The following is a 70,272-nucleotide window of genomic DNA, read 5'->3' on the forward strand; positions in this document are numbered from 1 at the left end:
GGCAGGTTGTTTTTAAGCGCTTCGGTTATTGTGCTGCGGTGGCAATGGGCCGCACTGCTGCGTCCCTCCCATTGCCCCTGACACCCCAACGCGCCGTGGGGCTCCGGGGCCAAGAACTCAGCCCCGGCTGGGGAACCATCCTGTGCCCGGCTCGGTGCGGGGCCAGGCTGAGGAGCTGCAGACACTTCAGAGCGCCTGCTTGCTCTTCCTGAAACCCTGCCTTTAATCTTGAAAGGCTGAGGGTATTTTCCCCAAATCTCTGGTTGCCTCCATGAGGTGTCTGCTTGGCCCCAAGCTCGGCTGCTGCCCCTGGGGACACCAGCTGCTTTCCACCCCACCTTCTCCAAGAAGGGCGACCCCGAGCACTAATTACCCCTCTGCAAATTAGTGTGACATTTTCCCATCAGGCTTTAAAGCCGCCGCGAGGATTGTGGCGACGGTGGGCGAGCTCCAGGGCCACCTCTAGCAGTCAGGCAATTCGTGGAGGTCTATGAGCTGCCGAAGCAGCATGGTGAGAATGGAGGGAGGGGGGTGATTCGGAGAACTCTGCCCAGGAAACCACGGTTCGGGATGCGCCCCTCTCGCCCTGCTGCCCGGCTCCCAGCCCGACGGCCCCGTGGCGTGCCTGGGGCTGGCACCGAGCAGGGAGCTCACAAGAAATATTACAGTGGAGAAACCCCCGCCGAGGCCCCGTGGATGGGAAAACAAAGCAATTCTCATTTCTTTCCGAATTTCTTTGCTGCCTTTGTTTCCAAAGTGAGGGTGGGTGGTTGCGTACACGAGCGGACTTTCGGTCTCCGGTGTTCACACGAGGGCCTGTACAGCTGGGAAAAAGCCAGAGCATTGCTTGGAGAAGGGATATTTTTTATTTGCACCTTCTAACGCGGCTTTTTCTCCATAGCCAGGCCACAGCCAGGCCCAGAAGGATTGTTGGCAGCCAATGGCACCCTCCACCCCCAGGGGCTCCCCCGGAGCACCCTCCATCCCTGCACGGGGACCCACCCGTGTCAGATGTCCCCTCCATGGCTGCTCCCTTGGGAGAGCTCTGGGCCTCCCAGTTAACGCCAGGGAGAGAATCCCAGTGCTAAATAGGGGCATTGGCAGCTTCTGCTCTCAGGGGTTTTATAATCTTGGAAGAGGTGAAACATTGATTTTTCCAGTCACTTACTGGCCTGGGTAAGAGAAGAACTGTGCAAATAAATGCAATGTACAATAAAAGTGAAAACTGTCAGAATTGGGTTTTTCACACTCACTGTAAAACTGAAACCTGATTTTTTTTTTTTGGTTAAAAAATTCACTGGCTTTTTTTTTTTTTTTTTTTTTCCATTTAGAAATGAGTTATTTTCGAATAAAGAGATGAGGCTTTGTTTAGAAATGACTAAAATTTGACCTCTGTTTAAGCAAAGGGGATTTGCAACGGGAATATCTCGGTCTGCACAGTGACATATGTGTGCGTGTTCCCATGGGAGAGCTCTGCTTGACAAACCAGGAGACCGAAGCTGGGTGATGGTGTTCGCAGCATCACTCAAAAAGGGACGGGGAAGATGCTCCACGGATACACTTGGCAGCTGTTTGCCAAGTCAGAGAAGAAATCTTTGCTTTCTGCACACTTTCAAATTGTGTTTTTGTAAATGTCCTTCCTTCGGGCAGCAGCAGTACTGCATCGCTGCGGGAATGCCGGCCACGCTTCCTCGGCATCCCATTGTGCCGTTAGCAAACGACCACGACGTATATTAGTGGTCCGAATGACCCGATTTGCTCTTTATTTGCACTGTTCCACTTGACTCCTCCATTTGCTCCCGTGTATGTGACTGCAGAGCCCCGGCCTGCAGTGCCCACCCATTCTGATCGATGGGGCTGCTGCTTTTGGACAGAGGAGAACGTTTCTGCTGGCTTAAGGAGGAGCTAAACAAAGCCCAAAGTCAGATATTAATGACATGTTTACAGTTTGCTTATTTTTCAGAACTACCCACAGGTTTTCTTTATCTTTCCATCTTTGAAAGAATATTATCTTTCCCGCGGTTTTGCAAATCTCTTCGTTGTTTCTGCGCGCTCTCTGCCCTTTCCAGCCATTCCCCTCTCTCCATCATGTTTGTGGCTTTATTTAACAGCACAAAAAAAAAGTGGATTTGCTGTCTGCTCTGCATTAATTATGGTGATCCCTTCAGTTTTGCTCAGCATTGCGCTGCAGCAAGCCAAGAGCTAGCACCAGGCTAATAAAGAGCAGGTCACAACACGCATAGGGACTTTTTTAAGAATCTGAGTATTGTAGGGTTTTTTTCAAGTTGGACTCCTCCTCACATTTTAGCTGGTCTTTTGAAGGAAAGAGCCACCTAACGAGATAACCAGCCAAACGAGCCCTTAATTTTATTTGATCAGAGATGACAAGGATTATTAAATGCCAGGAGAAAGCTTCTCCTCTGCTGCCCGTTTATTGAAAAACTCGTGTTTTCTCAAATGTACCACCTTTAGGTGATTAATATAAAATGAAACACAAATCCAGTGTCTTATAATGCGTCACACTTGTAGACGAAACAGGTAAGCGAACCCGTTCATCCCACACAGCTCTGCCTTCAAGAAAGCGGCCAAGGAGCCTCTCGCGGGCAGAAACCATCCCTGGACACAAGTGTTTGCACGGAGAGCAAGCCGAGGCGACTGGTTACGATCCAATTCCCCCTTCTCAGCACTGGCGCTTACAGATTTTATGGATTATCTGTAACTACCCATTTTTACTGAATTCAGCATAGCTTAATGGCCTGCCAGAGTGCTGCTGAAGCGTTACTTGGAACGTGCTGCCAACCAACAGCTCGACACCGAAACGTGAGGTGCGAAAGCAGCACGAGGGCGGCATCCAGGCAGGTCGACAGCCATCGTTCTTACGCGTGGGCTCCCCCTGAGCTGGGGACGAGGGGCAGAGCAGCTGAAGTTGCCCCGTGGAAGATTATCAGCTCCACGGGCGGGTGAATCCCACAGCCCAGATTACGCTCGATCCCAGCCGGAGGGTACCGGAGGTGCAGGGGGGTAGGACAGGGAAAGGAGGATCAGTGGAGTTTAGCTACTTCTGATGTGGGGCCGTACAGAAGGAACTCATTTCACACTCACACCAAGCAGGTGAATTCACTCACTTTTCTATTTACCACTAAACCACCGCCTCCTGGTGCTCTTGCCCGTAACACCGCCTGAATGAATCCTCGCTCTTTACAAACGAGAAGCACTGACCATTTATTTCCAAACTACGTTTTCAGTTCACAGTGGCCTTGGACTGGAGATGGAGTTCTCTCCTGGGTAGTTTAATTTCTGTGGGCGCTGTCACCATCTAGTGGCACCTCGCTACCGGTTTGCAGGGGCAGCTGCTGCATCATCCTCCCGTGGGGTTTGCCCCACGGACACTCGTTTCTCCCACTTACCGATACTGGCTTGGCCAATTCTCAAGTTAAAAGCCTGCAGGTATGGTGGCAGCTTTATCTGCCGGATTTTCCCTCTGTCCCTGCTGAGGAGCAGCTCTGCCTGGTTGAAGGAGGAAGGTTTCCAGGGGTAAGGTGGGTTTTTGGAAGACTGGAGGGTTGTGCTTAAAGGTGTTTGAGTGCAGGAGGAAAAGCTTGTGGGAGAGTTTTGTGCTCTTGAATGCTCAGGCTATTGTGAAGTGGAAGTGCTGTGAGTTGTGACCAGCCAAAATAATATGTGGTAATAACACAGTGGGGATGGGTGTGTGTTAATCATACAGCCATGATTATGTTATTTAGTGGTTTGCTTCAGTTTGTGAAGGAAATGCACAGCGAAGACACCCCCTGCTTACTGCTCCGGTCTCTGTGCCATCCCCTCTGGCGTGAAACATTCACTTTTCATCATCAAAGCCCAGCTCTCACTTTTCTGTCTAATGCCCAAAAATCCGAGCTGAGCAATGCTGTTTATCCTGGATTTCTCCCCCCTTGCTGTATCCTTGACAGCTCTCACTGGGTTTCTGTGATGTCCCACGCGTGGGTGATGTGTTCATGGCTGCTCCTGTGCAAGGGCTGGAGGGTGACACCCCTTGCCATGTGGTGGCACCTACATTTTACAGGGGCTGTTTCCACACAGGAAAACAAGCACTAGACCCGTAAATCAAAGCAGCAATTTCCCCTTGCCAAGGCCGAGAGGGGACAATAAGGAGGACGAGGGCGGTGGCACTCTGCCTGGCATTGTGGGTTTCTCAGAAACGATTTTCAGCACTGTAGATCCCACTCACTTTACATAATAACACAGCTTTTAGGCATTTCTTCCCCATGTGCAGCTTTGGTTTGAGTTTTCTTTGGTCGTGAGTCACTGGTGGCCCACAGTGTGTGCACCAAGGAGGAACACGACGATCAGCTCTGCGGCAGAAGCAAAGCCTCCTCTGGCTGATCCAGCTCGCTCTGCCTGTCCCACGGACACCGTGCAAAGCCCCAGGGGACCCAGCTGCTTACAAGGAGTCATAAAAGTAGGAAAAAAGGCAAAACTGGACTCTCCAGCACAGTCTGTGATAGTTGGCAGCCTTGGCTCCCGCGGGGGTCCCTGGGGGACCCCTCGCAGCCCCCCTGCTCTGCAGCGGCCCTGGAGGTGCGCCCTTGGGTGCGTAGCTCAGTGTAGGAAAGCCCTTCAGAAGAAGGAAAGGCTCTTGGGCTTAACTGTAACTTCTCCTCCTGCCAAGGTCTGTCTGTGCAGCTGAAGGAGTGAAAGGTCTCAGCTCCAGCAAGGCAAAAGGCGATGTGGTCAGATGACCCCCTCGGGGACAACCTCATCCCCAACTGAAATGCCATCAAGGGACACGTGTGCTGCTCTGGCCCTTCTTAAAACAGCCTTGCAACCTCAAACAATGCCGCTGCTTGTGTCTCCTCCATAGCACTGAAAACTTCACTTGTTTTTTCAGTTTCTTATTTTTAAATTTAAAAGATCCCTTCCCCTATCCCTCTGCCTCTCCAGTTAGCAAGTGCCCTGTGAGCAGGGGAGGGAGAACAAACAAGGAGATATTCTAAGAAAAATGAAGGTAACCACATCTGAAAAAGCAAGAGCGTAACCCTCACAAAGAAGAGAAAATGAAAATGACTGCTTTTAGACCAATTAAGCTAACTGTTGGGGTTTTTTGGTTTGTTTTTTTTTTCCTTAAATTTTTTAAACTTCTTATTATTCCTGGCCAGACCTTGGAAATAATGAAGCACAGTGAAATAGCAAACAGATAGTTTCCTTGAGATACCTGCCAGCTCTTTCTCTAATAATTTGATACAAATACTGAAAGAATTATGTGAGTTCTGGTCAAAATTTGAATTAAGTTATAAGAGCTGACTTTATGTTACATTGTATATATAGGGCAGAGAGCTGGAACCTGTGATTTATTTATTTTTTTAATTAAATGTGATCATAGTAGCATACACCTGTCTCTGGAGCTGCCACCCATTTCCAGCACTAATGTATTTTTAATGGTGGGGGGGGGAAAGGAAAGAAATTAATAAAGTATTTACCAAGGAAAGTAAATGAGTCTGTAAAGATCTTTCATATGGGAGCATTACCAGTGTCTCCTTGGAGCCAGGGTTGGATAGGTCGTTACGAGTTTGTATTAAGAATGGCCCAAAACATTAAATGCCAGTTCTTTCCCCCAGGATATACGTAGAGTTTCTCTTCATCCAGAGTGGGATGTGAGCAAACACAGGAGAACTTCTGGCCTCAGCTAACTTTATATTGTGCTGTCCACGCCGAGGCTTTGCAACACGTTAGGTGGAATTACAACCCCGTGGAAATTGGTGGTGAAGCTTTTAGCTTGGCCGAGGTCGCCTCCTGTCCCCTTTGGTCCCCAGGAAAGGTGCTGTGCCTCAGCGTGGGGAGGGGACGGGACCTGGGCTCAGGCAGCAGCACGTGGACCTTGAAAACAGAGGAGGGCTTTTTTTTTTTTTTTATTCTGTTGCCATGGTATTGGGGAGGAATGTGTGTAATGTGTGTCTTAACAGCATTGATAGCACATTCGTATTTATTCACCTCGAAATCTCGGCTTCAAAGGAAGAACTCGCTGTTCGTTTTCCCTTTATTGACACACTTTAAAAAAAGAAAGCGACTGTATTCAGGAAACCTACTTTTGGGGTATTGCCAATCAAAATATTTAGCTAGCTCAGTCCTGATTAGAAGGCATCAAATGGAGGTCAGTTTATCTACAGGTACAATCCTCAGCGCTGTGGGTATTGGGGCATGGAAGGAGGAATCCTGCTCACCAAGCAGTCGAGTATTAATCCTCAACTGCAGCTTTGTTCCTGTAAAGTCCAAACCTACCTCCAGGTTGCCTTAAAACACTTAAATAGCTCCTCATCAGCTAAAATCAGACACCTACCCCGTGGACGTTTCCCACTGAAAGGCAAGTGTCAACAAGGGTTGGTGGGGCACTCTGGACCTGGCAGGAGAGGTTCGCTCAGTCTGTTCACACCACAGAGGGTGCTTAAAGCCAAAATGTAATTAACCTATTGGTGTTTGACCAGGATGCTGTGGTCAACTCTTGTGAGAGGTCATGAGGTCTCTGCTGACCACAGGAACTTGGTTTTGCATCTCATGGCAGGTATGGTAAACCTTCTGCTAATGTCTCTGCGTAACGCACCAGGCTTTGATCTCTCTCTGTAGCAATCCTTTACGCCCAGCATAATAAACCATGTTTAGTGCATGGGGAAAAATCCACTTACCTTTTCTGCTGACTTTGTCCAAAAGATGAATTGGACACCTACTCTGATACTTGCTTCCAGGTTTCTTGCTGGTGCGTTTTGAATTCATCTGTAGGGAAACAATGACAGAAACTTCATCATCTGTTCCCAGGAGAAAAGCAAAGTGAAGGGGATGTAATATTTTACACAGGTGTTCTGTAGAATCCGTTTTTATATCTTTTGTGAAAGGAAGTTTGGGGCTTTGGCTTGGTTTCAGCTGACATCTGATTACCGCAGAGCTGTGGTACGTCTCCGGGAGAGCTGGAGCACAAAGGGCTCGGTTAGGACTTGCACAAAGGGATAATGGACCTAAACCCATCAAACGCAAGTTCTGACAGCGCGGGTCAAACCCATATGTGCCAGTCTTTGGGTTCCTCCTTTCTCATTCTCCTAATTGGGCTCATTTTGTCTTTAAAAATAATTGGCAGAATTTTATGATGTGAAAACAAAAATAAGGCAACTGCTGCTGAGATCTGCGAAGGTAAAAGGTTTCCACGTGCTTTGGAGTTCGCGCAACAAAGCTTTCTGTCCAAAGACGCACCAAGAGATGCGTTTTGTCGTGACCTGCTTGTGGTTGGGAGTACAAGGGGCTGCTTTCTGTGACTGGGTGACAGAAAAAAAACCAAACAAAACAACAAACCCACCAAAAAACCCAGAAAACAAAACCAAACAATCCAAAAAAACCCAACAACCCCCCCAACAAAGGGGGAAAACCCCAATCTTCTCTCCTCATTGATGTCTGAAAACACCAAAAAAAAATAAGGAAAACCAGTCAAAACTTCTTCCTTGTCATATTTTTAGAGTTTTCTTGCCACAGTGCTTGTGAAAGGAAAAAAAATCCCAGACTCCATTGTCCCCCAGCGCTTGCAGACAGGATTTTCATACTGCCCAAATCCCTGTTCATCAATTAAGCTACAGTCCAGCTTTTTGCCAAATGCTTGTTTAATAATAATCTGCATGGACTTGATCTCTTTTTTTAAGAAGACTTCCCAGCAATTTACTGGGAAATAAAAAAAAAAAAAAAAAGAAGAGGGGAGGTAGGAAAGAAAGTGGGCTGCTTGGACTGGAGCCATCCTGGACGGGATCAGCACCTGGGTGGCTGCAAGACCAGGCGCAGATCTGTGGTGCTCGGTCCTGCGCCGGGGCAGGTCTTGGGCATGTCTGTGCCGGACATCCCAGCGTGTCTGAAAACGGGCAGCTGCCTCCTCTGGTTGTTCTGGCTCCAAGGAAGGAGCGAGCTGTGCCACAGCCGCGCATGGTCCAGCGTGCCTGGTGGGGTAGAGCCAGAGCCGGGAGGTGCGTGCCCCTGGCTGGCAGACCCGCTGCCTGCTCTCCCCTCTGTCTGCTGGAGGAGGCACAGCAAGGAGCCGAATTCAGGTCCTAACAGTTCCCTGCAGGGTGTTCCTTATTCCATGCTGGCCACCAAATCCGTTCTGCGAATGACTTATTTCTGCGCGCTCCTGAGCGATTTATGGGTGTTTTTGGATTGTAAATCCATGTGGTTTCCCACCAGGTGGGTATGTTGCATGACGCCCTTCTGCTCCCTCTTTAGGAATAGGTATTTCTAGATTTCGGCATCTGGTATAAAGTTCGGTGTGAAAACGTGCATTTTGCTCTTACCCTGAAACACGGGATTACAATTTGCTGTCTCGGTGACTGTTCCCAGTGCTGGATTTACACATTTAGGCTTGGCATTTCATGGGGTGAGCTCCCCATCATGGAAATACTCCCCTCACGCATCCCTCCTAGAATGAGTCCAAGGGATAAGGCTGAGTAATTCCTTGAGGGTCCTCTAAAAACTGCAGCCAAACTATTTGGATTAAGCCAACACAAATGGCTGTGAAGCTGATGGAAAGAAATCAGGTTAGTGATGGAAGTAGCAGTTCACAGTTTGGGAGAAAAGGGGAAACAGTCACCAGTTACTCCACGGGCTGGTCCGGGCGATGCGTTGGATGTGCTTTGGCTATTGGTGTTGCTTCTCTCAGAGTGAAGCCGAAGTCCTGAGCAAAAGCCTTTTCTTTTCACAGTCTAAGGGGGGTTTAAGTGAAGCGCAGACCTTGCGCTGACTCTGTCCGGCAGCGAATTTCACTCCAAGTGAGCAGAGGGAATTGCTAGAGATCCCTTACGGCTGAAGATTGAGATAATGTGAAGAGAGGCATCAAGGCACTCCAGCCATTCCCAACGTACAGTCCAAACCCCCAAGAGTCCCTCTGACAGCCAAGTGTTGGGGGCAATCATAGGATTTAATACCACTACAAAGTTTCTGCCGGCTTTATAACCATCACATGAATAAAGGATCATGTAGAACTCTGCGGGATGCGTCAGGAGAGAACACAAACAAAACTCCACGTTTTTGTAGCACTTTATATAAAAAGCCTCATAACGTTTTTATAGCCCTGCACTGCTTTCATCCCCATCGCACGAGGGTTTCTTACACCCGGTGTCCTGGCAGCGAGAAGCTGAATGGCTGCTGCTGCCTGAGTTTGTGGAGTTACCGGCCCCCTGTCTGCATCCTCTTGGAGCTGCCCATGAACTTGCCCTCTCAGATCTCGGGTGCTGGAGGCAATGGCTGCTGTCACACAGGGTGATGAATTCTTAGGTGAGAAAGAGGAGAAAAGCTTGTGGAATGTTTTGTCAGGTCTAGATCCAACTTCAAACTGCAGTAGCTTTGACCATGGCTTGGCACTGCTCTGGGTCTGCACAGATATGCCAACTGCCATATTTGTTTTTATCGTACGAGGAAACAAACGGTTTAATGAACGAAACCAGATGCGCGAGATTGTGCTGAAAGACCCACAGTCACTTTGTAAAGAACTCCAGCCAGAAACCTTGGAAAAGGCACATAAAAACATTCATGGAATTTATTCTTGGCAATTAAAGGTTATGTAGATATTCTCTTTTAACTTCACTACACACATTCCTTGCGTTTCCACACTGTGTGGTGTAGGACTCCAGCACGGTTCCTCATCATCCTGTGTAACTCATGGTGGGACACCGGCCCGGAACAGGGCTGGGGGTGTTCCCTGGATGTCTTCTTTGCAGAGCAGAAAGATCCAGAAACACAAGTAGTTGTGAGAAGAAGAAAAGAACTTGCAGATGCAAGTTAATTCTTGAAATGAACTGGGCCGATACAAAAGATTGCACAAACAGTTGGTTTCAGTTCGGACAATTCCCATTGACCTGAGTGGTTTCTCCAACAGGACCCACACGGATTAGTCAGTATAGACTGCCTGTGTCATCCACCAGCATGTGTTGCAACATGTTATTCCGTGAAACAAGCTAGTTAAAACTTCCTGAGAGCTGCTGAAACGCTACTAAACTGAAAAATAAAATGCCTTGTTAAAAATGGATTGAATCAGAAGATGTCTCGCAACTTCCCTGTACAGCCCAGAACACTTCAGGCCTCTTTAATGCTCATTTTATTAATACCAATCAGATGAGAACGCCATTGGAACTTGGGTGAGAAACTGGTTGGGTTTTGTTTTAATACCTGAAGTTAATGATTAACTTTTCCCCAAGAATCTCATTTTCACCTCAATATAGCCAGGAACTGCTATTAGATTGTGCTGCAGCGAGGGAGCTGACTGTTGGCCAAGGCGTGGTGCCACCAGGCCAGGTCAGCAAACAGGCAGCAATGCCATCCGGGGCGGAGGCAGGGTGGGTGAACATGGGTGATGCCATTCCCATGACACGTGGGGACCAGCGCAATAAATGGGAGAGCCAGAATTTTCCAGGTGAATCTGAAATGAAATTAAATCATTTGTGTTTGCTTTAATACAGGGATGTCTGATATTATCTGTCTACAGCATTAGTCTGTGCTGCTGCCTTTGAAGCTAATAATTGGCATTAGGGTGGTGTGTTAGTTTCCATGTTAGGCATGATTTTGGAATGAATCTCAGTTATCCAGACAAATGGGCATTTTCATGGTATTACCCACTACCACATGATGTTACATATTCCTCATCAGTGGCTGTGTTCAGGTTTGGGCATCACTGGGGTTTGGGGTTTTTCTTTAGCTAATTAAGAGTTGTGAGAAGGGCAAAAACTATTTGGGGTGTTGGAGAAGAAAGGTTAAACCGACAAAATACGTCAAGCTTAGCCAAGTGATGTTTAAGGTGTCCATGGCTTGTGATGCTGAAGGGGCTCAGCACTGGGGATCCCACCATTCATTAGTGCAGCGTGTGGGGAGAAGCAAAATGCAGATGAAATATCAGGCTGTGCCCTTGGAAATGAGATCTTTAAAGCCCGGGTTAGTCCCTTGAAAACTCCACTGCTATAAATCTCAGGGAGGTTTGGTAGAGAGCAATCCCAGTGGGAGAAAGGCAGGCTGGGGGAGCTCTTCACAGGCTTTGGTTCTTTGGTTTTGGGCGTAACTGTTGACTCCGTTGCAATGGGCTCACATTAGGTATGACTTGGATCTGGTTTGTGCAATGGCTTGAGTTTTTTTGGATTACGAGTTCTTAGATGATGGCCACAAAGGAATTTTAATTAGGAAAGTAAGAAAGGTTCTGCTGGGAGACGGGCAAACCACGGTAATTATTGGCAGTGAGAAAGTCAGCAAAGAGCAAGTAATCAGGGAATTTATAGAGGTCTTATTGAGAACTACCTAAAGGTAATTTTTAAGGATACCCATGAAAGAATCTTTCACAAGGAAAATAACGTAAAACGTCAGTAATGTCCACTCCTATGGTTTATCCAGGGTTCAGCTGTACTTAACAAGCTTTAATGAACACACAGAGGAGGATCAAGATAGCTGCGTGGCCACGGAACACACGACCGCCACAAATGTCAGGATCTCTGGAAGAACCCGCCAGGGGATGCTGATTCTGCGCTGGTGTCCATGGAAGCTCCCAGGCAAGGTGACCGAGATGCACAAGAAAGCTCATCTGTCTCACTGGGCAACAGATACGAAATCCTTTCACAAATGGGGCAAACTGCACAGTGTAAAAACAAATCTGTAGGAGTCTGTATTTCCAAATGCATCTCCCTCAAAACTGAATATTGAAACATCAAAATAAAGTGACTCTACATTTTTCTTTAGGAAATAGTAGGTAGCTTTGCTCTCCTCGCCAAGATCCTGAACACCAAGTAACCTGGCAAAGAGATCATCACCACACCAGTGTACCACATCCCTTGCGCTGTGCTTTGAGTTTAAACTAACATGACCAACCCCACGTGAAAACGCACTTGGAGTAGCGAACTGCTCGCTTGGCTAAATCCAGCCTCCTGCTTCTGTCTGCAAAACCAGAGCGGCACAAATTCTCTGAATGTGAGAGCAGGGTCCAGAAGTGTCACTGTTACTGATAGAGCTTTACCTTTTCTTCATAGGTGGTCAGTTGATGGGAGAGGCAGAATTGCCAGGCACACAGTTGAAGGCTGGTATGAATACAAGATACCTTTACTGGACAGGCAACGACACCCACTGCTTGACCTAGAAGACAAGCCTGGGCTAAGCAATATGCACACCTACGGTCTTCTCATGGGAATAGATCTTCCATCGTAAATAAGGGCACTTCATGGCTTTTGTGGTATCGTGTGATTCCATCTTGTAGAAGTATCTTGGTAGAAACATCTAAAAAGATCGTGCCCTTCTTGTACCAAATACCCTCCTCTGGCCCTGGCTGAGCTTCGACTAAGACTGTTTGAGTTGTGGAAATGGGCTGCACTTCTCAGATGTATTCGAAGATCAAATTTGCCTTTCTCAGCCTCTGTGACCCTGATCTGCTCCCTTTAAGGTTACCCCTCTGTGCATCAGCAAATGGGGCTGCTAGTGAAGGCATAGGAGGTTTGTGTCTGTAAGAACAAAATCGATATCCGCAACAGACGTCTGCCTGAGAGAGTCCTGGCTCTGACATAGGCACTGCTCAGCCTCACACTAACTGCTCGGGGCCAGACTGCCAAGGTATTGAAGTGTTGGTCACCTTTGAAAGGCTGATCTTTAACCTCTTGATCTTGTATTCGTAATGCAACGAGAGGGACAGCAGGAACTTGCACTTTCTGATGTGGATTTTGTTAATGACTCCAAATGCTTCCATAACACATCAGGATATTTAAGGCTGCGCACACCATTAATGCAAACTGCTTACTTGTAATGGAGTAAACAGCGTAGGACAGACCACAGCGCCACCACCACCAGACTCCCGACTTGGGAGGCTGTCCAAGGCTGCTCACTGTACCCAATGCATGTGGGAAGCAGGTTTTGCAATGGTGCAACTACATGTTTTACCGATGCCCAGCTGTGGCCAAAAGCAGCAGTGGCAGGTGATCGCAACAGAGAGCATCCCAAAACGAAGCAAGTCCCTTGGAGGTGGCTGGTCTTTCCCTCTGTACCTCTTCCCGTCTGAGACTCTCCCATGCACTGAGGAGTTCAACCACTCTGCCCTTGTGCTGCCTGCAGCAATGAGGTAAATGCCTTGCCAGAAGTCACGCTGTGAGCTGGTAGCTCCTGACGTTTCTTACGAAGCGATGACGCACCAGAAAAGGGCAACGGGACCGACCCCTTTTCGATGCAGAAAGCAGGTGACGCAGTGACTAGGTCCTGGCTGGCAAACGTGTGCTGAGCACCGCAAGCCGAGAAACCCGGTGGCAATGGGGGAGGCTTTTCTTACAACAGCAATTGTTTGCAGTGGATTTGGGAGGTCTGGTTTCAGTTCAAGCCCATGTTCCCACAGCCAGGAGTACTCTGACCAATGTGAGGTGTAGATGCAGGCTGGCAATGGGGGTGGAAGATGGTAAAAAAGGAGCTTTTTGTCATCTTCCTGTCAGCACACGTGTTTTGAGTCGGGTGAAGCAGCTGTAGCCTGGTAACAACCACACTTCTGTAAGGACTACGGTTGTGTGTCCAGATCTGCTTAAATATTTCTTGATCAAATTGAATGGAAATTGCTCATTAGCTCCTACAGCCTGCAAAACCCATGTGCCATTTAAGTTTCAGTTAAAATCTCCAATCTGACTAAGGTAGTATAAAAGAGCCTCAGCAATTCTTCATCAGCTCATTTAAAGGGAGAAGGGGGTTTGCTTTATAAATGAGGTATGTGGGAGATGTCACCGACTGAAAACATCGATCTGTGAGGCTTTTCTCCGTATCGTTAGAGATTGTATTACTGTTAAGCACAGAAAAGCAGATAACTCCTTTAAGTAGTTAATTTGAATATACAGAAGCAAAAGGAAGAGTAGGAGGAAGATGTAGGTCAAATGCTTCAGGAAGATGCCAGGTGAATGTTCAAAGAACCGCAAGATTGGCTTTTGCCAGTGCCAGAAGTAGCTGCATGCACTTCAGCTGCTGGTATGGAATTAATTTTGGTCCTATTAGAGGAAAATAGAAATGAAAAAAAAAAAAACCTGAGGCAAATAAGTAATACTCGGTGGTGGTGGTGCTGTGCAGTATGGGGGCTGTTACAGCTCGTTGGTGCCTCTGTTTAGGAGCTCCCCTCTGTGAGGAGTCGTACCCATAACGCGCTGCTGTCAGCACCGTCCTCCCGAGCCATCTCTGTCCCAGCCTGGCTCAACCGATCGTTGTTCCTGCTCTTAACAGTGCAAATAGCTGAGGCCAGCAAAGAGTTGGAGGGAGAAACTGTTTTTCTTCCCTTTTAGTACAGGGAAGGAGTAGGATTTTGTGAATGATTTCCCTGATTTCAGAGGTGTTAAAGGATGTTTTTGAGTCTGTATGAGACCAGGGAATTTTGGGAGTCTGGGTAAAATCTGACACTAAGTAATTTTTTTTTCTGAGAGGCTGAACAAAGGGGCCTTTAAATCTTGTGGGACCGTCAGATTGACCCAGAAAAAAATATCTCAACCATAATGGCAAGGCTACAGGCAAGCAGTGCTTCAGCTTTGTTGTTTGACATCCTCCAGCCTCCCCAAAACTTTGTCCCAGAATAGGGGTTTGGATCCAGTTTAATCACGCTTGGGCCATGCCTCTGCCACCCAGCTCAGGTGGTCTGGGCTGGCAGGCTTAGCCTAAGGAAAGCTTCACCAACACAACAATTTCCTTTGTGGGCTGGAGAGACTTGATGCTCCTAACAGAACCCTGCACAGACACCGCTGCCTTTTACAAAGAAACTCATTGAACAGCCATTGTTAAAATGAATTATTTTTGCTTTGTCTGACTTAAAAAAACCCCAACAACGGACAACCCCCCCCCCCCGAAACAAACCAAAAAACCCCAACTCCTTGCCATAAAGCTAAAAGCTTTTAGCCTCTTTGATTTAACGTGCCGCCGTTCCTGAAAGTGGTTGTGAATGTGACTTTTGCACAAGCCTGTCGTACAGCAGAGCACGCCGCAGTAGCTGCTTCCACCGTGTTCCTTGCCCACATGAAAAGCATGTGATTCTTCTCTTGAGAAGGGGAAAACCTTGTGTTCTTTCTCCTGTGACCTACTTGGGTCTGAGAGGCTCCACGCAGAGCAGCGCTCCGCACCTTTGCTTTGATGCTCTGCTGGTCATAAGGCTTAGAGAGGTTTGGGGGCATTTTTGGGTGGGTCTTGCTGGCCCTTCAGCTGCTTGGTCGCAGCCTGGGCTGTGCTCATGGCACATACTCTGGCTTAGAGGCCGCTGAGTGTGGGCAAAGCTGTGAAGAGTCAGGGCAGAAGATGTAGCAGAGCCAGCCCCGTGGCTTGATGTTTTGAGCTGGATAGAAAGGGTAATGGGATTGGAGGAACAGGGTGACCTCTGAATGACTGAGCTGCTCCTCAAGAGCTCGTTTATGCCAAAGGAACTAAAAGAAAGAGAAAGAAAGACCTAAAGTAGGTCAAACTTGGCTTCAAAGAAGAACCAAATGTTAATGCCTCGTGTGTGATCTGCCTGGGAAAGTTCACAACCCGTTTCCACTTTGGGGTTCAAACGGTACCATATGTGCACTGCACACACGGCCGAGCCACTGCTGCAGATGATCTGCTAAAGCCTGTGAGCAGGGTCCCTTCCAGGAAGACTGGGGCATGAAGGCTGGTGTTGGTGCCCATCTCCAAAACCAGTGTCAGAAGGTGCCTTTTCCGCAGTAATATTAAGAAAAAAAGAAAAGTGAATTTAGTCTTTCTTCTCCCTGGTTCCCCTGCACGCTGCAAATTTGAACAAGGAAGAGTTCGCAACCTGGGGAATGCCATCCATGGCTTTGAAAGTGATGAATGTGAGTTTTACTCTTTGGGGAATTTCTAACTTGTCATCTCTGAATTATGAGGGTGAACTCAGAGCAGCCACAGGGATACCCATCAAATGTGGGTCACTGGCAATGCAAATCTTACTGGCCCTAAAATGGGAATGAATTAATTTCTTTGACTCATGCCTCCACCTACTGAGAACTCGTTGAAGGAGAGCTATGACAGCCGAGCTCCCCAAGGGATGCAGGAAAGCTAAACCCAGGTGATGTTTTCTCCTCACAGTGTAAGAAGCTGTTAATTGGCAGGGTATATGGTGCCAGCTATCATTTTTGAGAACTTTGCTAATTTTTTTATGGCTGCTCTCAATCACATTCCTGCACTTCAGAGTTCAAATCTTCTTGCCGAAGCCCTGAAATTGATTTAAAAGGGGCCAAGACCTAATAAAGTCTGGTGACATAAAAATATCAGCTGGTAATTACAAGTTCTGGGAGTCATTCTCTCTTCATCCCATTTCACGCTCCAGCAGAGGTCTGGTTTTGCCAGCTTTAAAGCATTTCCTACAACTCTGAAAGAAAGCCAGACTAAGATTTTGTCTCTACTGTGACCAACCTCAGGCTGGGACGCGTGCGGTGGTGGAAACCAGGGAGGAGTGTGCTGGAGCTGCAAAGGGCAGCTCTGAACGACGTGGAGGGAAAAAGGGAACAGGCAATAGCTCTGCTGGAGATAAAGCTGTAGAGATGTGACCTGCAGTGGAAGATGTTCCAGCAAGACTCCACGCTACGAGCGGTGGTTGTTTGTGGGTGTGGAGGCAGTCAGGCCATGCCAGGCTGTGATGCGTTCCACGTATTTAAAACCTTGTTAACTCAGAGGGTGATGCTGAAGGTCCCCTGCACGGTGGCTGCTTGAGGAACACCCGCCACTGCTGGAAATGAGCAGCACGGTTTCATGGGAGCACCCAAAACGAAAGAGAAACTATCCCTGAGTTTGCGAGCAGCCTGCCAAATCCTCCCCAAACTTGCTGTTTTACAGGCACTCCAAGCCCTCCACCAGGAGATGAGACTTCTGCAAGAGAAGACACCCGTGGCAGAGGAGAGCAAGGCTCCTGCAGTCCAAGCCAAGCAAGGTCCCCCTGGGGGGAGTGGGTGACTGTCCCAGCTGGAGTGACCTCAGGTGGAAAGAGGAAAGGTGCGATCCCAGCCTGGGTGAAGGAACCCAGCCCGGGCCAAGAGGATGGAGACAGCCAGGCTTTTCAGACAGACACCATCGCAGCAGAGGTGGAGGGACTATCAAAATACGAATGCAAATGGGCTACTTGTGGCTTTCACGTTGGCAACTGATGAGCACCTTAATGTCTTGCCAGAAACAATGCTCTTAATGTTAAAAGAAAAGCTGCGGGCCATGAAAAGCGAGCAAGAATTCAGGGCTTTCAGGGATAAACTTAAAGAAATATGAGAGTAGGTGTATAGGGAAATGAGAGATAAAATCTTCAGTTGTTTCAGGGAAAAGGGCAATCATTTGGGGGTTGAAAGGGAGTCGAACGATTCATCTTACCACTGAAGGAGCAGGGGATGAAATGGTTTAGGAAGAATCTGGCGGTGTCTTCCAGGTCCCAGGAAAGGTCTCAGCAAACTGCTGAATTTGAAACAGCCAAGGGAAAAGTCAGGTCACATTCCCAAAAGCCATCTCCTCGAGGTGGTTGACAACACGTGTGAGAGAGCAGCTTTCCTCCTTAGGGGGCAAAACTTGAGTACTGCCTGCAGTGAAGGAAAATGTTGATCCATTCTTCTCCCTGTGTCTTGTGCTTGGAGAAGGTATTTCGTGGAGTAGTCGGTGGGCTACGACAATCCTGCTGGAGATGCAATTGTCTTGGCGAAGGTCGAAAATCTCCTGCAGTGAAGGAGGGCAAATGGGGGCATGAAAGACAGAGCAGTTATGGGTAAATATGGAAACTTATTTGGACAGACTGGATGCAGACAAAGCGCTTGTGTCCCAGCTTCAATCAGTTTTGGGGATTAGAGGAGCCCTGGGCTGCAGCCTGGTCCCCATGCCCTTGGCGTAGCCTGGCTAGCCCGCTGCCCCACCGACACGGCTTTACCGCTCCGAGTGACGCTGCCCAGCCTGGCCACAGATTCAGGTCTGAGCAAACCTCCTGAGGTGGCAGCTGGACTCGCACCCCTCTCATATCCACCCCAAAATGTGTCAGAGCCCACTCTCCTGGGCAGTGGCGCTCTGCCCTGGCCTTCTTGGCTCATTTTTTTCTGCTGTTAGCTGCTCTGGAGCACTCTGCTCGCCCCACTGATTTTTAATGAGCTCTTGAGGAAGCGGTTCCTCACCAGCATTTAGCAACGAGTGCTGCGGTTCTCCATCTCTCGCTTCTGTGACAGAAAATGGTCTCGAGCCCATCAGTACAGGAAAGGCTTTGGCTCCGTGGTGTCTCCCTGCCCATCCCGGATGGGAAACTCCGCACAACTCGTTCTGCATCCGAGGGACAAACGCAGCAGCAAGTGTATTGGCACAAGGCATTACTATTTTTTCTGTAAGGGTCATTCCCACATCCTCCTTCAGCCTGTGCCCTTCGAACCCACTTCCAGTAATTAAAACAGTAATCCCAGTGCCCGTCGTTCGTTTGCTTCTTCGCTACTTTGCCTTTATAAATCCTACGCAAGCCCAAGGCTTTGATCTGCAGGTATGCTCTGCCCCCGGGTAACGGTCCCACAACACCTTCAATTAACCTATTTTTAAAAATCTTGGTGGTTCTTCAGATTTAAGCATTGGTGCCTTCCATGCTATTTAGTTCTTAGTTAACCTAGTTATAGAACAGTTATATTATCCAGTTCTTAGCTATTTAGTTATTCCAGTTTTGCCAGATGTATTTTTTGTACACTTGCATGAAAGAGTGTACAGATCTGAACACAAACCTTGTTACTGTATTTGGGAACTTTACTTTTGGGTTTTTTTTTGAATCCGGGTTCATATCGCTCTTAAGCCCGTGCACGGTGGGGTCTGCACCGGCAGCCTGGGGCTGTCAGACAGGGCTGACTGCGCCGCCTCACTGGTGGCAATCCTCGTGGCTACGGGCCCTCAAACCTTCTGGAGTATTTTTGGAGAACTCCTGCATATGAAATATCAGCATCACTAGATGGCACATGTGAGCTGTTCTTGTCTGACTAGCACAGGACAAGCCAGGCAGTGAGATTTCTTCCCTCAACGTTATTTTTTTTACTTCTGTGGCTGCTTCTGCCAGCAGGATACACATAACACACCCAAACCTGCCCTGTAGCCCCATTAAATACCATCCTACTACCCAGTGTGGCTCTGCCACCCCCCGTTCCTCCACTCTCCGTCCCAGGGATGGAGTAGGAGAGAGCTGTTGCTCTGCCATCCTTCGTGAGCACTAAATATAAGCCCAAGAAATATTATATAATAAATAAACCAAATGCTTTATCTTTATAATGATTGTCTTTTAGCATATTTTAAGAATTCTGTCTTTGTATAAATAATTGCTTTTTATCATATTTTATGAGTTCCATCATTGTATAAATAATTGCCTGCAAAAATATTGGCAATCACAGTCTAAAAATGCAGAATAACAGTGGTCTAATGGTCTGTGCTGGCAGGGGTCAGGGCGGTGGCTGTCCCACTGCTTGGCCCTGAGCAGCTGGTGCCCTTCCTCTGGCATGTCTGTCCCCCCATTGTCACTACATAATCTAAGTTATGGCCTGAAGTGGCTGAAACCAAGTGTCAAATGTGCTCCTAAACTGCCCCTGGGGTAGTGTTAACATCTGCTGCTTAATGGGACCTTTGCCACGTCCACGAAGAGGAATTATTCTGTTTATTAGGTGCCTCGTTCAGGGCTTGGCGTGCCAAGTGTTGAACTCGGGGAGGAATTTCCTTCGCTAAAGCTTTTGATCAAAGTTTAAGGCCAAAGATCAAAAAGAGGCTTGTGGACGGACAGAAATAAACCACTTTGATCAAAAGAGAGCAGGAGTTGGTAGCGCTAATTATAATCAATGAAATAAAGAGGCTGATGCGCATGTGCACGTGTGCGTAAGGAGTCAGGGTTCATTGTCAGCTTCTGCCTTAGTCTTTCATAATAATTTCACCCTCTTTCCGTGCTGTGACTGAAGTTTCTCAGGGCTGAGAGGGAAATTGCCTTTTCCTTCTCTAAGGTGGAGTAGATGAAAGAGCAGAATTTCTTCCAAAAGAGGAAACCCACATCCTTACAGGATGCTCTGCAAGCTGCTATTACTGTCCTGCCTGCTGGACTTCATCCAGGCTGGATGCAGAATGGAAAACAAATCTCTGCCGAGCTCTCAAGGCCAGAATCCCCGGGAGATGGGCTGCTCCCAGCTTCAGCAGAAGTGCCAGACGTCAGGTAATGCTTTGGCTTGCGCTCGGGAAATGATGCCTCCTCCAAACCCCGCTGGGATCCATGAAAATGCTGCCCCGAGCTCAGCTTAGTGCAGTGAAGCATCTGAACTATTTTCTCACCTGGGTCTGAGCAAGTAGGTGGAGGCTTTGCTCTGATCTTCCCTCCGACGTGGAAGGGAAGCCCTCCTTGTATCTCCCACATGGGCTTATTTTGCAAAATTTGTTGCACCATCACTTTACAGCATTTTCACCCTGCACCCGCCTTTATTTTTGTACGAACACCAAACCAGAAAGTTTAAGGATTCTTGGCTCGAGTCACCCACTGATCCTCCCTGCAAGGCTCAGTGGGCTGACCCCAAAGCAACCAACAATGCTCATCACCAGCTCTAGAAAATATTTCTTTAGGAATAAATCTTTATTTTTCAGGTGTTTCTATAAACATAAAGCAGGCTGGAAAGGAGAGCTCCCAGCCAGCACTTCGCAGGAGATCCTTGGCTGGAAAGTGTGAATTGTAGCGACCATAAAGAGCCCCTTTCTGAGGAGCCTGGAGCAGATGTGGTGACAGACTTTCTCAGCGGCGTGGCACAGCCTGCTACCCCGACAGCAGGACCTGTGCCCTCTGAGGAATACCCCTTCGCAGCTGAGCCGTCTTCTTTCATCTTCCAGAAAAAAACCCAACCCAACACCTCTTTCCCAGAGCAGTCCCCCGGCTTCAATTTCAAACAGCAATTTGTCTCGTGCTAATTCAGTCCTCCCAGTCCTCCCAGGGATGGGGTTACAAGTGCACTTGATACCCAGCTTTAATCTGATGCCAGGACTTGCTCAAAGGGCTGTGAAAGGTCTTTTCTCTTGCAGGCTCCTGACCATGTAATCCTTTCTCTCGTGTTTCTGATATTATATCATCACTATTCTTGCGAGTCAGTTGTTGGCCAGTCCTAATATTTTGAGTTTTTTGAAGAAGAAAACCCGTGAGTCGTGGAGTTGAAATGAGAACTCTGGCTATTCCCGTAAAACACCAAGGCTGGGTCTAAATGCACAGTGCGATGGGAAGGACCAGCTGGCCACCTCTGGTCCTCTCCGTGGGTGCTTTGCTTCTCTGCAGCACTGCGTGGGAAGGAAACTAAAAAACGCAGCTTGTTGCCACGGGCTCTTCTTCCATGAACCAGAGATGCCCCTTGCTGCCAGGGGAAGGCGTAGCTCAAATGGAAAAGCTGTAGATAAGATAATACACACTCCAATAGACACCCTGTGTACACCCTCCTGTACTAAAATCTATTTTATTTAGGACATCCAGTAATTTAATGAATGTTATTTATTACACTAAATAGGTACAATTCTTCTACTGTCCAAGCCTGATGGTAGTTTCCACCGTCTCCTTCTGTGCTAATCACAGCCGTATCCACTCAGCAACAGAAGAGACGTTTTGTCCCAACGCTTAGAGAAACAGAAGATCTTGTGTTACACACTCAGTTTTATCTGAAGGAATTTAAAGACCTGTAGGCTAAACCTATGTGTCCTGTTTTATTGGGTACTGAAACTGCAGCTGCATTTCAGGCTGGGGATGCGCACACGTAACCCAGCTGCGTTTAGGTTTGATCTCACACATTCGGTTTAACTGCCCAGAATAAACATGGCAGCTGAGGAACAGATGTTCTCCGTTTTGTTTGTTAAATAACAGCCTTACATTTTTGTCTGTATTTGCAGGCTTACTCAGTCAGACAGCCTAAATATGACTTGATTAAATAATCACTTAAGTAGAGCTCAGCCGCTCGCCTTTTGTTTTGGCAAATATCAACCCAATGGGAAGAGTTTGCTGCCAAGCCCCTGTTTGCTTCCAGCAGCGTTCTAGTGCTTCAGCTTCGTTTGTGAAGGTGACAAAAACAAGCATTCTCTTAGCTCCAGCAGTCCTTGTTTGCCAAGATGAATTTTCCTTGGACAATTTACATGGCTATGAAACCTGCTGCTGTGCCAATGACGGTGGTCAGCGGCGAGCCCTGGCAGCTTCTTCCCTCCCCGACTCTTTCATCCATCCCTGCAGCTCCCTGGCAAACGTGCTGAGGATGAGCCACGATTGCACTCTTGATACCTAACTAATCTGCTGCTTGAGGGCTGGCTTCTCTCGAACCAGTTTCCAATGGGAAATGCTGAATATCTTCATTTTCTGACCATGTTCTTGCCCAGGAACCCCCGGCAGTGAAGCGCAAGCTGTGCTCGGTGGCTCTGGCCATCAGCCACAGGCTTTGAGGTTGCATTTTGGGACAGTGCCCGCAGAGTGACCCACTGCACACCTGACCCCTCTGTGATCCAGCCCCGTGGGGCCAGGCAGGCATGGCTGCAAGGTGCTTCATGTCTCTGTGTTCCCTTTTCATCGCAAACACACTTCCTGGAGAGGCCGGGAAGGTTATTTGTGCTCTGCTTTGCTCATAGGTTCAGTGGCCAGAAATCTCTCTCACCTAGAAGCCACCTTCTGCCATCCCCACCGCTTGTACCTTATTCGATGAGCAGTTTTGTTCCAATTCTAATCAGTGGTCTGGTCCTGGACAAGTAAAAGTGTTACGCGGCATTGCTAATAATTGTGTTTGCAGCTCTGTAACCACAATGTGGAAGATTTATCTGCCAAATTAATACCAATGCTTCCTGAATTTAAATAGCCTACAAATAATGTTTTGCTTGGCATGTATTTATCACCGATGTATCTTACATATCATATCTTCACCGCTTCTCTAATGTTGCTTTCAAGACAAGCTAATCGTGTCTATTTAGAAAATATTGTGGCCTGTGAAAACTTTGGGTTTCATTTTTCCTTTTCCTGAGAAGCAAAGAGAGCTGCCACGTGCTTCAACGTCTACAGAAAAAATGTGTGCTAGAAGGGCACGAGTTCAGCTTCTTCCCCCTTTTCTTCTCTGGAGATCTCTTTGGCTCCTTGCAGCGGTGCCACGCTTGATGCCTCTGTGTCACTCACCACTTCGCCGTGGTTACTGAAACTGTGCTCTGTCCTCAAAGAGACAACGACTCTAGCCAGCCTCGCCTGACATATTAAATTCCAGCTCTCCCCGAACAATTGAAGTTGCAAAAGCCACGACATCTGTTTTGACAGCCTGCACCCACGGCTGAGGGTGGGTATAACCTTCCCCTCTCCCCTGCCCGGGGAGGTGCATGTTTGCCTCCGCAGCGTGAAGATGAGGTTACTGAGACCACGGGAGCTCGTGCTCCTGCAAGCAGCTCTGTTTGAAGCAGACTACTGGTCCAGGACAGGCGTGAGAGAAAGTGTCGCAGCCTTTGCAACTTTTGTTTCGAGTGAAAAGGAAAATATACAGTGATGGAGAGGCTCTTGGCTTTGATCATCGCTGGTTACGGGAAATAAAAACATAACCTAAAAGGAACAAGCGAGGGGCGTAATAATGTCAGGTCAATCTCTTTGTTATTCCCTGAGATCAAAAGGAGCTGGGGGGGGGGTTAGCTTTTATTGCCTTCCCCTTTTGTTTTCTGCTTTTTGGCTTTCTTCCTTAAAAAATCAATACAGCCCTCTCTGGGCTTGTGACAGCCCCGTGCCCCTCACCCCTGCTAACCCCAAGGCCACCGCAGGCTGGTGGCACGGTGCCGGTGTAGCGCACCGATCAGGGGTGCCCATCGCTGGTCAGCCTGCTGGGTGCTACTTCAGTAGAAACACTAAAATAAGCCTTTAATCTGTGTTTTGAACCAGGATTTATTCTCTCAGCGGGGCTCACCCTGCCGTGTTGATGTAGGGTACGTGGGTGCAGCCAGGAGGGAGCCTGAACATGGCTCCATCACACCAGAGATGGGCTGATCCTCACGGCATCCCCCCACAGCATTCAATTAATAACATCTTTTTCCTTCGTTACTAGCAATGGTGGTTTTGTCACCATCACAAAGGACTGAGCCTGGTGTGCTGGGGAAAACCAGGCTCTGGGCTGGTTTATCTTGCTAGAGGAGAACATAAACTTCTGTGGGTCCATGTCTTGATGAAGTAGCTGAGCAGCGACTGGAAACTCCAGGTGAGTGACGGACTGGAGAAATGGGAACAACTAACGACCTTTCTGACCCGAGCCCTCTCTGCTGGTCATCCCAAATCCCCACCACCGCACAGACGCTGTTTGAACCTGCTCGTCCCTCTCCCTGTGCTGACTCCAGGGTACCTTCAGCCCGGCTGCAGCTGGGCTGCTTTACGTGCTCACTGTCCTGCCTGCTTGTCTCAGAGGTTCTGGGGATCCTCAAGGGCAACTTGCACAATCAGTTAGTCCGTACTCTTGGGAAAAGAACCAGTTAAAACCACTCAACTATTTTTAAGAGTTTTAAAGAGATTTGGGTCATCTTGAGAGAATGGGGAAGGAGGGAGCAGTGAAGTGCATGGGCATGAGAGGCCCAAGCGCCGAGGGAGGAGCAGGGGTGGTGGTGACGGCGCACGGCACAGCCCAGAGCAGCACATGGGCTGGTGCTGGTGGTGCCTGCCCGCAGCTCCGGGGCTCCCACTAGGCAGCAGTCCCGCTGCTCGGCGTTGGGGTTAAAGCAGCCTATTTACACTGATCAAGGCAGAAATCTTTTATGAGGATATGCAGATGCCCCACGGAGCAGTGGAGCTGGGTAAGCATCCCCAACGCAGTGTTTTCCGCAGTGGAAACAACCTGTCCTCTGACACGGGAGGAGCAGGCAGTAAGGGCTTGCCTCTGAGCAACAAAACTTGGTTTGAGCTTGTGAGAGGCATGAAGATGCGTTTAGATAGCGTGATACCAAACAGCGAGGAGTCCTCGCTTATTTTATCATTCCACCAGCGTGTTCTTGTCCGAGTATGAATGAATTCCATGCAAGCTATAAACCTGAAAACATTTTTGTCATTAAAGAGGGCCAAATCAAACTCTGCTGAGCAAATACGTCTTGGATCTACGGCTAATGAGTTTTTCAGCTGTTCAAACATGTTATGTGATATGAATGAAGCTGCAGTTGAATTCGACCTAGCTGTTCATGTAAAATTCACAAGCTGCAAATGAGCAGCAGGGCAATTTTTTCTCACAGCTTCATTTTAGGCAGCTAAATTCTTTCGGGAGGAAATGACAGTTTTGCACAGTTTAGCTGTACAAAAGTGACTAATGAAAATAGTATTTACTGATCCCATCTTATGACGGAATTGAATCAGAAGCATATTTTGAAATGCAGACGGGCTGGTCCTCCCATGCCTCCCAACTTCTCCCCACTAACTGCTGTACAAAACCAGTCTAAAACCTGCCCCATCAGCAGGAGCATGGGGCAGAGCGTGAGGGGGGATCCCAGACCCAGGGCTGTAACCTGGTGGTGTCGGTACCTGCAGTGAAACTCTACTGCTTTGGATTTATTCCCAGTTCATTCAGTACGAAACAGTATCAGAACCATGGCTGTACCTATTAGTGATACAGGACAGCTTAAAAATAGTCCTGGGGCTGACACACAGATTTATATAACAAAGGGTGGGTCAGTTCCAGTTTTCCCAGCAAACTGGTGTGAAATGGGCCTCTCTCAGTGCTGAAGACCTAAAGCTTGTGATGGCAGGGAACATTCACATGGACCTTGTGTCTGACGTATTTGTGGCATTGCTCTTTGTCAAATCCATTATTATGGATTCCCTTTTATTCCCTTTTCATCTGGTAAAATAAGTTAAAATGTAGCATTACCATCACAAGTTGCTAAAATAAAAGAAGGAGCTGACACTTAGAGAATTTTGGTGATTTCTCATACTATCGAAGGAGTCTCTAAAATTTAAACCGAAGTCACAAGCACAGATTTTCTCCCTTGAGAACATCTACCGTAATCCTTCAGCTCATCTGGCACTCGCCAGGATAATCTACAGCTCATAGCCTGTATGAAAAAGAGCCCAGCCGAGTGGACGACACCGATGCCCAGCTCCATACGAGGAGAACTGCTGCCATCTTTTGGTAGATGCATGTTCCAGAAAGTAACGAAAAATTTTCTCTGCACTGATACTAAACATCTCCCTCTGGTCGTTCTTAGCCCACCTGCGGCATCCCCTCAGCCCCTACTGCAGGGGCAGCCCGTGAAAATGAACCTCAGCCATTGATACCCCCAAGGAGACCCTGAGCACCCCGAGCGTGCCTGTGGGGCTGGAAGGGCTAAGCATGGGGCAGCGGGCATGGGTGCTTTCTTCTTGGTCTTGCTGGTGAAGGGGAAAGGCTCAGGCAGAGACCGCGGGGTGAAAGTCCAGAAGGAGGAATTTGAACACTGGGGAAAACCAGAAAAGTCAAAAGCAGGGTAAGCAGGACGTGTGCAAGGTGGGTTTTCAAAATAAGGTGATAAGGGCTTGACCGCTGCCTTGTTACTGCTGCTGCAGGTGCCCGCCAAATGCCTCCCCGTGCCCACAGCGGAGGGGACATCCCGTGAGCTGTCTGGCCTCCGCCTCCATCGGCACCTGCAACAGGAACGGGCAGGCAGCAGGCTGGCCCTGCAGATCCACCTGTGATGGATCTCTGCCTGCGTCCTGCCCCTGCCCATGCCGGGAGTCCTCCGTGGTATAAACATCTCCTGAGCTAGAGAGAGGCTGCAGGAACAGGCTGCAATCTCTGCATGGCTGCAGGTAAGAGAAGGGGTGGGTTTTTTTATGCCTGGAGGTAATAAAACAATATATTTGAGAAGATGGGGCAGCAGCAGGGATGGTGGGAGGGAGCAAGGTGGGGAGGCAGCGCTCTATAATCACACTTGTTGTGCAATTTACTTTTACAGAGGACAAAGAGCTGGGGTTGCACTCTGGCAGGGAGCGGGCTGAGGAATTGCTCCTTGGGATGAATGTGCACCCTGTGGCTGAGCCAAAAGGGTGATGGGGGATGTCCCGTGCCCCTGCTCCCCTCCAGGGTCCTGCCTCTGTGCTGGCAGCCCCCTCTCTTCCCTCGCTCCTCTGACTCTTGGGTGATGGGGTTCAATGCACCCCAGCAGAAAGCTGCCCAGCTGTTTTTGCTAAGCTAGTTTTCTTCATGGGACAAGGAGTGAAGTCGGCCCGGGGGCAGGCTCCAACAAGCCCCAGAGCACTGGGGAAGAGGGAAGGCAGAGGCTGCTGCGAGCAGGAGAGCCAAGAGGCCGGCCAAAGCTGACATTTCACCCCAATTTCAACCCTGTGCTCTGGTTACGAAACCCGCACTCGTAGGGTTTCCTTGGAAGGTGGGTCAACAAAATGACTGTGGTCAGAAGTAACTCTCCAAATTTGAAAGAGACGTCTTGTTTCTGTTGGTTCCTATCCTGGTGGCAGACTGTGCACTTCATTTTAGTGTGAGTTGGTATCGGGCAAAATTACTTCAGCCTTTGCTGCCACAGCTGCTTTTCCAAGGTCTTTGCGTGTCTACACACAACCCTTTCCCCTCTACTGTCCTGTCAAGAACGCCAAGAAATTCCTGAGGTCTCACTGAGTCCCCCACGCCACTTCATTTCTGTGTTTCTGTTTGACATAAAGTCCCTTGCAAGGTTTATTTGGTCTGAACCCTGATTCAAAATTCACAAGCGCTCTGTGCGTGTGCTCCAGTCGTGTTTCTGAGCAGGATGACTCTGACCTCTGCTCCCAGGGAGTGCTGGGGCATGCACCAGTTGCCTGCTGTGGGTACAGTCCTGCGACGGCCGTGGGAGAGAGCCGTTCCGGAGAGATGCTGCTGGGAAAGCCAAGGCATGAGCCAGCTGAGAGCACAAGCACGGAAACGGCCTTTCACCATCCAGTCCCACTGTGCAAGGGATAAAGAGTAGGAAAGAATTCATGGTTTTTAAAAAAAAAAAGTAAGAGTTCATGGGGGTGGGATGTGAACTCTTAGCAACAATTTCTTTCTCCAACAAAAAAACTCCCCTGGATGCTGGGGTCAGAAGGTGACTATCGAGACCACCAGCAGTTTCCTGGTGGGATGATTCTCCTGTTTATTTTGTGGGTGATGCTCTGAGCTCTGCAGGAGCCTCCAACAGCGAAGGACTGGTTTTATATCTCTCCCTGAAAGCAGCACAGCTTCAGTTCCTCCGATAGCACAGAGCTCCCTGCCTGACCTTCTTTCACCGGGAGAATTTTGTTCTGGGCTGTAAGCCGTGAGGGCTGATTCATGTGTCTGAGCGGTAGCTGTGGAGGATGCAAAGCTCCCTAATCCGCTGGAGCATCCCCAGGGAGACGGGGAAGCTTGCGGCCTCGCAGTCGCCCCATCCTTCCAACTGCTCCTTTGGACCTTCGCCATCACCCATGGCCTCGCCAGCTCAAAAACTCTCCCCCAAACTCTCCCTTCCTCGGCTCAACAAGAATATCGGGAATGGGAATTTTAACTAGAGAGGGGAACTGAACTCATTCTAGGTGATTCTAATTTAACTAATCCCAACTAAACGGGGAGTTTCCGCCAGAGCTGGGGGTGCCCCAGCCCGGGAGGCTGCAGGCTCGCTCCGGGGCTGGAATTGCTGCACCTCGGCCACGCTGCACCCCGGGGCCGGTGTGTTCCGGGGAGCATCGCCCAGTACCGGACTCGGAGCGGTTCCTCATCCCGTCGCCCGGGCAAAGGCTCCCCGGCCCCGGGAAGCCCTCCCGGGCCGCTGCGGCAAGGCCCGCCCCGCCGCCCGCCCCCTCCCGCCCGTCCCCGCCCGCCGTCACGCAGCCGCCGCCGCCGCAGAGCCCGGGGAGGCGCCGGGCAGGGGCAGCCGCCGCCGCCGGAGGAGGCCGAGGCGGGAGCGGGAGCGCGGCGCTGGCTGCTGCCGCCGCGGCGGGGCCGGGTAGGGCCGGGGCCGGGGCGCTGGGGGGTCCCCGGGGTGGGGTGGGGGTGTGTGAGGGGGTCGGCGGTAGCGGGTGACGGGTGGGAGCGGGGGGGACCCGCAGCGAGGCGGGAGGGTTGTTGCCATCCACGTCGGGAGTAGCTGTTTCCTTACGTAATGCCGGGCACGACGGCCTTGGGGCCTGTTTTGGAGGTGTGAGGGTGCCCCGGGCGAGGCGGCGGCAGGTGAGAAGGCGGGTGGCGCTGCCACGCCTCGGCAGCATCGTGCGAGGCCACCGGCCGTGCCGGGGGGAGGCCGAGCCTGGAGCCATCCGGGCGCTGGCCCCGTGACGGGGATTTAAAGGTCGTTCGGTCACGGAGGTGCCCGCGGGTTTCCCGACCAACGCTGCCGCCCTGTTGGGATCGGGTTTTTTCACGTTGCCGGGGAACAAAGGTCGTGGGGTGGCGGGTGGCCGCACCCGCCTGGGTTTAGCACCGTTTTAGGGGCGACATCACCTCCACCGCGCTTACCCGCGCCCCTGGGGTCTTTTGTGCGCGTTGGCAGGTTCCTCCTGACACGCACCAAAAACGCAGACCGCACCCCGAGCAGCCAAACTGATTTCTGTTTCGTTTTGTTCTGCTTATTCTCGAAATGTAGCTTTTGACTGGAAGGGAGTAACGTCAGTTTAGAAATGTCGAGGTCTCGGTTTTCCCCTCCCGAACGGAGCAGGGAGCAGTGTGCAGCCGCAGCGGGAGCGATGCAGTTGCCTCCATTCTGCCTCGTCACAGCCCTCGCTGGGAACAACTCTTGCTGGAGGGTGAAAGACTCATTCAGTCTTTGGGCATTTGTGCAAAAACCGAGGGAAAAAAAAATAGTAACTAAATGTTCTGAAAAGCAAGCGGAGCTGACTCATCCTTACTGACCGACGCAGGCTTGTGTCTCTGGGGAATATTTATAGCTGCAACAGATCCCATCTCATTTCTCAGACACTCTAGCGAGGATCAGAAGCACGTTGCAGTTTGTTTTGTTTGGTGCCATGGATGGTTGAATAATCACCCATCTCGTGGCATTTCAGCTATGAAATTTTGACAGAATTCCTTCAAAAAAGGGCTTTTTTTTGGTGGAAAAGACACCCCAGAGTAATCCCTCCCCCCCAGCACTCCCCATTGAAGGTTTACGCTGATCCTCAGTCTGCGCCTTTTCTTCCTGACCACGTTTGGGGTGGTGTCAGGGGTGTATGGGACATCGCCATCGGTTGTCACAGCAGCGATGTCCCCAGCGCTGGCTCTCAGGGAGGACGCACAGCGCGGGCCTTCCTGGGATCTGCTGCAGGGAGAGAAAATCCCATCTGCCAGCTCCATAGCCTGAGCTCCGGTGCGGTGGATGCTCCATGTGAGGGGAGCGAGCTGTTGAATGGTGCTGGAAGACAAACTGCCGTTGTAATTAGTCATCCCCGTTGGTCTGGCACTGGGTGTTCCTGCAGCGGGGCCGGGAGCGAGGGACATGTCCCTTCTTGAGCGCTCTGCCTTGCCCCTGCGCCGTGCTGGTGGCACGGGGTGGGACAGCAGCGCTGCTCATCTTCTCTGCAGAGATTTGGAAGAAACAGGTAGTTAACCTGAACGTTTAATTTAACGTGTAGGATATGTGGTTCTTTGTTCTGCCCTTGGAGTTTTAGTAACCACAGCAGCTACAGCAGGCTGTGCTATCCCCCACCTTGAACTGATACTGCTGTGGGACAGTTTAATAAGGGGTTGCTGTACGGTGCTGCTGCTCTTGATTTATACCCACACAATGAAGAGTAGGCTCTTTCTTTAATTCCATAAATATTAGTAGAGACTAAATAATAATATTTACATTTGCTTTTAAGAGGTTTCTCTCCTCTGTGCTCCTGTGTTTATAGGGCTACAGAGATCCTGCAAAACCCAATCTTGACATCTGCCCCATCGCGTAGGCAGTTCAGAAGCAAAGCTGCGGTAGGACAGCTGCGGTCCCGCGAGTGTCAGACGGGCGCTGCATGGGTTTACTAATACCTGCATGAAAGGAACTGTGGACTCCAGAGTCTTAAATTTTGAGTCATAATGGTGCATGGATTATATGACATCAGCACAGTAGCAAGTTGGGGCAAAAAGTGTTGTGAAGTACCGTGTCCCGTAACGCAGAGTATTTACAAATCGCGTGCTTATGCTGCCTTCTCGAAAGACTTGTGACTGCGCCGAACTCGATGCTTCACCTCCGTGGCACCACTCGTGTATTTATGGTTGAGCGTGTTTTCACATCTCTGCACAATCAGGCGTCTGAACCTCATTCAAAGCAGACCGTAGTCATGACTTGAATGGCTTTGGGATCTTGAGGCATGAGTCTCTCGTGTCCTTTTTTCCCTCATGCAGACAGACTGCACCTGGTCTCATAACCCGATGCTGTCCGTCCCTCTCAGCTCACCCGCTGGTGGGAACGTGTTCCTAGCAGCTCTTTGTGTCAGCTCTGCACTTACCACCTTTTCAAGGTGGTACCGCTTCTGGAGACGGGGAGCTGACACATTCAGAACTACCGTTACCATCAAGGAATGGTACACGAGGTCAGATTTGTTAGGAAAAAATGTGTCCAGAGTAAGGTTAAACCCAACTTTTTTATTTTCTTAGCCTTGATCTGATAGACTCCCATTGCCTTCATGGGAATTTTATTCTTATAATGGATTTTATTCATATCTTAAATTTTTAGATTGCTCTTTCCTCTCATGTGATATCACAAAGTTAATAAGTCTGTGTAGGGAAACTTTAACTTAGGCACGTAAGAGAGTTTGCCAGCAGGGATGAGTTTTCCTTTGGTTGCAGCCAGTCCTGACGTTTGCCAAAGGCACCCCGGGGGTTTGCTGCTATTGGGCTGATTTTGATTTAATTGCCCAGAACTGCAGGGTAGGGTGAAAACTTTGCCATCTGTGACACTGGAAGATATTCAGATTTGGCCAGCTGGAAGCGCTTTGTCTTTAATGAAGTCTTCACTAGGGCTGGCTCTGGGGCCCTGCCGCGCCAAAGGAAGCTTCCTATTTTCTCCCTACGGCAGTTAGGAATTCATGGAGGTGGTGCTCGCAGCAGCACTTGGAGCTAACTCCTCAGTTCAGGTTTTCTTCAGTCTTGACTTGTGCTACAGTATTTCCTACTCAAGAAAATCAAAATATTTTCCTACTCAGAGTATATATTCTCCTTGGCCTGCTTTGTGCGGGAGTTGAGGTACGTAGTCACTGAGCTATTTGCCCAGTTGGACAAGGATAAAAGCAATGAATTCATTTCAGCCCTAACCTAATCTGAGTTAATGTGCTGGAATCCCACTGGTGAAAAGCAAGGGCACTTGGCCACGGCCATTCCTTGATCCTTTAAGAGTTTGAATCCCTGTTAAGCATGCTTGTCTTACAACCTGCACTCCCACGGGGTGTAATCAGTTTTGTTTTCCATCTGTTAAACAAGAGGCTTCCGATTAGCCAGGGCAAACAGAAATAATTATTTTTGTTCTTGCTGAGAACAGCAAGGTTAACCACCACGTACCCAGCTCGCGGTGTTTTCCCCACTCAGCAAATTAAACACCTTGCTCTGTGGGCATTGCGTGATTTGCCTTACGACCGGCAGGGATTTGGCTTTTGATATTGTCCCTTAATTATAGTAATTGCCTAAGTGGAGATCTCGGCATCTCCCACTGTCCTGCAGCCACAGCCCGGACTGCAGCAGTGGAGCAGCCTGTCACAGCTCCTCCACCTGACGAGCCCGGCCGCAGCCCGTGGAGATACACAGATGTCGGTGGGAGCAAAACTTGGCTTCATGGGCTTGGATGAGGGGAAAAACATAACCTAAAAATCCAAACCAAATGCCTTCAGCGTTCCGTTTTCAAGAAAATATTTTGATTTTTATGAAGTGACTCAAAGGGTCTGTTGATGAAATATGTCTGGTGAATTCCGAAGCGTAGCTGGCAGAACAGTGCATTACCTTTCAGAGCAGCGCTGATTTGATTGGCAAGTGTAGGGATCTTTAATGTTTTTAATTTTTGATGATGCTAAATGGAAATATCCATCAGAGGGTTCTCATGAGACCAGGCTGCTCTGGCAGGGAGGAAGCATTTCCTGAACACACACAGCCCTGAGTGAATCCTGCCAGCCCTCTCCCAAGCGCTCTTAGCTCTGACTTTAAGGGGTGATCTCCAAGCAGGGCATTGCACTCTGCTGCTAGTGACTTTTATAAGGAGCAGAGGAATTGCTTAAAGAAATCCGTTAATACTTGATTTGGTGGGTTTTGTGCATGGGTGGGGTTTTTTTTTCTTCTTTTTTTTTTTTTTTTAAAGGCTGGTTTTGCATATAAACTTTAAATCCTTGCTTTCATGTTTGCACAAAAAAACTGAGTGTGACATTTAGGTCTAATATAAGCAGCTAAAACTGCTTTGGAATATGGAATAATTTTTTTTTTTTTTTTTTTTTAAATTTTAACTTTATCTGCTTATGTGTTTGGGGCTGCATCTTATTACTGAACCGTAGGTAGAAGGAGATGACATGCACCCCGGCAGTCTCTGCAACTGAAGCTACATCATAGTGTGCACCCCTGTATCGTACTTTATTTATGTTCTGAGAAGACTTTGCTTTTATTTAGCACCATCAGATCTGTTTTGTTCCCTTTAGGACAGGGATTCTTCATTTATGCAATAGCCACATCCTGCTTTAACAGGCAGCAACTTGTTGGATGGAGAGCTTGAGGCGTTGAGCGACTGCTGGAAGTCCCTATCTGATATTCGGGGGGTGGTGTGCTTGCCCAGAGAACTGCAGCCAAGTCGACAGCCAGAAGGAGTGTTAAGAGCACTCCCCATGTTCAGAGCTAGCTGTTTTGGTGGTGGTTTACAGGAATAGTTTTTTCCTGATGTCAAAGAGTCTGCGGTAAGGATTGGCAGGTGGTTTTTCTAAGCGTTTGCACGCTTATGTAATAAGCTGCTTACTAATTTTGCATAACCAAAAAGTTTGTGAATATGGAATTTTAGCGCAACATCTGGTCTCGAGAGGACCAGCTTCCTAAGTGTGGTTTATCTCCTTTGCCTTTTTAAAATTACAAAAGCTTGACTATAAAGACAGAAGGTGTGCACCATTTCAGGTTGTTTGACTTTGCTCCCCTAGAACAAATGACTGTCCTTGGCTAGGAAAGTACAGCTGGTCGGTCTGTTCCTCTCAGGATCCTGTTTTCTCCTCCGTAGATGATGAGACAGTTTTCTTGGTGGCAGAGGAAAGGGGATGCAGTAAATTTCTGGTGGGAGGCCATTGACCTAAGAGGGGTCAGGGCTTGCTGAAGATGTGAAAGTGAGGACCTGCGTGGCAGTGTGGGCATCCCTGCGGAACAAAACGCGGTGGAGAAAGGTGCCCCTGCAGTGGCCACTCCAGTGGGCTGGGGCCTCGCTCCAGGATTTGCAGAGTGCTCGAGGCTGCATTTGGCTGCTGAAGCAGGGCTGTGGCTACCTGCTGACTGCCCGACTTCACAGTGCAGCATCCCTCCAGTCTTAAGTTTTCTCAGCAAGCTCATTTTTTTTTCCCAGTTGATGAAGAGAAAAACACGTAAAGGTCAATGTCTAAGGAGACCTCGTACCCCGTTAACAGCAGTGGCAAAGTCAAAGCAAACTGAAGCAGAGGAATGACCAGTTGTTGGTTTTGCTGACCTAAATGGTAGCCACGTGCTGCTCTGAATTAGGGGGACAGAGATGCTCCTGGTGTGAGATGCTTGTCCTGGTTAGGTTCCCTGAGTGGATGACTTGGAGCCCTAATGCTTTGCATCAGAATGGGTGGATCCGTTACAAAAAACAGAAGGAGCGTTTCCGAGAAATGGTTTTTAAAAAAGAGGTTGTTCATTCATGTAGTTACACTGATAAGAGAACAACAGTTAACTCTTGGAAAGGCACAGACAGTTTCTTTTTTTTTTTTTTAATATATTTCTTCTGCAACCTGTTTCTCATCCTCAGTGGCAAACGCACAGTAACTGCTTCTGCCGGCTAACGAGCAAAATCAAATCACCCTACCTGCTACAGGTACTTTCCTCAGGTTGTATTTCATTGACAGGTGGTGGATAGAAAATAAAACTGGCTGAAATAGGCTTAAATTTCTTGTTGCATAAATGAATTAAATACGTTTCTGAACACTGTAATTTCCCTTTTTTTTTTTTTTTTTTTTTTTCCCCCAGAAAATGGCTGTTCCACCTGCTTATGCTGATCTGGGCAAATCTGCCAGAGATGTTTTCACCAAGGGATATGGTAAATAACACCAAAATAAGTTTGGTCGTTCACTGTCTGCCTGATCCCTGAAACCGTTAGGACTTTGTTACTTTCCCCTGATAAATATTCCAATAATTTCCATTAGCATCCAGAGAATTTTCTATCTTAGCTTCACGTTGGCCTTGCTGTCTGGAAGGGGAGGGGAACTTACTTTTCTTTTGACAAAATTCTTCCTGTTCCCCATAGGACTGTTGTCTGTTTTGAAAGAAAATTGCGTGTGGTATTTTGACTGTTTCCTTGTATCATGAATAGGATCATTGATGTGAGTAGTTTGCTTATGAACAAAATGCTGCCCAGCAGGAATAAAGGCATTATTACCTAATTTGGTCCCAATTATATTGCTGAGGTCAGTAGGATTAATCAGTCAAATGCTATCTGAAGTGAGTACGAGCTGCATAATCTGCTTCATAAAAACACACGGTTTGATAACTGTGCCCCTGGTTTATTTTTTTAATAGTCCACAGGCGATTTAGAAGGGAGTTTTAAGAAATAAATCAGAAGTGCTTTTCAAATGAACATACATGTAATTCGTATTTTTTACTTATCTTCTAGGTTTTGGGTTAATAAAACTTGATTTGAAAACAAAATCTGAAAATGGACTGGTGAGTTTGGAGATCCAAAACGTTGCAATGTTCTTGTGTTTACTGTATATTTCTCTTTTAAAAGTAAATACCTATCCCTTACCCTCCCCTTAGCATTTTGCAGATACGTTATATCCTTGCAATTTACTTTGCATTTATAATTTTGTACAATATACGAGTCTGTGCACAAATTAGAGCAGAGGACACAGCGAAGGGCTCCTTTGCAACCACGGTAATTGCTTAGTACAAAAATCATGTGGCTATTTGAGGCCATCGCTGTGGCCTGTGCTCGGGGAAAGCATCAGTGCCTCCCTCCTGCTTTACTGGGTTGAACGAGCAGAAATATGCTGGTTTCTGCATATGTGCTGCACGCTCTTTTCCTTAGCAGTCACTAAACAAGTGTAGTTGCAACATCTCTGTGTCCTGGAGCTGATATTTAGAATATCTCTATGAAGCATTTGCAGACTTGCATGCTGCTTCACAGCTGCACCTTGCCCAGTCAGGTATCAGACTCGCACCTTAGTCTGTGTTATGCTGCTCCTAAGAGTTATCCCCATTTGCAAATATATATATATATAAATATATAAAATGTAATTTTTTTTTCCTTCTAGGAATTTACAAGCTCAGGTTCAGCAAACTCAGAAACAAGCAAAGTTAGTGGTAGTTTGGAAACAAAATACAAATGGGTGGAATACGGATTGATGTTCACAGAGAAGTGGAACACTGACAACACGCTAGGTACCGAGATTACTCTTGAAGATCAGGTAATTTTTGGCTCAAAAGATGCGATTTACAAATTAACTTAGGACAATCTCCGATTATGAATCCAACCAGTGAATTTCTTTTCTGTTCAGCTTGCACATGGCCTGAAGCTGACCTTTGACTCCTCCTTCTCTCCTAACACTGGGTAAGAAGTGAGTAACCTTGAGTGACAAAAAAAGGCATTTTTCTTTTAGTTTTCCAGAATACCGTCTCCCTCCTTTACTCCTTCTGTCCTAAGATACTGAGACAGTTAATAATCAGCCTGTGCGTGATGAAATCATGTAGATTTGATTTAAATCTAAGTATTAACAATCCCTTTTTAATCCTAAGCTATAGCAAGCAAACTTTTAAATACAATGACTTGAAAATTATAGCCAGGATTAGGGTGTGAAGAAAAGGTTTTGTTTGCACTCCTGTTGCGTACTTCTGGCCATGTCAGAGGATGAGCTCCTGTCTGAATAAAAGCGCTAAGCGAGTCAGCTGTAATGCAGAGCTTAACAAGCTCCGGGAGCCAGTTGGCCACGGCTCTAATAGGTTGACACAGTAATTGGGCTCTTCTCCCGAGCCGAATTTATCATCTGAATTCTTGCTGGCCACTGCGTGCCGTGGTGGTGGATGAGTATTTCTGACGCAGCGATTGGATGCCATGTTTTATGTGGGCCAGAGGGATTAAGCAGCAGCTGTAGGTCTAGATGGCGGGTTATTTTTTTCCCCTGATTATCTTTTTGCAGGCAGTGCTGCCAGGGAGTCAAAATATTCTGCCCATTAGCTTCCCAGAGCAGCGCGCTGCACTGCAGGCTGCCGGGGTTATAGTCCCAGTGGAGGTTTCACCCCGTCTTCTAGATTGTGTCCTGTGTTGTAAACTGCTTCCACTCCATTCCCAATTCTACATTAACTAGATATTTTTGTATTTATTAACAAAAACAGTTTCTAGTGATTGTCAATAATTACATCTTAGCTAACAGGATTGTTAAAAAAAAAAAAGAAAAAAAGAAAAAACCTCTATGAGAGTGACAAGTTACAGCCCTACAGCTATTTCTTAGGCTCTTCACAGATACTACAGTATCTGAGTTATAACGATGGTCTGGTGGGAGGACTATTACAGCTTGAATAAATGGAGTGGGATTCAAGCCTGGTGTGACCTGGTTTAGGCTGACAGGGAGGCATCACGAGACACCTTCTCCCCCGCCCTTATACTTCCTGGCTGCGCTGAGTCTTTCAACAGGGAAGGTCATTCCTAGGACTGCTCCGGGTTAGCTTGCCTCGGTCCCTCTGTCCCTGTTGACTTTGGTGGGAGAAGTACTGCTGGCTTTTACAGGAGCTGCAGATAAGGTAACGCGGAGTGCTTTTGGCACTCACAGAATCACAGACTCACTTCTTCTCCTTATTTCTGATTTTGCAAAACACAAGAAATTCCTGGATCCAAAATAATAGTAATAACAACAACAATAATAATAATTAAAAAAAAGAGCAATCTCTCTGTGGGTCTGGTACTGCATTGAAATAGTTCTTGGAGACTGTTTTTGCTAGCTGAAGTGAAGGGTCAATTTGAAATTTCAAGTGAGCCTGATTTTTCCAAAAAGATTTCAGTAAAAGTTTTGATCAAAGACCAAAGACACTTGTAAGGTAAAAAGAGAAGAAAAAAAATCTTAAGTAAGAGTAGCTGAGTGTATGAGACCTAACTCTCTTGCCTTGTGAGGGTCTGCACCCTTGACGCAAACCCACCTAAGGACACATGAGAAAACACTGTGCTGGGCAATAGTGAAATAGAAACAAGTGACCTGGGAAGGTTTATTTCTGCGTTAGCCTGGCAGCCTTTCTAGTGGCTGTAAGCATGGAACTTCATAAAGTGTCCTAAGGAGAAAACAGGGTGTCAGAGCCACTGAAGCAGCCCACTCCCTCAGCAGCAGAGACTTTCCCTCGGGAAGCTGGAGTCAAAGTTACCCAGTTCACTCGGGTTGTCTTAAAAAATTGTTTGTTTGGGACAGGCCAACTACTATTGACTTTCTGTGGCAAACCTGTAAACCACTACAGTTTCCATCCCTTCCCCACATCTACCAAAGTTCCAAACCCCTCAGATTAATTGGAGAGGAGGATTTGGTTTTGTCACCTCCCGTCTGGCTTTTCAGAACACAGCCCAGAAGCGCTTTGTGGGGCACTACAACGCCTTTCATTGCTTGATTGCAAATTGTTCACTGTAGCTGAATTAGGGTTTTGGAAATGTGAAAGGTAAGAAGGTGACACATCGTGTGGCTCTCCAGGTATGTACACTTTGTCTTCAAGAAGACGCTGAGTTAAAGTCACCGATTTGATTGAATCGCTAGCTACAAGCGTACCTTTTCAAAGAGACGAGATTCTTTTTTTTCTTTTTCAGGAAAAAGAGCGCTAAAGTTAAGACAGGGTACAAAAGAGAACACATCAACATTGGCTGCGACATGGATTTTGATATTGCTGGTCCTTCAATACGTGGAGCCCTGGTGGTTGGCTACGAGGGGTGGCTGGCGGGTTACCAAATGACTTTTGAGACAACGAAGTCTAGAGTGACCCAGAGCAACTTTGCTGTTGGCTATAAGACCGATGAATTCCAGCTTCATACTAACGTGTAAGTACTGGCAGACGGGCGTTAAAAAGGAATTTGAAAGGATTTTGCTGCTTACTAGAACACTGCAAGGGATGGAGTTTCAGCAGTGGTGAAAGAGGGAACAGTGGATTTGACATTACTTCTGCATTTAAGACAGCAAGCTGCGGGTTTTTTAGCTGCATTAACTTTTCTTTGAATTATGTGGGTGAGGGAGTGTATGATGGAAGGAACTGGAACTCCCTGAGCACCCAAGCATCCAATGTCTCTCTTTGTAACAGGTAAGGATTATTAGAATCTATTAGGGGAATAATAAAACAAATGGGTTATGAAAATATTCTTTGTGAAAGTTGAAATAAAAGCAATGCCTTCCTTTTGCACGTGTCAAAGTGGGACAAAATGGTGGTTTGGTCTGTAGATGAAAGTTAATCAGAGGATGAACAAGTACAGGCAAAAGGGAATGAATAGAAGAGATAGGGAGTGGGTTTGTTTGAGTACTGGAAGGGTGGTTTAGTACTCTAACTCCTAATAATCTATTTACACAAGCATTTGTCCCTTCTGAATGCATGAACAGTGGGAAACCAGGACCAAATGCCATGCAAACCTTAATTTCTGTCTCCTGTTCCTCTTAAAAAAAAAAAAAAAAAAGGCAATTTATGCCTTTGGCGAAGACAATTTTTTTTTTTAAGATTAGGCAATCCCTAATCCATTCCCCCAGCCCCGCCTTTCCCATTCCCTTGGGTAATTGGATATTTCGCATGTAGCAGAGCTATTGGAGACTTTCCATTCGGGGGCGGAACAACTGTTCTGCCTTCCTGGAGCTCCTTCTTCAAAGGCTTTCTGTTCTGTTTCACGCTGCGTTGCAGAGATCTGGTTTCGGAAGCTCACGCTGCCTTACAGAGCAATTGAACCTTCGCAGCCCGGACCGTACGTTTGAAGGATTGCCAAAGCACAAAAACGTGGGCTGAAAACTTCCATCAAAACAATGTGCAGGGTCCCTCTCCACTCAGGAGCTACTCTTTCAAACACAATGACTTTCAGCTTCGTTACACTGTAGCAGTTCAAAACATGGCATTACAGGTTTTTGCTATAAAATGCTGTAATTATTATTACTCTTAATTAAAGCAACAGCAGGAAATAGAACAGCAGCAGGGGCTCAGATCTTACTGTGCCGTTCCTTGGCTTACCGAGGGTCCGTTTCTTAGGTTGCTGTTACTGCCCGTGGATGATAAATCACCTTCAGGAGGACGCCTCGTTTGTCTATTTAACATTCAAACTCTACCAATTGACAGGCAAAGCCATAAATGTGTGATATGAATAGAAATCTTGTTTACTGGTATTATGGGCTAGTGAGGTACTTGATGGGTTTCAGCTTTGAAACGTGGCAGAGTTTTTATGCAAACCCAGAAAGAGTTGTGTGTGGAAGTCCACGCTGCTTGGCTGTTACAGCCAGAAAGCTCAGCGTTTCACAGGGATGCTGTGGCAGAGCTGATAATTGAACTCGGTGGGGCCTGAAGCATCATCTGGCTGGGGACTTCAGCAAGTGACTTTCCTTAATGGTGCCTTAATACATTCATTTTCATAGGGGGATAATGTTGTGGGTTTTTTTTTCTTATCTACATCTGAAAAGTGCTGTTGTTACTATCAGAATTAAAAGGAGCTTTGACTTTTAAATTATTTTTTAGTAGTAACTTAAGGGAGGTAGGGCTGGATAATTTCTAGTTTTAAATATGACTTTCCTCATTTTTTAAGCATAGCTCAGACCGCCCCCCCCTGATGTTGCAGGTCAAGACAGAGCTGTGTGGGAACCTTGCACAGAATCTGCCTGTATAACCAGCTCTCCTCAGTCCTTTTTAATCCCTCCTTTTCTTGAGAGCCAAGCACATGCAGTTATATGTGAGCTTCAGTCTTATCTGAAGTAAGTATTGTAGTGTTTTTCTGGAAGAATTTAAACAATTTAAAAGGCTGCTGCTATTGCTTGAACTTTTAACTGGGTGTATTGCTACTGTTTGTGCAACGGTAAGAACTAAGGAACTTCAGGCCAAAGGGGTGGAAATATTCTAAATCTGCCTCTTCTTTTAATCACTGAAGGTTTGGTATACTTTAATAATTGGAACCAGATTATTTCATAGTGTAGAAATAATCATAAGTATTGTATTTGCAGAGGTCTTCCCGTGGTTTAAAGCCTGTTTTGTGCATTATGTTTGTGGCCTTTTTTAAGAAAATGAGCAAAAATGGACATTCAGATGCTCGCTGGTTTACAAGGAGCGCACGGCTTTGGGAAGTCTTTGGCTCCTGTTTTTACGATCTGACGGTTTGCATTTTATTTACCACACTTCATTCCCTGTGTGACGCTGGTGTCAGGAGTGATTGGGAGCGGTGCTCCTCGGTAGAAGGCCGTCAGCAGCAGCTGTTGGCCCTCTGCAAAGTACAATCTGTTTCAGTTTCGAGTATGTCTGTGGTACGGAGGTACCGTAAGGGCTGTTGCAAATGGTATTTGTTTGCAAAGGCCGGCAGAATTGGGCATTAAATTGGCATCTTCACTTCTGGTACAGTTCAGCTGCGTCTGGTAAAAGCACGCTGAGGAGGCAGCGCTAGGATGGGTGCTCGGGCTCGGTGACTGGGGTGCAGCCCTTTCAGGGCACTGGGGAGACGTCTGCCTGGGCAAATAATTATTTCAGAGATACGCAGGGAAGAGTAAATCTCGTTACTACAAAGACTCTCATCTAGAGAGAAGGGAAAATTGGAAGTTGTCATCATTAGTCTATTTTCGATAGTTTGTCATGGCTTTTTTTTTTTTCAGTTTCGTAAGTTGTTTGTTGAACTACAGTAACCATCAATGAATCCGAGCATTTAAAAATGACTTCATAACCAATCTGGCCTAATGTCTCCATCTCAGCTGTTAGAGGGATATTAAATGAGGTGTAAGCGAATGTTCTGCAAATTCAGATCTTACTGGAAAAAAAAAAAAAAAGACTGTTTTGGGGGTCGTTTAAAACTAGACTAATGCATTCCTTCCAGGAATGATGGAACGGAATTTGGCGGCTCCATTTACCAGAAGGTGAATGATAAACTGGAAACTGCCGTGAATCTCGCTTGGACAGCCGGTAATAGCAACACTCGCTTCGGAATAGCCGCCAAGTATCAGATCGACCCAGATGCCTCTTTTTCTGTGAGTGCTGTGCGGGTACATTTGTAAGCACTTGGAAATAGGCTCTCGGAAATGGGGAGCAACCTTTACATCCGTGAAGTACGGTCTCGATGCAGTTCCCTGGTGTATAGTTGGCACATCCGTCTGTCTGTCTGGGTTTTGGCAGCATGAGAGCACAACTATTGGGTTTTCCTTAAAAGTGACACAGAATGTTTTATCGTATTATTGGGCACTATTTTGAGATTTTTTTTGTGTCAGTCTTGAAAAAATCAAAAGCTATGTTCTTAAAAACATTATTTTCTGTAGGGCTGGAGAGTTGTTGAGATTTGGATTTAAGTTACGGCAAAATTGACTAGATTTTGTGGTGATTTAAACCATGAAATCCTTTACCTACTTAAAAGGTGTTACTTAGTTTTCAAGCGGGAAGGTGTCTGAAGAAAGATACTAAATTATTTACGTATGGTATTTTTTCCCTTTAAGGCTAAAGTGAACAACTCCAGTCTGATCGGATTAGGATACACTCAGACATTAAAGCCAGGTAGGTCTATGCAGAAGAAATTCAGAATCAATAAAGTGGTATTTTAATCTTGAAATATCAGAGGATATTTTTGTGACAGAATGGGATTGTTTTTCCAAGATTGCTGCTCCGCATGGCAAGCCAGTGATGAGCTTTTCAGGGACTGCTCTGTTAATTTTGGATGACTGTTGGAAGCAGAATTATTGGAGACCACCATCCACTGACCAGTCAGATTCTATTTTATGTTGATACAAAGTATATTTACAATTAGGTGTTTCACAAATAAGTAAATGCCGCTTTAGTATTTTCAGAGGCTTCCCATTACTGAGTTTATTTTGCTTGAAAATGTGACTTTCTCCAGGTCTCCTGGTCCGGGAAGAGGACAGTCTTACTGCTGTGAAATTGCTTTTAATGTAGTCTAATAAATCTGCTGCCAGAGGACCAAGCAGATTGACAGGAGATATTACAGTAGACAGGGCTTGGGCCTTTTCATACCTGGATTTTAAAGTGGTTTAGAAAGGTGGGTATGTATCAAGGTCCTGATTTTTCATGATACTGGACTCTAAAATTAGATTAATCAGTAGACCAGCAGCAGTGAACTGACTCAGAGCTTTAATTACTTGGAGTGATATAAACAGCAGAATCTATCACCGTGGTTTATTATAACTTTCATAATTCAGAAAGATCTCATATCTGCAAATTGTTTTAAAATTCCCTGGTCCTTCCAAGGCTCGCTGCCAAATTCCATTAACCTAGCTGCCCGGTACATCAGAGCTGCCACACAGACACGGCATTTCCTGAACGTCAAGCCCGCTCCAGGTTTTAACAGTTGTCTTTTCTCCCCCTTCTCTGCTTCGCAGGTATCAAACTGACGTTGTCAGCTTTGTTGGATGGCAAGAATGTCAACGCAGGTGGCCACAAGCTTGGTCTAGGACTGGAATTTGAAGCATAAGGAGTGATTCTACAATCGCTACTTTGAAAATACAGCATAGCTACCTTCAGAATATAGTGTACCTTTCAATGTTTTGTCTGGGATGCAAGTGTTGCTAAGTATCAGTCCTGCTAGTCCCGGTGAAAGACAGCTAAGCTTTAAAGATGATGTTGTTAAAGAAATGGAGACAAATGCATAAAAATAATCTTAATTCCAGTCTTTTTTTTTTTTTTTTTGAATGTTATTGCCCATCCCATCTGTCAGCTGCCACATAGTAGGACGTAGGAAGGTGTTGATTACCTTTACTAACCTATTGACTGCACAAGGAATATGTTAACGTGGTACAAAACTGAGACTTTAAGAATCGCGGACCACTGTATTGTACTGTTCATTCTGTAAGCAAACTGTTCCGACACTTAAGGTTTTGATCCACAACGGAATGTGCAAACTTGTCTGAAAAAGGGATTTTTATTTTTTATTTTTTTTTCAGATAGGCATTTGATGAATGCTTTGTCTTTTTTTGGTTATCTCACACCTACAGCTGTCTCCAGAACGCTTTAGGTTGTCCACCTTGTGTACGTCCGTTGCGGAGGAGGTTTGACGTGACTCAGCCAACACTACCTGTCCTGTGTTGTGGTTCCTTTCCCTTGCACTGACTGGAAAGTTTGTAAGACAGGGCCATAATCAGGGAAGAGTCTTTGTAACTGCAATCACATAGTTGCATCACTAAATTTAAAATGGACTTTTGTTTTGTTACCACTTTTTTTTAGCAACTAAATGGGTACATTTTTAGAGAGTCTTCCATTTTGTGTGGAACTAGACCCCAAAATGCTGTACTTGACACTACTAAAAATGGATAAAAAACCCAAACCCAACTTGAATAAAATATTGAAATGTCACCTTTTACTTTGTCTTTGTGTTAATTGTGAAAACAATTTCACATTAATTCTTGGTTCCACCAGCAGACTGGCAATATCTTAGTGCATATTTTGTACCACACAAACAAAAAATACTTAGTAGATTCAAATTCCAGATGCAGCCATGTTCTTAGTACTCACTAACCTCTGGCAACTACACATATGCACGTGTTTAGCTCATGGAGAAGACAGGGTGAAGTGACTCGTTTATCTTTCTTCATTGCAGAATTCACTAAGTGGAATTACCTTTCTATAAACAAATAGGTGCGAGCAATGAACAGTTATCAGTTGGGATAAATTTCAGTGGCTTTTCATTAAGACTTTGTATTTTTTTCATATGGAAGCAATCGACGTGGGTGGCGTGCAGATGGCAAGAGGCTGTGGTAGAGGAGGATGTGCCTGCTGAGGCAACAGCATTACGACATTGTCAGACTGCAGATCCGCCTCAGCAACAGCCTGCAGCTTGTGCAATACTTCCCTCTTATCACAAGCTATTCCTCAGAAGTCACTCCTATGCCTTATCTCAAATATTTAACCTAACGTTCCTGGCAGCAGCAGTCCCCTTCACCATCAGACAAATCACGTGCAACCAGCTTGCAGTGATGTAGCAAATGCTCAAAATGAATTTATGTTCCTGTACTCTGTGCGTGTCCTGTGTTCTCTCAGTGACCCCGTAAACCTTGGGGCTCCTTGCTCTCGGTTTTCTCATGCTCGAGGTATCTGTGTTTCAGGGTTTTTTCCTGCCCCGATCTGCTTCAAGGCTTCCTCAGGGCTTGGAATGCCTCACTTGGGGTGAGAACAGGAAAGCATTTTTCCATAAATAGATCTAATTCTGTACAGATCACAAAGCCCTCTCAGGGGCATGATTGGCTTTGTGGGGAGGGTCCAACCCCTAACATCAAACTCCGTCGGCAGGAAGGAGGAGGAAAACCCCTATTTTCTGCCAGGCGGCCGCACACGCTCCCAACATCGCTGGGCCCCGCCTGCTCGGGCCTCTCTCTGCGGCCCTGGCACCGCCAAGGCCGCCCGTCCTGCCGCTACACCCCGGGCCCCGGCCCGGGCAGCCTCGCTCCCCTCAGCCCCTGCGCGGCGCCTTCCCGCCCAAGCGCATGCGCGACCGCTTCGCCGGCGGCGCGCAGGCTTTCCTCCCTCCCGCGCAGGCGCCGTGCCCGCCCCCCCCCCCACCCGCGCGGCGCCCGGGGAGGGCGGTGCCATCGCCACGTCCGTGGAGGCTGCCCGGGAAGATGGCGGCCGCCGGTGAGAGCGGTGTCCCGGCGGGCCGCGCTCTGTGCCTCCTGCTGCTCTGCGGCTGGGCCCTGGCGGCCCGCGGCCAGAACGCCTCCGGTGAGCACCGCGGGGGGGCGGCTGGCTGGCTGGCTGGCTGGGGGGGGGCGGGCTGGAGGCGCTCCGCGGCCGCCCCGCCGGTCTTTTACCGGACTCGTCTTCAGCGCTTTTGGGCCTCAAGGTCTCTGCGGCTGCCGGCGGCGCCCGCCCGCCGCCCTCGCCGCCGGTAGGCCGCCCTGCCCGCGTCGGTTGTGCGCGGGGGCTGCCGGTGGGGCGCGCCTCGGGGCGGGAACCGGCCTCGGCCGGGCTTTCTCTGGCCTTTTGGAGAGAGCTGGTCGCAGGCAGCGGCGGGGGTGAGCGCTGGGGGGAGAAGGGGCGCAGGGAAAGGGCTGCTCCCCCGGCGGGTGTGCGTGAGACTGTCTCGCCAGGGGTTCACCTTGTTTTACTGCCGTGAAGATCAGTTTAGCCGATTACTTCACTCGTCCGGCTTTATATTTTCTTCTAATGATTCTAGTTGGGTGCCTTTTTTTAGCCTCTTTCACCTCCCCGAGAGTAAGTCGATGTTATTCTGCAAGTTCACTCCTAGTGAAGTCCGTTTTCTTTCTCCCAATTCCTTTCAAGCTACAGACCAGCTGTAACCAAATGCCAGTGAGAAAAACATCTTCCAAGTGCAGTGAGCTCCTCTTTGTTTTAGGCGGAGGATCAGTTGGGTGGTGAAGAGGAAGGGAATTCTTGAAAGCAATGAAGGAGCTCTTTTGAGCTGGCAGGTCCTTTCATGCTCGTCAGTCAGTATAGCCAGACCAGCTCTGTTCATGTTGCCCCTCACCTGGTCTGATGGGTGGGCGGTAATGAAGGAAGAGGTTCAGGGTGTGGGACAGAAACCTGCAGGAAACCGAGAGTTTGTAAGTTCAAAAATCATGGAACAACTTGCTTTCTAAAAAGTTAAGTTTTCCTGGAAGTGAATTTTGACCCTGTGAGATGGTTTTATGTACAGTGTTTACTAAGAGGGCTGTGGTGCGAGTTCTGTGACCGTGATTGAACATGAGTATCTGTTTCTGAAGCTGAGGCATCTCTGGAGTCCAGGCACTACATCTAACATCATCTGACAGTGTTGTGTAACTGTAAACAGTGCAACCACCGTTTATAATGCCAAATAGTTGTGGGTAGATATCATGAATCAATTGTGGTGTAGTTGCTAAACTTGCTACTCCTATTAAAACAAAAAAATAACTTCTTTTAGCAATAATAGGGAATTATTCTTTCTCACTGAAGCTGTGGCATTAGCTGTTGGGAGTCCCTTGAATTTAAGCATATATGCTTCTAAAACTTTGATGTTAAAATGAGTTTAATAATAACTTGAAGTGTAAGGGTAGATGCAGTATAGTTCTATAGGAAAAATGTGCTTGTTTGTGTTTCAAACAATTTAGCTGTTACTCTCTAATACTTTTTGTCTGTTTGGTAAGGGTAGCAGTAAGGTCTGCTTACCTCACTCATAACATGCCAGCCGGCTATAAAGATGAGACTCTCTTGCAGTGCCTCTCCTCGTGTTTATCTCCACGTATGCAATTAGCTAGCTTGAATCCTGAGGGGATCTTAAGAATTCCCTAAACTTGTCCTGTACAAGAACTGAACAAGTTAATGTTGGTATAATTTGGCCCAGTAGTTTCTTCAACAACAGCGAGTGTGTTAAATGTGGAGTGTTTGACTTTGAACTTTAGCAGGGAGGCACCATAATGTCGAGTTCATGTGGGATTAGTTGAGTCTTCTCTTTTTTATAGTTGGTTAAAGAGCACTTCGTACTGGAAAAGTGTACCAGGTAAACAAGAAGTCTGTTGTAGCTGATCCTCTGTAAATGTACCTGTTTCATGAATAATGTGATTCAGTATCCCCTGTATAACATCTTACTTATGAGTAATTTGACACAAGCAGTTGGTTGAATGCTTCATTTTTAGAATCTGTAACTTTCCAGTGAACCAGGAAGCTCCTTGGGAGTGCTTAATGAGAGTATTGTTACTTTTTTAAAATAAAAAATGAAAAAATCGTTTGGCATGCCAAAACGCAAGGCAAGTATGGTTCCACTATTTAAATGATGATGTGTACTGAAAGCCTAAAATGCGTTCTTAATTTTTAAGGTGCCTTCTGATTTGCATCTGGAAGCGGTGTGCTGTAAACATGAGTAGTTTGCTCTTTGCTATTTTTTTTTTAGCATTAAACCCCTGTTGGCTATTTATAAACTCCCTCTGCATCTTTTTTTACCTTCCTTTTGGTAGAGGAGAGGGATGATGGGCCCTGCATGTGCTTTTAATGCTCACCTTGTTTTTTATCTAGTTCTGCAAAGCTGTCTGGCATTAGAGAGATTATGGATTTGCCTGGGGGTGCACTGTGCATGTAGCGCCGTTGCTGGCTGACTTCATTATAATAATTTGCGGCTGACAAAAGGCTCTCCTGCAGGAGCACATGCAGTCAGGTTGTCCTTTCTTCAGCTTTCTTCTTTAAGCTGTGCTTCAGTAGTTTCATTCAAGGTAGCATAAGGTTGGGCATCTTTTTCTGTGTCTACATATTCAATAAAAATAAGTGCCTGGGAAGAGATGCTACAACCTGTGTCCTGACCGAAGGAGACATACAGCTTGTTCTCCTTTTTTTGTTGGTAAAATATACAATGGCGAAAGATTAAAAAACTTTTAACTGCAGGAAAAGCTTTGCTGAGAACTTCTTCCTCTGGAGACCTCAGCAAATTCTGTGAGTGAGAGTTTGATGATGGAGAAAATCCTAGTCATGTATGATTCTCCAAGACACTGTAAATCAGTGGGAGGGAGGACACGTCTGCGAAGTTCTAAGCCTGGAAAATACACACACTGGATTTTTTCAGGGACTCTGGCATATTAGTCTAGAAAGCATGTGCTTCCAAGCTCTTAGTTCCTGTCCCACTCAAGACTTCTCTGTTGAAGTTGCCAAAGTGCAGGAGTGTGTATTTCTGCATATGAATTCTAAAAAGTTTGCAGTGCGAATTACGCCCTGTTTGTCATATGATTTCTTGTCTGTAAAGTAAATGCCTTGCAATAATTGTCACTTGTAGCTGGAGTATCCCAAGAGAAGTTGGTGCCTTCTGCTTAATGTTGGCTCTTTGTCATCTTTTCTCAGATTCTGTCAAAGTGGAGGTGCTTCACAGAAATACTTCTTTTAGAAGTGAGAATGAAACGCTAAGTAGATCCCAAAATCTGACAGGCAGCTTGCAGAGAATAACCTCAACAAAAAAGGAGGTGAAGCCAACAACAGCTAAAACCAATTCGGTGACTGCAGTGAAACCATCGACAGCAAAAGGGGATTCTCCGACGTATGTGCTCTCTCGGGCGGTGACTGCTAGTCCGGTGTCTCAAATGGATGTTGATGCTTCTGAAGACACTAAAATTGAGGAAGAGGATCTCCTCACGGGTTTGAAAGACACGCTAAATAGTTCACCACCCCTCATAAAAGAAACTATGGAGTCAGATGTAGGAGATGACTATGGTCCTTATGAAATGACAGCGAATTCCAGATACAACCCAGACCTTCTAGAACTGCCAGATGATGATGACTCTGACGCCATCAGTAATTACAATGAGGAGATCAAGACCCTTGATGAGAAGATAAAAGATGTTTCTGTCACAGGGTTGGAAGAAGAAGAAGACAGCCATTTCTTTTTTCATCTGGTTGTAGTTGCCTTCTTAGTAGCTGTTGTTTATGTCACTTACCATAATAAGAGGAAGGTACGTATGCTGTGAAGGGTTGAGAGGAGCAGCTTTGGAATTTCAACTGGAGTTGCGTTGCCTTGTACGCTTTTTTAAGAGCAACTTGGCTTTTTGGAGAATGAAATCTTTGACTGCTTGGTCCTGTTGTGATACTAATACGCAGATCATTACTGTCATTTTTATCTGCACAATGAAAATGAACTTGAATCAGACATTTTAGATTAGAAAATCAGTTAATTGATAACGTCAGTAATCCATCAGTTGGTTAGTGGACACTGGCAGTGTACAACACGAGTTCTATAAATGAGACCTGAGCCGAGTTGACCGAAGGTGGTCGATTAACTGATTTTATTTCCGCACAGGTTTATGAACAGTAAATTCAGGGAAATTTAATCCCCAATGGCATGGGAATGCTCTTGTTACAACTGTCATAGTCCTCATAATAAGTATTCACTTTAAGGTGGTCTTTAACTCATAGATATTCTGTGGGCTTAACTACAAACTTTTAGGCAATGTTTAACACTCTTTCCAGTTCTACATAGAGAAGCTCAAAGTTGGTGTATTCAGGTAACTGTTTCTTCAGTATGAACTGATTATCTCAAAAGTAGCCTGAGTAGTGTTATTTCAAAATACATTGCTAGCAGAGAAAATGAACTCCAGCCCAGCCAGACCCAGTACAGATGCATGCACGAATTTACAATTAAATCGTAGCTTATTTTTTAGGTACGAGGAAAATTTGGTGTTTGTCCTTGTAGAGAACCCTGATTTGGTTGAGGATTTGGACGACTCTGAAAAGAACACAGCTAAAAAACCCCCAGACTTCTGCTTTACATGCAATGGCATATCTGGAATGTGCGTTGCTAAGTCTTCATGGGAGAAAATGTTGGCCTTGCATTTGAAAATTTAACTTTGAGGGAGATTCAAATAAGTGATAAAAGATTCCTTGTCTTTGCTACCTAAGTGAAATAATGCTTGTAGTATCATGTGGGTAATTGAGAAGCTGTCTGTTGATGTTACTTTTGAGCATGTAGAACTAATTTTAGGAATAGAAAATACACTAGTACCTTAAGTGCATACATAGTGGCATGTATTTATGCGAGACAACACTCAAATTGGTTTAGATTCTCCTTTTTCTTTCCCTGTGTCCACTTACACCGTCCCGTTTCCCCTTTTGCCGCTGCAGCTGCCCTGTCCAGTAAAGTGAATTCTTGGGTGAAGATAACAGACATTTAAAAACCTGATTGAGCGCTTTGATTTAGCAAACAGCCTCTCTGACTGCTTTGCCGACCCTGCGAAGGGGCACTGAGCTGTGATGCAGAAACAGTTTGTCAAATTCCATCATTGCTGCTTCCGTTGCCTTTGTTTCAGCACGGATAACACAGTTATTTCTAACAAGGGTGAAATGCCAGAACAGGGAGGATGAATAAGCCAACGAGTGTCACCGTCTGGGCATAGTTGAGTAGCCTGTGGATGGGGTACAGGCGTGTCTTTACCGCAGGGGTTATGGGTTGAATGTCGTGGTTTGGCCAAACGGCAGCTGAGGTTGCCGCTGAGCGACGGGGTGGCCAGGATGGTGTGGAGATGGCTGCCTGCTGGTGCCGTGTCCTGCAGCAGCAGTGATGCCAGCGCCAGGACCCAGGGGGAGGCCTGTGGTGTCGGTAGAGCTGTTGAGCTGTCTGTCAAAACCAGCCTTGTGTCAGCTGGCTGCTTTTTTCTTTCAGATCTTCTTGTTGGTCCAGAGCCGAAGATGGAGGGACGGCCTGTGCTCTCGGACGGTAGAATATCATCGCTTAGATCAAAACGTGAACGAAGCAATGCCTTCCCTGAAAATAACTAATGACTATGTCTTTTGAAAGCACTGTGATTTGAGTTTCCTGAACTTAGCACTCTTTGCCTGCCTAGTCATGTAATGATATTCAGGTATCCTAAATATGCTGCTTGTACTGAAATGAGATGTACTCTCTTTGACCTGGGTGGTTTTGAGATTAAATCTCATGGAAGATCAAGGGCGTGATACATCTGTTTGCTACTTTGGTCAGGTTTTATATCAACTGTAAAGATACAGAGTTTAATAATTAGTGCTCTTTCCATTTGTTAAGCATCGCCCTTTCAGTCTAGAGCAATCTTAACAGTGGTAATACAAAAAATAAGCATAAAATATTTTTGGTCTAATAAATTAATGACTTTGGCATCACTAAATCAAATTAATGATCTCTTTGCAAATCACTTATGTGGCTCATAAATCCCACTAAATTTCAAACTTAAAATATAATTACTTTTTTCTAGGCTTAAATCCGGATGCTGCAAATCTTTCATGTTGGGTTTGGTTTTTTTTGGCTCTGTTTTCTTGTTGCATAATTTGATCCTATTTTAAGCAGAATAGCTAGCATGGCCATTTCTATATGTGTTCATGCAGTAAATAATTTAAAAATAATTATGTATAATCCATTTTATTTCAGAAGTTATATACCATATATTTCTTTAAAATGTTCAAGATCTTTGTGAAGGTATGCAGCTTCTTGACTGTCCAGTTTTTTTTGCTAATGGTATTTATGACTATTTCATTATCTTTGTAATAAATGAATGGGAAATAAACCTTGTTGAATAATCTTACTAAAATGTAGATAGTTGCCAGGCTTTCAATACATCAAAGCTTTCTGTTGAATTTTAAGACAGTTGGGAAACAGTTATGGGGTTTGCTATATTATAAATGGGAGAGGCCTGAAAAATGTAAGAATAATTTATTTTATTGTAATTCTGACCCAGGTAACAGGCAGATGAAAGTAACAGTGTGTGGGGCTGCCAGTCTGTGGACAGCACGCTAATTTTTGACAAACATTTACGCATTAATGTAAATCAAGTTACTGGTACAGTAGATTTTTTTTTTTACCTTTTTTACTTCCATTATTTATGTTTTCATGAGTTGTAAAATATAAAATCTCAGTTTTCTGTACATTTTCTTTGTGATTTAGTTTTCAAACTGGTAAATATGTAAATAACGGTGGATCAGAACGCCATGATCAATGACTTGGTATTCAAGTAGTTATGTGACATTTTGAAAAGATCACCTTTGCCGCTGTTGGCGTGAGGAGGCTGAAGGCACGACACTGTCTTAGGAACGAAGTGCTGAAAGCTCCAAATCCTACTGTTAAATGCGTTCTTTTCATAACCATGAGAAGTAAAGCACAAACAAAATATCCCAAAACTCTTTTCTTGCAGTAATTTTTATCGTATTTGGACTTGTATCACTTAGTATTTTGAATAAGGTTTTTAAAATAAATGACAATGATAAGTTTGTGTGGTTTATCTGACCTGCTTTAAATGGAGCTTGCGTGTGCTTGAAGTGGGGCAACAGGTTCAAAACCATCTTTTCTGTTACTAATTAAACTGGCTCTGCAGGGCGTGTATGGAATTTTGTTTCACACATCTGTTAAATGGTGTATAGGCTTAAATGAAATCTTCTGAGCTGTAGGAATTCATAAAATCATTCACTAGTGATTTTTTTACCTAAGTTGTGTCATTAGTAATTCTCGTGGAAGATACTTGAAACTCCCACCTGACCGTGCCCACATTAAGGCGTAACAACCCCGCTGGGGACAAGATCCGCAGGGAAAGCTGTGGCTTTGCAAAGCTCCTTTAGGATGTTTAAACGTTGGAACTGGAGAGGGGGAGGCTGATGTTTTTGCACCTGAGAAATTCAGTAGCTTTCTCCTTAAATAACGTCTGTAAAGTGAATTTGGCTGTAGAGAGCAGGATGTTCACACGTTGCAGAACACTTGGGTTTCCTTTCAGTCCCCCAGGCCCTGTGCAGGTCCCCTTGTGATGTACCCACGTGCCTCCTGACTGCACCGAAATGCGGCGATACTTGCGTTTCATTCCAAATCTTATTTTCTCTTGAGCCGAGCCGGTGAATTGGGCCATCAAGGCAGATACTACGTTTTCAGCCACCTGACTGACTGCGATTGCTAGACTAGTGTTTTAAAACATGTAGAAAAAGAACATTGATGTAAATTAGTAGAACTCAGATAAGGCAAATTTTGTTGATTTCTGGCATTCATAGATGTGTTACCTTATTCCATCTTGGATATCTTCCAAAGCTCTTGGAGTTCAACTGGCTGAGTCAAACCAATCTAAATGTTTTTCTTCCAGGCTTCCTGAATGCAGAACAGTCTCCTCTTTAAGACTCTACGTTAATATATTGGTGGAAAAATCTCGCGTTGCCTTGCGCTCCCTCCCTCAAATTGTTTGTCCTTGTGAAAAGACTGTCTGTAGGGAGAGAAATTTATTACCTTTCCAGCTTTTGAGCTGTTCCTTCCAACAAACCCACTCTTGTAAAACACTGTAACTGTTGCTGGAGGAGGAGCGGGCACTGCTAGCAGCAGGATTGCTTTTAGCCAAACTGTCAAAGGCCTAATGTCAACTCGATTGCTAAACCCGCTTCTTGGCAGCTTGTTTTGCAGCCATCACGTTTTAAAATGCTCTTACCTTTAGCTGGGCTCTGACAATCCGTGTCCTGCACATTAGCATTCATTAGGTGCACCGAGCAGTATTGGGGCCTAATGGACTGCAACTGGCTCGGGCTGAACTGCAAATGTTAATAAATTCTCTTCTGAAAAGTCCATTTAGCTGTCTTCTCTGAAGATGCTCTTGCGTGAGGTTACCTTAGAGGAGAAAATCATATCTTGAGCCTTTTGCTCTTGGTAGTCATAGCGGTGCTGAGATGTTTTGAGTTGGGTAACATACGTGAGGTCGTGAAATCACGGCTCGCCCGCCTGTCTCCTCTAGCGGAGTGCAGCTTTGCGTCGCTCCAAGCACATGGGATGGGCGGTTGTTCTTTGCTCACTAGCTATTGTGCGCATCTTCTATCTCACAAGTAAGAAAAATTCCTTTTAAATATTTATACAAATGTTTTCCTTAATAAGGCTCTTTACTAGTGGTGCTAAGGGCAGCTTATTCAAATGTTTTTAAATTTGCTGGGAATTAACATGGATTTGAAACCCTTGAAGCTCTTTAAACAGTGGGTTTCATTTGGGGAATTGTCTAAATAGATTCTCTTCTAGGATGCTCATGTATTTTAAGCACTTGGGGCAAATCTTGCTCGGTAAGGTTGACACAGATTGTAGCAAGTTGCCCCAAGAGACAGGTTTGATCATACCAAAAGCAGAAAGTTTGTGGCTGCATCTAAGCAAATTTAGATAATGATGTTTGGGGAATATCACGATTCTTAAAACCTGTCTGCTGCTCCGGCGTTCAGCTGCTAATGGCAGCGTAACGCAGAGGCTGCGGCACCAATTAGCCCTGCTCATTTGTGTCCTGAAGAGGCGAAGGCTAAATAATCGGCTTGTTACCCACAGCATCTTGCCGTTGGTGGCCTGTACGTGCTCACCTTCGCTTGTAGCAAGGTAAAACCAGGAAGAAAGTTAGAAAATAGCGAGCGGTCGCCTCCGCCCTGGCTAACGCCCCTGCTGACTCGCTTCTGCGGCGTGCCCGTGTGCCGCCGTCGTCGTGGCGCTGCAGAAAAGAACCCGTGCCCTTGTACAGACGGCGGATTTGAAATGCACACGGGGACTTCGACTTTTTTTCAAGGCTGTTTTTTCATCCGCAATAACCCTTGGATTGTTGCCTGAATGGGGGAAGTGCCTCGCTGAGTTGACTTGGGTACTTGACACGCTGTTTCCTTGTGTTGCCGATGAAAAGGGAAAGGTTTCTCGTGATCCAGTTTTAGAAGGACTCCAGCAGCACCGTGAGTGTGGAGCGTATGTCACCCGTTGTGCAATAAAAGAGCCGTTCGCTGATGAGGTAATCAGGATTGAACTACTGTTTTTTAATTTCTTTAACTGAATTTGCTTGTGGAAAATTAAGAGCAGGCAATCAAAAATTCATAAAGTGCTGAGATCAAATAGCGGAAAAAACAAGCAGATTTATGTCAGATCTTACCAACAAGAAATGTCTTGATGAGTGAAGAAAGGAAACTTTCTCACATTAAGGTGAATTATGACTTCCATCAGTATTCTGATAAAAGGAATAAAATATTCCTGAGGAGCTTTCTGATTAAACTCAAGATGAAAGTTGAAGCTCTATTTATGTAGGTTCTCGTTAGTGGTTGAGTTTTATGAAATGAGGAAAGAAATAATGAATAGGATAGTTTAAACAAATGATACATTTCACTTTTACTATCCAGGAGATCAGGTATTTTAAAATATTTATAGTTTAATTTTCATTTAGCACCAGCACATATTATTCAGCTAAGTCAACTGTCCTTGGCTGCTGCTCAGTTGTACACAGGGTGAATAGGGGAAGGTTTATCTGAGCAGGGTGGTTTGAGTTATGGGAGATTAATTCGCAATGTGGGGATGAAAAATGTGATGGCTCTTAAATAAATTTAAATGCTACAGAAATAATAGAAAGGGGAAAGGGATATTTCTGTGGCTCTAACACATACTATTAGAAGGAGAAGGGGGTGCTCTTCCAGCTGTAACTCTGGCTTGGGAAATCTTTGCTTAGTTTCTAAAAGGAGCAGCACAGCTGCAGGCCAAGGTGGGTGAACCGTTGGTCAGGGGTTTTCCAAGTCGTGGTCAGTTCAGGAGAGAGACCTGCGATCAGCCACAGCGGGTGAGTTGATGAGCTTTTATTGTCTGTGAAAAGCTGAGCAGAGGGTAATCTGGTTGTCAGCTGGTCCTCGCTTGGGCCTCAATTTTGTGCCTAAATCTCGAGGCAGCGATGCTGCCCAGGGCTGGAGGGGAGGAGGGTGGTGTGATCCAGCAGCTGGTCTGGCTCTGGAAGGGAAGGGGCAGCTCCTCCCAGGCAGGGCTCTTCTGGCCGGGCTGCCTCAGGAGGGGAAGGTTGTGGTGGGTGATGGGGTGGTCCTGCCGTAGGGTTGGGTTACTGAGGCTCTTGCTTCTCACCACGCCATGCTCCCCTGCTCTGGAAGGTAAGCAGGTTCCTAACCCAGTAAAACTCCTCTTTTGTAATCTTTCTTCTTCCTGGCTTGGTTTTCAGTCGTTGTGGGGCGCTGAGCTGGTTTAGCATACAGCCACAGCAGTGCCAGAGCTGGCTCAAGGAGAGTTTAGGACAGAGATGGGAACGCTCCCCATTCGGTAGCAGCAAACTGTTAATTTGGTTTCTGGTGAAGCCGTTACTCAGCTGTCTGGTAAAACCAAGCCCAAGCAAGAGCGTTTTACGTTGTAGAGTACAGGTGAGTGATGGGTCGCTGCAGTCTCAGCATAATGTTGTTTGTTGCTGACAGGCCAGGCTGGCCTGAGGACCTGAGGTTTCTTGTGGTTTGGGTTGTTTTTTTCTGATTGTTTTCTTGGAGAAAGGTCCCTGAGCGGGCTCGCTGCGGAGGCTAAGAGGTGGTGCTGCCCTGTTGCAGTGGTGGTGTGCGCGTGGTCCCCTAACGTCACGGTACCGGCTCGGCCGTGCAGCTTCCCTCTCCTGTCCCAAATCCAAACCAAAGCTGCATTGTGTGCTTCTGCAAGGCTGAGCAGCTTTACGGGAGTGCTAAATCCTCATGCACGGCTGATGAAGTGGCAATCTTCAAGGCCGTATATCCCAGCCACCACAAAGCAGCAGTACTAACAACATCATCCTTACACTTTTTCTCTTAAAATCAAGTGTCCTTTAAAGAGGAGTCTCTACACTGGCTTTTGTTAAACTTTTCTGATACAGAGCGTATGAATGCCCTCACTGTGATAAAAAATGCTTAATATCAGAACTTCTCAGCTTCACTGTTTCCAATATATCTAATTAGAAAGGGAAGAATGACATCTTTTCTGTAATTGGTCCTTAAATCATTATCAAAATCATTTAGCAGCCTCCTTAAACTTATTTTTAATTACAAGGTCTATTGCCTTCTTAAGTTATTAACACTGAAAATCACTAATCTTGGCCATTTCCTTTCTTTATTAAAATGAAAAGACAAAGGTCATGTTATCCTTATTGAGGTGCACTCATTGAGGTTTTATTAAAGATTAAGTGAAACCGGGTTTAATCACTTTGTACTATTCTGTAAACAGTGTTGAAACGGATGCGACTAAGCTATTTAGGGAAGCTGGTGGGGTTAAGAACTGAAGTTCAGATTTGCAGGATGCAGAAATACTTCAAATTCGGTTTACATGAACTAGGAGACTCTTGCATTTGTTGATCACAAAGCTGGTACTCATTACCAGCTAGCTCTGCAAGGCGGTGGAATTGCCTCGTGTGTTTTTGTTATCATCTTACTGCCTTTCATCTTCCCGTGTCGCGTGGTGACTTGTGGTCACTGCTGGAAGTCCTTTTGGTGCCTGCATTTATTTACTCTTTGTCAGAGGGGAAAATGGTTATGGTCTCCACGTAACTCTTCCCCCTCTGCAAGTGAGGGATGGCGAATAAAACTTCCAAAAGTACCTACACGGCGTAGTTTTTGCGTTGCAACAAGCCATGATTACTCACTTCAAGGTGTATCTTTTAAGGTTAACTCATGCTCATTCTTAATAGTTCTGTGAAGTTTCCGAATTAAATTGTAACATGGTGACTGTTCTTGAGCTGCAGTCATTGGGGCAAGGACCAGCTGGTTATCCTTTATAAAGGTGCAAAGCGTTTTCAATGTCTAAAAGTTGTCCTTTCAGTATTAGCTGACAAATTCTACCAATTCCTCTAGAATAGGTTTTAATTTCTAATGCGTGCTGACTGTGAATCCCAACAGCTGGAATACCAGATGTTCAGAAAAGAAGCATTATATTCCATGTTGTTTGGGGAAGGAAAGAAGGTGGAAGTAGAGAGTGTAACAGCATCTTGCAGAAATGAAGCCACAATCTCCTGAGCAGTGATGTTGCATTTTCCGTACTGTTTATAGGAAAGATTCACTGCATTTGAGTATTTGCTCCTGCGAGAAGGAAAACTGTCCTTGATCTTGTCTGAGAACAGAGGGTTTGGGCTGGGTCGTACCACAAAAAGGCTGTGTGACACATTATCTGAGCAGGACTGGGGCAGATTGAGAGTCTTTCAGGCTCTTTGTTATTGTGTTTAATACAAGGTGTGCAACTTTATAGAGAGGTGGCTGTGGTGTGCTCGCACGTAGCAGTTTGGTGACTCTGGGGGAGGTGGGTGGCATCTGAAATACTTTGCTGTGGCACGTGGTTTGTGATGAGGTGTTCAGATGGTGGTTAGCTTTGACCAAAAATCTTGCTCAGCAGCAGGAGCCACTGTCAGCTAACGGGCTGTGCGGATGTGTCCATCTGGGATCTCCTCTCCTGCCTAGAACCAAGTGGAGATGGTTCTTCTGGAGAAAAGTGGGATGTAAATATCTGAGTCCCAATGCCACCCTGTTTCTGAGTAGGCAGTGGAAAGCCCTGGAGCAGCTACGTCTGCTTTATATACCGTACGCTCCAGCTGCTCGTGGCCGAAGCCTGTGGGACAGGCTGTTCTGCACCGTGTCACAGCCAAAAGCACAATCTTCTTGCCTGTGATGTTACAGGAGCCCAGACTTGCTCCTTTTGTTGGCCACATGCCTGATTTTGCACTCTGGATGTCCAGGAATTACGAGAGGTTGGATGCTCTTGCCTGTCTCCCTCTTCCCGTTTCCCGAGCAGTCGCACGGCAGTGTGACAGGTTTAGGGGAGCTTTCCTGATTTGGGAGGTTTCCTGCCCATCCAGGTTGGAGGGTCCCAGGGGCCTGAGCCCTGTGTGGGGAGGTGAAGCTGGGAAGTGTGAGTTCACCTCTGGTGACCTGTGGATGCACACGTTAACAGGCTGAGCCTCAGAAACAAGGTTGGTCCTTGGCCTGCGTGGGACTGATTTGCAGAAGGAGCTTGTTTTTAAAAGGCAAAGAACTGGGTGGTTTCTTTATCTCCCCACCCCAGAAAAGCCCAACATGTGTCCCTTCTCGTTTCATGGTGAATATTGTGGGTATTGCAGTACAAATGAGGTGCGTTCTGCTGCTGGGCAGGTGGTGGCTGTGAGAACAAGAGGATCCTGCTGCCATCCGTGGCACTTGCCCGGAGCACTGCCTGCTCCCTGCCTGGCCTTCTGCTGGTGGGTGAGCAGATAAAGCATGAAATGAAAGTTGTGTTATGGAAAGAATTCCGTGGTGAGGCAGAGGAAGGTGTTTGAACGGGCAAGCAGGCTTGCCTTGCTGCTGCTGTGAAACCATCATTGCTGAGGACAACTTTTGTCTAAGTAATGCCCAGAAGAAAAATAATCATGAGTTTAGATAGTAAAATAATTTCTTTTTCCCTGTTTTTCCTGACGCTGCCTTGCTTTCGGAGAAGCAGCCAGCAGGGGGGAGTGTGACTGCGCCATGCAAGGAAGCTTTCCAGCCAGCAAAAACCTGGAGAAGTGCAAGATCCGTTCGGAAATGAGGATTGGGATCCCTTGAGACAAAAACTGACGTGGTGAGGCAGACATCGTGATCCCGTGAAGCACATGCCTTCTCTTTCAGCCGCTTGCATGGGGAACGAGGAGGGACAGGGCGTCGTGCAACTGGGTGTCTGGTCCAGCAGGCTCTGGTCGCGCCTGCGGGTGCCAGATCCGCGCTGGTGGGATGAGGCTGGAGGGGCTGTGGGAGCCCCTCTGCTCAGTGAGGCAAGCGCTGGTATTAAGGACAAGGTGAATTGTTTACCTACTTTCCTGCTCTTTATTTTTTTTTTTAAATGAAAAAAAAGGTCAAGAAATGGAGTTTATTTTCCTCTGAGTGTGTTGGACTCAATGATCTTAAGGGTCTTTTCCAACCTAAGTGGTTCTACGTTCTTCTTACATTGCATCCCCAGACCTTTTTTTTAATTTTTTCCTAAAAAATGTGGGGCTCTAAAATCATAAGCTCTTCTATATTAATATGTCTGAGCTGTAAAAATACGTTTATATGAATAAAAATAGTCTTTACTCTCGTGGGCTGAGCAAAATAACCTCCAACTTCGAAATCACAGAGATTTCCTCTAATCCTGGGGAAAATAGGTCTGTTTCCTCAACCGAACATACATTTCTATTATTGTGCAAGAAGAAAACATTGAAAAACAAAGATACCGATCTCCCTAAATGTTATGGTAATAGAAATAAATAAAAAGAAAAAAAATGTTGCTAATTGTGGGATTATAATATGATGAATTTTACCTGACAGCATCTAACCTTTTCCAGAGCAATATACAAATCATTGCTATGTGCTTGACTAAATAGAGATTTAGAAATACATCTCCAAAATGCTAGTTAATAGATTAATTACATGCATGCTGCTAATACCCATTTCTTAGTTGAATTTGGTGTCTGAAAAGTGGTTATTTTATATCTGTAAATAGTTTGCTTGCCTAATTACTTGCTTAGCCATTTCTCCTTCCAATTACACACATGTGCAGTCATCATATGGGAATCGCTGATGCCTGTGGAGCTGCAACGTTGGGCAAGAATGTGTCTTAGAAGAGGTGGGAGAGAGTCAGAACAGGGAAGAAACATTTCTCCATTTGGGAGAGACTTAATGATCCCCCAGCTATCCAACAGGGTGAATAACAGGGTGATCTCTGGTTAAGTCCTCCCTACTTCCCCAGTGCAAAAGGAAATGCAGTGCCTAGTGCTGAAAAAGACCCCAGAGCAACGAGCAACACTGTGGGACTTGTACAGCTTCTGCAGTGTCCGTGTGTCATCCTTTCTTCTTCAAGTCTTGGTACACTCTGTGTGGGTCCTCCAATGTCTATTGAGCCATCAAAGCCTGTATGAACCCTCCTCTAGGCTGTAGAAGACACACAGATGATTTATACAGCCGAGAGTAGGACAGGGTGTCCCATCCCCTGTCCTCAGAAACCCCAGTCCCAGAGCGACTAAAGCCAACCCTGTACTGGCAATTGATTCGTTTTCCTGTTTACAGCAGCAATTAACTTCTCTTAAAATCGATTGTAAATCCCAACAGGGAGTGCTCAGAGCAGAGTTCTGCTGATGTTCAGAGGACTCTGATATACCTCCGAAGCACGTCAGTCCTTGATAATATTCCCCTTTACGCTCCATGCAAAAAATACAATTGAATCTAAAAGTTAAAACACCTACTAAATTGGCGCAGTCATTAACACGCCTTTTTTCCCAAGATTAAGGCGATTGATTTCCTAACAAAAGTTAATCGGAACTATTAAAAAGAAAAGGAAAATGACCATCATGGCACCCACCATGGCTCCTGGTTGACTTCCCACTTTGTTTTTCAGTAACGTGCCAGTCCTAGAACATAGAGCAGGACCCAGAGGTGGAAATATCATCAGCAGAAATGGTTTCTCATTAAAAATATGCCAGTGAGACTTTGGAGATGACATAGTGTTTCAGAAGTGGTGGTTCAGCAGCAGCACCAGAGTGATACTGGGTGGTGACTCATGATTATTTTAGTGCTTGTCTTAAATATTTGAATCCGCTCTGCACAAGCTGAATATCCTTAGACGTTTTGGACTGAACAGAATTCATTTAATTCATTTATATTATTCATTTAATAAAAGAGCTGTAGCTCCTCTAGGCTTCTCTGGTTTCCATCCAGCGATGGACGCAGGAGTGACATGGTGCTTCTTCCTCACGGTAAGGCTGGTAATGTTTTAGGCAGTCCTGTGAGGAGCAGGGAGGTGGACTGGATGATCCTTAGGGGTCCCTTCCAACTTGAGATATTCTATGATTCTAAGGTCATGTAAAACTTCTCAGGCCCTGATATTAATAGCGGTGGTAAGGACCCGACCAAAGCTCCCTGCGGACTGAGCTGTGGTGCTAAAAACTCACCCAAGACAGGCTACATTCAAGAGGCAGGACGAGAGTGGGAGTGATGACTGCAGGAAGGGCTTGGTGCCGTGAACACAGCAAAATTGAATGAGTTTGCTTATTTCTGTCCAGTTTCTTGTTGCATTGAGTGTTGTTTAATTCCCTCTCTACACTGAATTGCACACAGATACTCGGGTAATTAAGGGCTGAGGCTTTAGAGATGATGGTCCAGGCTCTGATGCTGTTACTCAGGCTGGATTATATCTTACTACGTAAGCAATCCCACCAGCTTCGGTACAATAAACCAAACAATATTGAAGGCAGGAAAAAAAAAAGCTGAAATTAAACTGAGCACTGTGTGCAGCTCTGTAAATGAAACTTGTTTCTATTGAAATGCTGCTGACAGCTTGTGCTGGAGCTGCAGGAAGGAGAAAGTGGGCTTTTAACAGGCTTTGCGTCTTTTTGCCAAATGGTCTCATTCTTGTTTGGGTTTACGGCGCTTTTCCCCCTTCTCTCTGAATTGTTTCTGGGCTTAGTATCAGCGATTTCTGCAGGAGGCTCCGGTGAGGGTGGGGAGGAAAGGGAAATGTTCTATCTATGTGAGAAAATACAAGAAAATGCAGAAAATCAGGGGGTGATTTGGCTGCTTGGCCCTGGTTTGAGAGCAGGGAGAATGTGGATTCTCTCTCTTCTCCCCAGGACTTGTGGCTGCGGGTTTGATGACACCTCACCAAGGGGAGGGATGCCCCGTTAGGGGCACAGGTGGGAGCTGCTGCCTATGAAAGGAGGAAAAAGATGCCACTTCTTCTCTAAAAGTAAACAGTCGTTTCTCATCTATGCATGCTGCTTGTTGCAAAGCATGGCTCAAAGTGCCCCGTTGCCTCTGGGAAGGGGTTGGCTGCTGGCCCCTTCAAATTAGGGAAGGCTTCTTGGGAGCCACATCATCGTGCAGGGCAGGAGATGGGCACGTAGCTCTTGTGTAAGGACTCAACAAGCAACTGGATTTGGGAGTGCTTACGCTCTACCAGCAAACCTTCCCCAGCCTGTCATCACCCTCCTAAGCCCGGTTGTGTTCTCCCCCAGCCCCAGGACCACACAGCTCAACCAGCTTGAGCATGCTGAGCCTTACTTTGCTGTTAGGAACCTGGCAGTGAGGAAGGCATTCCAACAAAGCAGCCAGTTTTTCTATTTCAGGACAAGATTATCCTGAAATATTTACTGTAGAGGTGTTGGTGGAACCAGCATGTTCATGTCAAAATGTCTGACTGACATGTTGGTTTTCAAACAACCCTTTGCTCTTGAGGTACTTAAAAGCTTTTCCAAACATATTCCACTGTCTCTGGGGGTATAATCTGCTTGTTTCATTTCTGGTCTGCTAAAGACTGCTTTTTTTTTGCTCTTGGGTGAGAATATTTGAATGTCACAATTTCTTCCGTTTGGTGAGTGGGACATTTACAGATTTTTGTACAAGCATTTACCATTTGTTGTGGAAATGACCGATCAAATAGAGGTCTTCACTACAAAAATGTTGTATGTAATGTGTCACCTATTACTATCATACCTCTTAAAAAAAAAAAAAAAAAGCCAAACCTTCAAATATTTTCCTCTATTGAAGATACACAAAAGCCTGTTGCTTCTAGCAGAGTTTTGACCCCAAAAGAAGAGTGTAAAAGCCAACAGTTTTCAAAGTTATTGTAGTTGCTATAAATCCTCAGATACTACAGTTGCACATGGAAGTATGCAGGTGTCGTACAGCAAAATGAGAACCTTTACCTCACTGAATTTATCATCCTGAAGAGGTTTTTGAGCCTTTAATGCTGCAAAGTGACCCAAAGTGTGGGGAACATAACCCTTGGCTTTAGGCAAGCACAGCTAAAGCGTGTCTCAATTGCAGTTTAAGAGCAGAGGCTCTTCCTTCTGTTCTGCAGTGTGCTGCAGCTCCGGGCAGGATTCAGACCCCATGTGCTGAGTATAACAAAACTCAGAATTTCAGGAACACGTGGCATTTGAAAGTGGCAAAAATATACAGTTGAATCCTTTCCTCTCCGGTTACAGTTTCCATTACTTTACTGCATTTTAGGGCTTACACGTGAACTTTTCTCTTTCCCTTTTCTCAGGAGATGAACACTTTATAAATACAGATAAGAGAATTATGAAAACTCTGGAGAAAGATGGTATTTGTGGTGCTAAATTATGCAGTAGCCCTGCCAGTGATGTGTGGTGTTCATTAACAGCGTGATGCGACACGTATTTTATTTGATGCCAAACTGAAAAAGACGCCATTCCTTGTCCGTGCTATGGATCCACACACCCTCATTAAGCAGTGGGATCTTACCCCTGCGTGTAACGGAGCCTGGTGTGGTCCCCGGGTGGGTCTGAGGGCTGGGACCACAGCCTGATCCTGGCAGCGCTGCTGCCTTTGGGGGTTATTTCCAACTTCTGTGCCAAACGACGGGCATCTGGGCTCGAGTGTGCTGCCGTGTACCTAGATCTCCTTACAATAACACAGCAATAACATTACAAGATGCCTCCAATCTGTTTGTAATCTTCTCCAGAATATCACCACCTGCATCCTGTGACTAAAAGATGTAAATGCTTCTGTGCAGAGCAGCTAAAACTTTCCCAAGACTCAGTTGCTGAGTGAACAGCTTTAGTTTTGCAGGTGTTGTAAAGATTTCTTAATTTACTTTTTTTTTCCAAGAATGTAGCTTTCGCCTTTTTTTTTTTTTTTTTTTCATTTCCTTTGGGTTCTTCTCTTTCCAGGGAGCCTGTTGCTCAAAGCTCAGCCCAAAGATTTAGAGAGCCCTGGGAGACCTTGGGTTACAGCTGACCCAGAGGCCCTAGAGCAGATGAGTTGCTTTGCAGCAAAATTGTGCGTAACGCCTGACTTATTCTGTATTGCAGAGGGGAAGAGAGACTGTTAAATTAGGTATGTGTTTTCCAGTCCACACAGGTGTCTTCTCTGGCTGCAACACTATCTGCATCTGAGGTAGGCAACTGGTATGAGCTATGAATACATTTATTACTGAACGATAGCAGTGGGATATGTAGAATGTGCATGCAATAAAAACATGGATGCCTTCCAACTGCTGTTGGCAAAGTGCTTGATTTGGGTGAGATTTATCATAACAAATCATCTCTGCTGGAGGTGGGCTTTCAGGTACCTGTGCTGCTGTAGAGGCTGCCTCCTGAAGAGCAGCAGTCGGAGCAGCAGGGCTGAACTTGTGACAAACTGCAGAAGAGCTCATCCTCTGTGACACGTGCAAAGTGGCGATGTGCCTTTCCTTTGCAGTTCTATAATTCCCTGTAAATAATTTTATTACAGGGCTGCCCAAAGGCCTAAACCCGGCTCAGAGCTGTGATGTACCCATAAAAAAAAATAAAAATCAAGCTGATGCAACACGGTGCATCCCTGTGACTTCCTCACAAGCGTTACAAGGCTATCTGGTCTGTGCAAAATATTGCAAAGCTTTGCTCTCCCTGCCTTTGACTATGGTCTTTGCACAGCAATTTATATTTTGAGGTGGTTGCAGCATCTGATTTGTACCCAGGCAGCTTAATCTTAAAAGGAAATCAACACTTCTGTGTCAGCACCGTTTACAAGGAATAGCACATTCCTTGTCTAGAAGATCGTCGTTGCTGTAACTAATTAACATAGCATGCTTAATTGCTTTGTGCAATTGAGGGTGGAGTTCCATTTACCTCCAGTTAGGTGGTGGCAGGAGCCTGGCGAGCCCCCTCTGTACGGAGGGAGAGCAGCTCCACCGCTCTGCAGACTCACCCCGGGGCTGCCCCGGACCTCTTGCTGATGGCAGAACTGCTATAGGGAGTCTGGCACTTACAATTCTTTCCTTTAAAACTCTCCCATGGCTGAGCATTCAGAATATTTAGTTAGCTGAAAGCCATGATATCTGTCAATCATGTATTGCCTCAGATTCTCGGTTTAAAGGGCAGAGTTATTCCTGAAGACTTATTATTAAAGGAAATTACTAGTACTGTTGGCTCAGATCTCGCTAAGAAACAAGATTATACAGATGGGTAATGTTACCATGGAAAATCAAACACTTTAATCATACCCCAGCATGTAGTAATAGAGTTTCGAAGGTCACGCTACTGGAAAACTTAACAAAACCCAGGTGTTAGACAGATACGTGAATATTAGCAAGCACTCAAGGGAACTTTTAAATGGTTGAATTCGTCATGGGGCTTTGCAGCTGCAGCAGCGAGTTCTCACGCCTGTCTTGCATGTGTTTGACATGTAAGTAAATAGCTGCACAGCTTCACGGGGCAATGAAGAGTTAAATCCTAAGGGGAAAAACTGCCAAACTATCAGATTTCCAAAAATTAGGAAGTTCAGGAACACGTTGCCCCACAGAGGCTGCTGTATTGTTTGCTGGTTCCAGTTCACAGCTGCAGTGTATTTTACTGGTTTGGTGCTCTTCCCCGGAGAGCAGGACTCGAGTGTGTGCTTGTGCTAATCTAAATCCGGGCTAGATGAGACTTGCAGCGTGATGGAAACCGTGAGCATGAGAATTCTCTTCAGAAACCTCTTCTGACCCACTCTGTAAAGTGACAGGGTTCACCCAGGGACCCAGAGTGTACAAATGGTGTCTTCAAATGTCTTTCTCCTGTGTGAATGACACCTCAGCACTCCTTTCCCATGTGAAACCACCCGTTTTGTGGCCAAGATGCGCCAGAGATTTCATGGAGTCTCTTAGGAATAGTGCTCTGAAAATATATAGGGAAGAACCTTGCCATCAAGGCAGTTTTACCTGTTCTGTTGTCTCTGGGGCTTCAGGTTGGGCACCTTTTCCTGCAACTGAGAGGATTTACATGAAGGAGGACAGAGAGTAAATTTCAGCATCTTCCTCCTTGGTGACACAATTCATGGGTTCTCTAACATCCCCCACGAAGGACTTCTGCTGGGCGCTCCCCAGGAGCTGTGCAGACCCACTGTTGTCTGGCCTCTCTTGGCCCTGGTCAGTCACGTATGGGGCAGGCTGGCCTGGTTTGCGTCCCAAATTTGGGCCTCTTTGGAAGGGTGGTAGGAAACTGCCATGGCAGGTCCCTGCTTCACAGTGATGGTTCTCAACTGAAGAGCTGCAGCACAGGGAACTAGGTAGAAAGTGGTTGGATTTACTGAATGAATCTGTCTTATCCCATAATTGCTGGAAAATAGATATAATTTGCCAACAGTGACCTATACCAGGAGAGTTGTTGCTCTTATTTTTACCCAGAGAGAAAGCAAAGGAGAAGGATGAGTCACTTGCTTATGGCCAGGGATTAGGAGATGTTGATGCTAATGTTCAGGCATGGACAGGTCAGAAGTTTTGGCCATGCTTTGGGACAAAAAGCCACCCCTGTGAGATAGCAGCCAAAGGGGTAGTCTAGAACCTGTGCCTTGTTCTAGTGGAAAAGTGGCCAATATCAACGATCTGAATAGGTGTAAAACCATGATAAGCCACAGTCCACGATCTATTTAGAACAAGATAGCCTCATGTGCTCAAACTTCTGATGTAGCCAGGGTAAGTTGGCTTTTACTGTCCCCCTAACTCAAGATTTAGTGAAGAAGTCAAGTCATTTGGGATTTCCTCATGTTGTGGCAAGACAATGAGAATGACTCACTTGTACGTTTTATTATAGCCACTGGGATCCAAAGGTAAATCATATACTTAAAAAATGGAGCTGATAAAAAAGAATGAGATTTAAATAGGAAAGTGGCACACAGCAGTCAGTTTTAAAGCCAGCTGGAGGATATGTAGTGGCAATGAGATTAGGAAAGCCAAAGAGAAAGCCCTGGGACATAATAGAGCTGATTTGTTATGGCTACATAGCTGAAATAATAATAATAATAATAATAATAATAATAATAATAATAATAATCTATTCTGCCTGTTGCCACACTCTTCCCCTGATCTCATAACATTAATAAGATCATAATGAAGTGCTGGCAAATTTTGGTCTCGGTCATAAAACTTGAAGGGCATGCTCTGTTCGTCTTCTCCTGAATGTCACAGGACAAAGCCTCTCAACGCTGCAGACTGATAATAGTTTCCTCTCATGCAATCAAGTTATGAATATTTTGATGCATGTTCTCTTAGCCAGGATTTAGTGCCTGAACTGTGATCAGTGTCAGTAATGAGATAATACCTTTCTTTCCCCTTCTCCTGCCTGTGCATAAAGAACAAGTATTACAAAATACAGCAAAGGAGCAAGTTTGATGCGAGCCAGGAAAACTTTTTGATTGTATTCCTTTGAAGGAAGTCTGATGCTCAGACTTGTCCGTGGACATGTGCTGATATCTTACGGATGTGTGCTAGTAATTTCCGTGATGGAAAAAGATACGAATCTGTTATCTGGGAAGGCGCTTCTTGGTCCGTTTGAATCTGGTTAACATGTTTCCTGAGCTGCAATTTCTGAACCTCATGTAGCTGGGAAACAAAATGAGAGCTGTTGCAAATGGATCGGCGCAGAAGGTGGTGTAAAGAAAATATGGGTAAGTTCCTTCCAAAGAGTTAGTGTGGTCTGTGAAATCGGATTCATGGCTCAGCAGGGTGAGTGAATGCATGAAGAGGCCGTGCCTAATCCCAAACACTCTTGGAGTCCGAGAACAGTCGCTCATGGATTTCAGGCTTTGCTGTCAGACAGTTACAGACTCACTGATGCTTATTAGTGCTCTTACTCCATCATTTGCTCATTCGCTTCTGAGTACCCCCTGTTAGGTTAGAGCATCACTCTTCAGCTTTTACTCCTTTTACTCTCAATTTTGGAGGGACACCCACATGCCTCACCAAACCATCCCACTCTCTCCCAGGACAGGATTGCCACCTCATCCATGGCATGTACCTATCCAGACCGTGCCATGACCTGCGTGGAGGAGATGGCCACAGCCAGTCTCATCATCTCCTCACTTCATTCTGCTCCTGCATGTAATTATAGAGTTCTTCCTATTAATTAAGACTTTGTAATAATAAGTAAGCATATTCTGTTGCTGAGCAACCCAAGCTCATTGCTGGCTAGAACACAAGAAGGATTGTGCATTTAACTTCCAGGCTTGTTCAAAGGGAAAGTCGTGTGGCTGCAGGCAGTGCTGACGGTTGCTGGTGTTGATGATGGCTCCATCTGTAGCTCTGCTCCAGGAGGGGCTTTGTTAGATGCCAGAATCCGATAGAAATCCCTGTCTTGCTGGTACCAACAATGTTTTTATCAGATGCTTTCACAACCTCGCTCTGCCAAACTGCCCGTGCTGAGTGTTGCCGTAGAACTGCCAGCTGCGCAAGCTGACACTCTTACACCCGTAAAAAGTTCCTCAGTTGGTAGTGTGATAGCTTCAGAGACAGTTTAAACACTTCTCCTGCTGCTTTTCTTTTCCTTTGCTTCATTTCTAACTTTCTACACTATTTTTCTTTGTCTTTTTTTTTTTTTTCTTTCTTTCTTTCTTATTTTTTTTTCCCCTTCTTATGTCCCTCTCTCAGTTATTGACCTGTGGATGATTGTTAGGCTAAGTATGGGGGCCCTCCCAGGTGAAGGGCTCTGACCCCTCTCCTCCGGTGCTTTACAGGCAGTTTGCACACTGTGAGTTTGTTGGTTAAACCAGAAGGTGCAGAAATGGCTTTGTATCCCGCTGCGTGAGCACTTGGTGACTAATGGGTGTTTCAGGTTAGTCACTCGTTAATAGGAAATGAAGTAGGTAAATTCTCTTTTTGACCCCTGAAGATAAGAGTAAATAATATCTTGTTACTTAATTGGATGCATGTCCAGTTTTAATCATTTGTTGTGACTCAGGCATGGCAGAGGAAAAGAAAATGTGTGACTGGTGAATAACCAAGCCAAAAGCCGGAGCTTAGCTAAGAAAAAGGTTGTCCTTCTTGAATGTAGCTTTTTAGTTTTAATTATCTACATAATGTTATCTCAAGAAACTCTCTTTTTTTTTTTTTTTTTTTTTTTTTGGCTAATTAGTTAATCCCTGTCTGGTGCTAATGGGAAAC

General features: G+C 46.2%; 2 protein-coding genes across 3 annotated transcripts; both read left to right on the forward strand.

Annotated features, from left to right (window-relative positions):
- Positions 1-28,825: 28,825 nt before the first annotated feature.
- On the forward strand, positions 28,826-44,564 carry VDAC1 (voltage dependent anion channel 1). 2 transcript variants are annotated; one of them, XM_086471159.1, is made up of 9 exons: positions 28,826-28,881; positions 35,055-35,124; positions 35,698-35,747; positions 36,338-36,490; positions 36,581-36,633; positions 38,863-39,090; positions 42,088-42,238; positions 42,698-42,755; positions 43,595-44,564. In XM_086471159.1, exons 2-9 carry the CDS (start codon positions 35,058-35,060, stop codon positions 43,684-43,686), a joined length of 852 nt encoding a protein of 283 aa, XP_086327285.1. In that variant the 5' UTR covers positions 28,826-28,881; positions 35,055-35,057; the 3' UTR covers positions 43,687-44,564. The 2 variants fall into 2 exon arrangements, with proteins under 2 accessions (XP_086327285.1, XP_086327284.1); XM_086471158.1 differs by lacking the exons at positions 28,826-28,881; positions 35,698-35,747 and having other exon boundaries at positions 35,060-35,124.
- A 1,262-nt stretch (positions 44,565-45,826) lies between these two features.
- C10H5orf15 (chromosome 10 C5orf15 homolog) lies at positions 45,827-53,006 on the forward strand. Its single transcript, XM_086470978.1, has 3 exons — positions 45,827-45,926; positions 49,008-49,612; positions 51,316-53,006. The coding sequence occupies exons 1-3, from the start codon at positions 45,827-45,829 to the stop codon at positions 51,445-51,447; spliced, it is 837 nt and encodes a 278-aa protein (XP_086327104.1). The 3' UTR covers positions 51,448-53,006.
- The last annotated feature ends 17,266 nt before the right edge of the window (positions 53,007-70,272 follow it).

This window comes from Leptosomus discolor, chromosome 10 (assembly GCF_034619465.1).
Source record: "Leptosomus discolor isolate bLepDis1 chromosome 10, bLepDis1.hap2, whole genome shotgun sequence".
Lineage (NCBI taxonomy): Eukaryota > Metazoa > Chordata > Aves > Leptosomiformes > Leptosomidae > Leptosomus > Leptosomus discolor.

What these genes read in the sequence shown, in the direction of transcription:
- VDAC1 (XM_086471159.1), top strand. Translation starts at nt 35,058, where the DNA reads ATGGCTGTTCCACCTGCTTATGCTGATCTGGGCAAATCTGCCAGAGAT. An exon ending in AGATTACTCTTGAAGATCAG is followed by an intron (nt 36,491 to 36,580) that starts GTAATTTTTGGC and finishes TTTTCTGTTCAG; the next exon opens with CTTGCACATGGCCTGAAGCT. An exon ending in ACCCAGATGCCTCTTTTTCT is followed by an intron (nt 42,239 to 42,697) that starts GTGAGTGCTGTG and finishes TTTCCCTTTAAG; the next exon opens with GCTAAAGTGAACAACTCCAG.
- C10H5orf15 (XM_086470978.1), top strand. Translation starts at nt 45,827, where the DNA reads ATGGCGGCCGCCGGTGAGAGCGGTGTCCCGGCGGGCCGCGCTCTGTGC. An exon ending in CCGCGGCCAGAACGCCTCCG is followed by an intron (nt 45,927 to 49,007) that starts GTGAGCACCGCG and finishes ATCTTTTCTCAG; the next exon opens with ATTCTGTCAAAGTGGAGGTG. An exon ending in CTTACCATAATAAGAGGAAG is followed by an intron (nt 49,613 to 51,315) that starts GTACGTATGCTG and finishes TTTTTCTTTCAG; the next exon opens with ATCTTCTTGTTGGTCCAGAG.